The 65,090-nt window shown below is 37.0% G+C and overlaps 1 protein-coding gene across 1 annotated transcript; it reads left to right on the top strand.

Moving 5' to 3' along the window:
* Positions 1 to 4,866: 4,866 nt before the first annotated feature.
* LOC122056278 (anaphase-promoting complex subunit 4-like) lies at positions 4,867 to 35,145 on the top strand. The gene is made up of 19 exons (XM_042618155.1): positions 4,867 to 5,051; positions 5,142 to 5,253; positions 6,387 to 6,478; positions 6,878 to 6,961; positions 12,526 to 12,765; positions 16,770 to 16,850; positions 17,064 to 17,254; positions 17,530 to 17,690; positions 17,799 to 17,899; positions 17,974 to 18,048; positions 18,994 to 19,173; positions 21,013 to 21,095; positions 21,183 to 21,272; positions 21,469 to 21,573; positions 27,121 to 27,259; positions 33,170 to 33,385; positions 33,475 to 33,624; positions 33,954 to 34,035; positions 34,680 to 35,145. Exons 1-19 carry the CDS (start codon positions 4,944 to 4,946, stop codon positions 34,775 to 34,777), a joined length of 2,388 nt encoding a protein of 795 aa, XP_042474089.1. The 5' UTR covers positions 4,867 to 4,943; the 3' UTR covers positions 34,778 to 35,145.
* The last annotated feature ends 29,945 nt before the right edge of the window (positions 35,146 to 65,090 follow it).

Here is a 65,090-nt window from a genome sequence, read left to right as displayed (position 1 = left end):
TAAAATAACTCATCAATCTACAAATAAGGAAAGAGATCTAATCTCTTTCTTTAATCTTTTGTAGATCTTTTACAAGAGAGATATTTTAATTTTAATTAAAATTAAAATCCCTTTTTAATTTAATTTGGCCGGCCCCACTAGCTTGGGTTCAAGCTTGGGCCGGCCACCCAATAATATACCTAGGCCGGCCCTAGCTTGGTTCCCAAGCTAGCTTGCCCGGCCCCTTATTGGTGGGTATAGAAGATGGGTATAGGTGGGTATAGAACTTCTATAAATAAGAGGCTACGATAGGGACCGAGAGGAGGAATTGGTTTTGGTCTCCCGATAAAATTAAGCATCCCGTGTTCGCCCCGAACACACAACTTAATTTTATCAATGATAATTCATTCCACTAGAGAACTATCATTGAACTACCGCACCAATCCCAAATTACATTTTTGGGCTCCTTCTTATTATGAGTGTGTTAGTCTCCCTGTGTTTAAGATATCGAATGTCCACTAATTAAGTGAGTTACTGACAACTTATTTAATTAATATCTAAGTCCAAGAGTAGTACCACTCAACCTTATTATCATGTCGGACTAAGTCCACCTGCAGGGTTTAACATGACAATCTTTATGAGCTCCTCTTGAGGACATTATCACCCTAGTATCTCTAGGACACAGTTTCCTTCTATAATCAACAACACACACTATAAGTGATACCATTTTCCAACTTATCGGGTTTATTGATTCAACGAACTAAATCTCACCCATTGATAAATTAAAGAAATAAATATCAAATATATGTGCTTGTTATTACATTAGGATTAAGAGCACACACTTCCATAATAATCGAGGTCTTTGTTTCTTTATAAAGTCAGTATAAAAGAAACGACCTCAAATGGTCCTACTCAATACACTCTGAGTGTACTAGTGTAATTATATAGTCAAGATAAACTAATACCTAATTACACTACGACCTTCCAATGGTTTGTTCCTTTCCATCATGGTCGTGAGCCACTATTTATAATTTATAAGGTACTGATAACATGATCTTCTGTGTGTGACACCACACACCATGTCATCTACAATATAAATTAATTGAACAACTACATTTATCATAAATGTAGACATTTGACCAATGTGATTCTTATTTCTAGATAAATGTTTATACCAAAAGCTAGGCTTTTAGTATACACTCCAACAGGCTGTGCGGTGGGCGAGGCCACGGGGGTCCTGATCTGCGACGGCGTGCGATCTGGAGAAGCGATCTCGATCGACGCCTGTGGTTCGCCCTCTTGGGTTGGCGGAAGGCTGGAGCCTCTTCGACGTTTCCGCCGAACTTCCAGTGGTGAATCCCCGGCCTGGGGGACTCCCAGCTCGGCTGGAGTAGAGGAAACAGGATCCGCCTCAACCTTCGTTGAAGCGGACGGGGCAACCTCTGTTTTAGGAGCGGACTGCGCCCCCCCCCCTCTCCTGCATCCGCCGGGCGACTGGAGATAAGACCCCGCTCGACGAGTTCTTTTTTGGTAGCCGCCTCAATTTCCACGGCCTTCAATTTCAGATGATCGGTAGCCTTGGAGCGCCACATGACTTCAGCTGTAGTGGAAAAAATTAAAATCAGTTAGATAAAAAAGGCGAAGGGAGTAAAGAGTCTTTACCCATGCGGTAGGGGAGATTGGCCCGAACGGGAGATAATCCGAAAATGTACAACACCCCCTTGAGAAACAACTGGTCGATTTTGTACCGCTGACCCGGCTGGGTCGGCACAGCAGTCTGCCATTTGGTTCTGAATGCTGGCCGCTCGGGAAGTCGTATATAGAAGAACTCCTTCCAGTGCTTGTTGGAGGTCGGCATATTCTCAAAAAATTTGAAGCCTATTCTACTTTGGAAAATAAAAGTACCCAACTCGGATTGTTTGGGGTAGAAGAAGTAGTGGAATATTTGGGGGTCGAGTGGGATACTGTGCAGCTTAAAGAGGACGACCACCCCGCTCAGCAGCCTAAAGGAATTCGGCACAAGTTGGCCTCCAGTGCTTGTTGGAGGTCGGCATATTCTCAAAAAATTTGAAGCCTATTCTACTTTGGAAAATAAAAGTACCCAACTCGGATTGTTTGGGGTAGAAGAAGTAGTGGAATATTTGGGGGTCGAGTGGGATACTGTGCAGCCTAAAGGAATTCGGCACAAGTTGGCCGAGCGGGATGCGAAAGTAATTACAAACTTCCAAAACAAAAGGATGGGTGGGAAATCTAAGGCCGCCCTGGAATTGGTCCAGAAAAAAACAAATGGTACTGATCGGCGGGTTATGGGGTCGGTCGATTGAGTCGGCTACAACTATTTCATGGTCTTCCGGGATCCCGTACGTCCGAACAAGACGCCGAGCGCCCTCTTCATCAAACCGACTCTCCATGGTCATATACCAGGGACCATGAACATCAACAGCGGGTACGGAAGTGCTCGCCATGACTAAAGTACCAAGAAAAAAAAGAAGGAAGCCGAAAGAAACGAAGGACAGATAAGAGTTCGCAAGCAAGGGAACGAAAAGAGTTCCACGCGAAAGGGAAAGGACGAATGAAAGGAAGGGAGAAGCTTACTGAGGGAAGATGAACGGAGAGGATCACCAGAAAGCCAAAAACCACCAAGAGGCAAGAACTAGGACAGCCGGAATGATGCAGCCGCGGGCACCTTCGACGGAGGACGCGCAATGAAACAGAGAATGCAGTATAAAGGCGAAGACGAAGGCTTTATGCGAACGAGGCTGGTCGGCCTCGTCCGTCGGATGTAGGTCACGAGAGACGAGGTCATCATCTAACCGTCCATTTCAAAGTAATCGGCGTCCCATCGTACGGATCATCACCGCCACGCAAGAAGAGCCACGTGGCGCTCTATCACCAGGCGCAATTAATGCGCCCATACCACGCATGCTTTGACTTAATGGAAAGGATTTGCGTGATTTTCGAGAAGATTTAGACAAGCAAACATCCACGTTGAGCGACAAGACATCCAAAACGAAGAGCCGAGCGGTTGAATTTGGCATACGGGCCGAACGGCGCGAGGGATATTATAAGCGATGGTAAGGCGACGACCGCCCGCTCGGACACATAGTCCAGTCAGTCGGACTCACTGCCTCCTTCGACTAGACTTGAAGGAAAGACAAGTGATCCGGCGGTAAGAATGGGGGATCCACTTCCTAAGGGGTCTCAGCTTGAGGACAGATGGAGGGCTGACTAAGCGGTTAATGGCCGCGCGAGATAACCACCATGAGCTTGGGTTTCACACCAAGGCAGAATGGCCGAGGTGTCGCCCATTTAGGACCGAAGCGGTGGTCCGGCCAGGATAAGGGCGAGGATACAAAGATTAGCCGAGCGGCCTATTCGTTCGGCTCGGGATAGGGGATGTCAGCAAAGGCATGTCTGATGATTATGCCGTACACAAGATTGCACGATGGAGGATCTCGCCGTCACATCATGGAGAGGTTGATACAGTAGCGGTATGACCTTATGGATGTCCTTCTGACAAACCCATACCTGGGCATGGTCGAAAGCAGGTGATTGCTTTGATTGACGCGCCCAGGCTCCTTCGAGAGGTCTATATAAGGCCTCCATTTCTTCACCGGAGGTACGCTGGTTTTGAATCTCTGAAGCCACCTCTCGGAGGGCCGTCGCCGGGACACCCCTCCCGGCTCGGTTTTGTTGCAGGTTCGCCGGAGCACTCGAGGATCCAGCAGAGAGCGTCACGTCCCCAGCGTCCTTTAACTTCTGATTCGGACAGGATCATATATATATATATATATATATATATATATATATATATATATATTAACATCCTACTCATTTAAGTTGAGTCTAAGTATTTAATTATATTAAAAATCAGATTCAGATTCGCATATTTTACACAAAATATATATTCGGATGAGATCGTCTAAATATATTTCCGAATGGATTCAGCTAATAGATATTTAAAGAGTATGAATTGAAATATTATTAAAATTTGTTGCTACCTAATCTAGTAGCATAGGGATCGATTGACTGGTAAAGGCGTGGAAGTTTGCCACTGAGAACATGGGTTCGAGTTCGCAGGGCAACGGGGATTTATTCCCTATCCCTGTGCAAAAAAAGTCTCGGCCCACTGCGTACTTGCCACCGAGCTACCGTGATTTACCTCCCTCGTGATGACCCTGGGCAGGGTGCGGCGGGGGCCCTGAGGGCGAGGGTTTCGCCTTTTGCCATAGGGATCGATTGACTGGTTCCCTCGGATAAGTCTAGTGACTAACTCATGAGATGTTGTTATCATGAAATTTATGGTTCGAATCTCGGTAAATGTCTTTCTTATGTGTTAGTTATTATTCTAAATATTAGTAACTGTCCGTGATTTACTTCCTTTGTGTTGACTTTGAAATAGATTAAGGGGACGCTGGGAACAAACATATTCATCTTTTATCATCATAGGATACATTGACTGACTTGAATTTGATGACTGATAAGACACTAGGTGCATTCTCAAGAAACTAAAATTTAATTTCCACTCAGAACACATTTATTATGATCGAACTATTAGTTATATTGGGTCGTTATGTTAGGAGCTGTCACACTTCCTTTTATAACAAAAACTGATTACATTCACTTTAGAGACGCTCTAATCTGTTAACTATATAACTATCATCTTATAATTAACTCTAAATAACTAAAAACTACCATTACTTAGTGGGTAAAATGTGAGGCTAGAGCATCCGTCATTAGTTAGCCAGTAAGCACTCAATACCTGGTTACAGACGGAAAAAAAAATGATAGAATGGGCTGGACTTCTAATTCTACAAGCACATCATTTTATGCACCCCAACCTAAAATGAGGGTTTTCTTCTGGCCCAATCGGCCCTCGAAGTCTCAAGCGGTCAAGCCCTTTCCATTCCCGCGCTCCACCATCTTCGACCTCGAGAAAAGGTTCGCGTCTCCAACTGTAGACTATGGCGGCAGAGGTGGAGGAGGAAGAGGTCGAGATGGAGTCCACCGACGCCGCCTCTGGGAGACCGATCCCCTTCCAGCTTCAACTCGACAAGCCCCTCCCCTTCCAGGTCGGTCGATCCTTCCCTCCCTCGAAACCCTAGGCCCCCTCCCCGTTTTTGCGTGCTTGCTTGAGTTGCAATGCAGATTTCGTGGTGCAGATTTCGATCGCGGAGTGGAACCCGGAGAAGGACCTGCTTGCTATGGTCACCGACGATTCTAAGGTGGTCTTGCATCGCTTCAACTGGCAGAGGCTTTGGATGATCTCACCAGGTGAATGCTTCCTATCGATATTTGTTTCCTTAGTCTTTTTTTTTTTTTTTTTTTTTTATCTTTCCAGTTTCTCTTGGTTCATGGTTTACTTTGAAGCAGTTAAAAAATTATAGAGCTTAGCCATTCTTTCAGCTTGTCTTTCTTTTCGTCTGGAAAGAATGGCGAAAGACAAACCCTAGTTCAAAGATCCTTTTTTTTTTTTGCTTTATTAGTTTTTAAAAGTAGGTGAAATTATCAATTTCAGTTTCCTTTTATATCTGATGCCTGCACATATCATTAAATCCAGGGTAAATCCCCTGTGTGTATATGTACACACACACACACACAGGGGATTTACCCTGCACACCCACTGTGGGCGACCATGGTGGCGCCCACAGTGGTCGCCTGGCGCCACCATGGTAGCCCATGGTGGGTGTGCAGGGTATCAATATCCTATATATATATAAACCAAACTATACCAGCAAGTTCTAGACAATGTAGATTTGGTTTGATTCTAAGGTGGTCTTCCATTTCCTTCAACTGGTAGAGGCTTTGGAAAAGATCTGGATATAACAAGAACAAGGACTGGACTTGAAACAAAAACTTGAACAATTTAACATTGTTCTGCCTAAGGAAAGACCACAAATAGATTCTAGAATATCATGGTATGGGAGCAAAAGATATAAATACTCTTGGACAAGCCGCTGAAACCATGCGTGGATAATTCTCTCAATCCTATCTAGACTTCTTCCTCAACTTCAATTGAGAAAACAAACAAAATTTCACCTCACGCACTCATTTAACACTAAAAAGTTCTTGATGTGAATAAATTATAAGTTCATGTTAGCACACACCCAAGGCATGGCTCATCTGTAGCACACATCCAAGGCAAAAAAGTTGCTGCAGTTGTTCAAAAATCAACGACAAGCCAAAACACAGGTCAAATCCCCTAAACTTTGGGTTTTGGGGGGCCATCTCCCCTATGTGTTGGGTCTACTAGATCACACACATGTAGCCCATGCTTTGGAGTGTGGCCAGGTGGGCCTGCTCAGGTACTGGATCTGCGTGCAACATAATCTTACCATAAGCCAACAAATATCAGCATTTAGATGTCTTATGCTTTACAGATCTAAGTAATACACATTTCTTTTCAGGCAAATGCATTACATCTCTTTGTTGGCGTCCTGATGGGAAAGTGATTGCTCTTGGTATCGAAGATGGTTCCATTCTATTGCATGATGTTGAGGTAGGTTAATTGTAATACTTAACATAAACAAATTTACTTTCAATTATTAAAATTTTCACATTTTAAACTTATTTTTTATGACAATTATGAGACTGACTAATTTCTTTGTTCGATGCAATTCCATTCCCATCTGTGAGATTCAAATGCTTATTTTTTTGATTTATTCCTCCTTTTAAATTTGATTAATTATTAATTAAACATATCCTTATCATTCTAGCTTCTAATTGTTAGTGCTTCCTTTTATCCAGAGTGTCACCAAGGCATTGTACTTGGTATTAGGATAGTTAAGGTCAAAATTGTGGTGGACAAAATATTTGTTTTTTTGAATGTTGCTCTTGTATTATGTTATATTAGATGCTAATTTTAACAAACTAAAGCCCATTTGTCACCAATCTTTAGAATGGAAAGTTATTAAGGAGCATTAAATCGCATTCTGTAGCTGTCATCTATTTGAACTGGGAGGAAGATTCACACGCTGCAATGGTATGTTCTCCGTTTTTATTTGCCGCACCTTGTTACTACTTATGCATCTGTGCCAAATAGTTCTATCTTGTTTTTATGCCATGCATCTGTGATTATTTCTCAAGTAACTTAAAATGCACTTAGAAACTTCCAAAATTATAGTCTTTACTAATTGCATCAGCACTTCATCATGGAAGGAGGCTTTTTTATAAGCGAGGGAGAGATAATAGAGAGGCTTGGTTGTCGTCTACTGGCCTTTTAGGGATTGATGGTCGAATTGAGGAGAGAAAGGGGAGTAGGTAAGACCCCTTTTAACTTAGAATTTGGTCCGTAACCATCTGTTTCTAAAACACTAGGTTGACCAAAGAGAACCAAACTCAAATGTTTGGTGTATTAACCATTCTTGTAGGTGGTTTTTCTTTATCTATTCATCAACTTATATTCTCGACCAGTCTAATTTTAGTATGGTCACTTCTTAATAATTCCTTGCATTATAGGGAGTGACTGGGCTACCTTAAGTCTGAGGTCCTTGATTTATTTAGAGGGATGAAATCAAGGACATACCACCTATACCTATCATTATTAGAGATTCAAGGGAAGATATTCAAGTCAATGATTTAAATTTGGCAGTTGACATGAGTGAAATTTACCATTTCACTGGCACAATGTTGGCACGGACTTGACTGCATCAATTGAAATCATACGGTGTTTGTTGGAGCAATCAGTGTGACCATAGGTTTTGATGGTTGGGCAAACGTTTAAGTCAGAATTATTGTTGTATTTGATATGCGTTTGTGAGCGTGCAGGATGTAGGTATAATAAGGAAAGTCTAAGTGTGATCTTGGCAATAGTGAAAGTCCAAGTGAAGTCTTGACGGTGTAAGTCCGAGTATGTAGCCTTGGCAACATAAATCCAAGTGTGACATGACACGGTTGAAGTCTCGGAGCAAGGGGTTCTTGGCAATGGAAGACCCAACAACAAAGACAAGGCCGAAGGAAGCTCTTGAAGGCAAAGCGTGAAGGATGGAGAAGCATCTGAGGGATGCAAGGCTGATGGAGGAGGCTAGAAGACTAGGTTAAGGTCGTGTGGGTGAGAACGAGTGCTGAGAGAATATACTCGGGTAAACTTTAGGTTTGGGGTTTACTGTCAACTTGTGTATGTACCAGTCGATTGGGGAGAGAACAAAATATTTCTGTTCTCTCAATTGAAGTGGACCAATCGACTGGTATCGAGCAGTTGACATATAACAATAGAAATAAGGTTAATATAGTTGATAACCTTAGGAAATTGAATGTTAAGGTTAGACTGAACAAAAAACAATCTACTTTGCCTAAGGAGAGGAAAGTAGTTGAAAACCAAGGTATTAATCCCAAGAAGGGGAGACATATGCCTAGGAAGGTGAGTAGGTCTAGAAATGTCCATGGTGAACAAGTGGATTCTAGGGTTAGAAACCTAGAATTGGAAAATCAAGCTTTGAGGGAGAAGCTTGATAAGGTAGAAAAAGCCCTAGGTAGATTCATTAATGGATTAAAGGACTTGATAGGATGCTGGATAGTCAAAGATCCAATGGTGATAAATCCGGTTTAGGATATCGATCTTCATCAAACAAGGGTAAGGGGAAGTTACCCATAGAGCACTTTGGTGGGTATGTCATAGTAGAGTCCTCTAAGACCAAAAGAAGGCCACATGCAATGATTGCAAGTGCAAATGGCAAGGAGGAATCCTCTAATGCTAGAGAAAAGTCATATGGGTGATATATGATTATAGCAAAGAGTGGTCAAAAAATGACAAGGGAATGATATTTAAAGATAAGAAGAAATTAACCAAGGATAAGGTGTTTAAGGTTAAGAAGGTCAAGTTTGTAGGCCAAGTGTCACCCAATGTACATCAATGTGGCGTAGGCATAGTGGATGAGTCACCTAGAGAGGTGACTAAGGTTAATAGCTCTAGGGGGAGCTCAAAGAGTCAATTTGAGACCTATGACCAATGAATCTCAAGTGGACATTGCTTGAGATTTTAGATGGGCCATGAAATATGCCAAAGTGGTTTGGAGACGGACTTGAATCTCAAACATGGGGAATTGACACATATGAGATGTGTTTCATGCATGAAAATATGACATTAGGTGCATATTGCATGAAAATTTGTTTTGGATGTATAGATGTCATATAAACTAATGTTAGGGATGTATTATAGTTTAGTATGGGTAGATACATCAGAGGAAGTCAAAACTAGGACGTTAGGTTAGTTCAATTAAATCATTTAGATAGTTTTGAGTTTTGTGTTAATCATGAGACCCGTGATAAATATATTTTTATATATATATATTTTTCAGTAGACATTGGTAAAACATCTCTCCACAAAATTTGAGAATTTTTAGAGGTCTGTGGAATTTTTGGTGCATTTGCATTTATAAAGTTGGGTCAGAAATGCTGTTTTGGCATAAAATAGGTGTCAGTCGACTGGCTCAGATGCTGAAACTGTTTTTCAACAATAGAAAATAACTAAAAGGATGGTAAACATGTATATAATTTTATGGGAGATTAATACATGATAATTATGGTCATTAGAGGTTAAATAGTCCAATAATTGAGATATTGTTGGAGCTCTTTTTGATGTATGGCAAAGGGAGAGAAGTTTATGTTTAAATGAGAAACCTAAGTATCTTTGCAAGAAATCCTAGCTCAATGGGGAGCTTAGGTGAATGGAGAGCGTAGGATTAGATTTCATGATATAAGCATGAGTAGATTGCTTATTTATTGGCAAAGGGGAGAAGTTTACCTTTGCGGGAAATCCTAGTTCAAGGGGGAGCTTAGGTGAAGGGGGATCCTAGGATTAAGTTCCATGATTTATGCATGAATTGGTTTGCATATGTATGACTATATTATTTTCCTAACTTAAACTGCTATCAAACATTAAAAAGGGGGAGATTGTTGGAACAATTGACCCTAAGTTTTGATGTTTGGGCAAATGTTTAAGTCAGGATTATTGTTGTATTTGATATGCGCTTGTGAGTGTGCAGGATGCAGGTACAACAAGGAAAGTCCAAGTGTTATCTTAGCAAATGAAAAGTCCAAATATGATCTTAGCAATGGTGAAAGTCCAAGTGGAGTTTTGACGGTATAAGTCCAAGTATGTAGTCTTGGCAACGTAAATCCAAATGTGACTTGGCAAGGTTGAAGTCCCGGAGCGAGGGGCTCTTGGCAATGGAAGACCCGACAACAAAGACAAGGTCGAAGAAAGCTCTTGAAGGCAAAACATGAAGGATGGGGGAGCATCTGAGGGACACAAGGCTGATGGAGAAGGCTAGAAAGCAAGGTTAAGGTTGTGCGGGCGAGGACGAGTGCTGAGAGAATATACTTGGGTAAACCTTAGGTTTAGGGTTTATTAGTCAACTGGTGTATGTATCAATCGATTGGGAAGAGAACAAAATGTTTCTATTCTCTTAACTGAAGTGGACCAATCGACTAGTCCCGACACCAGTCAATTGGTATCGAGTGGTTGACATGTAATGATTGAATTCCACAGAGGACCAGTCAATTGGTGGTGTGACCAGTCAACTGGTAATGGGAAAATAATTTGGTATTTTCTTCCGGAGTTCTATTTAATAGAACTTGGGGTGGTTGACTGGGGTGACGAAATTAGAGGTGGTTAACTCCTAATAGAGTCTCCCAAGCTCAGAGGTAATCCAAGAGATCTTGATCGAGTTGTGGTGATGTTTCTCCACCGATAAGGAGGATTGAGCTAGCCGGAGTTTGTCGGCGATTAATTCACCAACGGATTGAGGGATTATCCACCTTATGGACAATTGTGGAGTAGGAGCCCTAATTTTAGAACCACTTAAATCAACGTGTTAGAGGTTTGATTGTTTTTTTTTATTACCTCTAGGTTTTAGTTTTCCTTTGTTTCGGTATTCCGTTGCATTAACAAACGTAGGAAGGGCAAAAGTGGGTGATCGGTTATTCACCCCCTCTAGCTGGGTATCAAGGTCACATTAGTGTTGGGTGGCACTAGCATTGCCTCATCTTGCTTTGACAAAGACAAGAACTTTGGCTCTGGAAAGGGCGGCAAAGGAGGCTTGCAAGGAGATAGTGAGAGCCATGACATCTAGTGTCGTAAGGGAAAGAGAGGAGAGCCAAACAGTAGACGTTGTGTTGATAGGAGGCTTCTTCATATTAGTAAAAGTAAGTGAAGCATTTGGCTGGTGTGCCTTTGGGAGGGGAGCTAGTTGGCTGGTGCCCCATGGGTGAGAAGCCATGTGGAACCATTTGTAGGGTGGGGTCGTGGAATTGCAGCCTTGTGATGGGGTGGGAAATTAGTTTTTTTATTAACATAATATCAAACAGATTACTTATCTGTTTGTTGACAGTTTCTAAAAAGATAATTATATATTAATTAAATAAATTCTAAACAGATTACTAATATTAATTTATTAATTTTATATATAGATAGATTAGTATTAATATAAACCTTTTTTTTAATATTCTAATTTTAGTTAATAATCAATTTTTTTACACTGTTGTTGAAGTGTGTTGAATTTCTTAATTTGAAATAGTTTATTATAGTTAATGGTGCAAGGAGATTAAAGAGTAAAATTTATCTGATTGTCTTGCCATGTGATGATTTGTGTTGAAGTGGGTTGAGTGTCAGTTTGGAGGGATTAGGAAGAAAAGGGAGAAGGGAGGGAGTGGATAAAGGTGGCTTATCCCTTGTTTGGGAGTCTTTTAAGGTGTGTCTATTTGAGAGGAAGGCAAAATAGAAGGAAAAGAAAGGGAAGACAGATTCCTTTGTTTACTTGAGCAGAAGAAAAGCAAGGGAGGGGGTGCATTTTGGAGCTCTTTTTTCCACACTTAATTCCACCCAAATGTGGATGAAAGAGGGGAGGAATGAAAGTGGTAAAAGGATTGGTTTACCCCTACATGTTTTTGGAGTGACAAAATCCAAGGCCTATTTATTCGTGTCATCTTCTCTTTTCTCTTCACGGGTTCGAATCGGAACTGGAAACAATCTCTTGCAAAAAGCAGGGTAAAACTGCGTACAATGGATCCTTCCTCGGGACCCCGCATGGCGGGAGCTTCATGCACCGGGCTGCTCTTCTTCTCTTTTCAAGTAGAGAAATGAAGGAAACCCTAGTTTTATTATTTCCTTTATTTATTAAATTACTTTTTCTATCTTCATGTAGAGGTTGAGGACAAGACTATTTTGATCTTCAATAGTTTCTTTACTTTCGTCTCCCTAATGATAACATCCAAACAAGGTAGAGTTCCTTTCTCATTCCCCTCTTTTCACTCGCTTTCCTTTGCTCTCTCCTTTCCCGTACTAAAAAAAACTACGCCATTGTCTACTTGATAGGAATGCAAATTAAATGAATTAGTCATAGGCTTTTATTGCATGTTTCTAGATTCTCACGTTCTATTTTCTCACTTTCGGATCATTCCTTTCTCAATATTTTTTTTATCTGAAATTACATAGAAAAGTGTGTTACTTAATGATTTGCAATGAAATTTTATGAGAACATGTTTGATGATTCCACTATAGTTGAGATTCTCTAGTTTGAATCAGTGGTTACACATACTTGTCCACAGGAAGATGTTGACAATGCTTTTGTTTATGAAGACCGCACAAGTCGTTTCTTCCCTCCTGCTCCTAGAATTCCTCGTATGCCTGGTTTGGGTGCTGGAGATGCTGGTCTCATGGACGACTATGAAGATACTTTTCATGAATTTTCTACTTCTCCAGGTCAACATTTTAATGTGTTGTCTAGTGGTGATAAAGATGGCTCCATTTGCTTCAGTATCTTTGGAATATTTCCAATTGGAAAAATTGTGAGTCATTCTTCTAGTCCATGCTTGTTTGACTTGACATTGATAGCTTCGAATGCTTGTGAAGACCCGTAGCATTTGCTTTTAGGTGACCTTGTTTCCTGATCTTTTGTAATCATTTTATAATTTTTTAGATTCAAGGAATTACATAATAATCACTTTGTCATGAGTTGCCAAAATCTGCCAATGACTGTCCATATTAGTTGAGTTGAATCAGGGATTGACTATGAGTGATAAAAATTTTTTCCAAAAAAATCTACACTCATAAATCCTATAGAAATTTGTCATAAAATACAACAAATCATTTCTATTGAAAATCATATGAGAATTGACAAATTAGAGTTACATTGGACATTTGTCATGCCTCGAGCTTGTAGTTTCACGTACCAGACACTTCACTTGGTTACAATGTGATAATAGAAAAACCAAGAGACGTAGAAACAACCACTAACTCAAATAAACAAGAAGTTTTTATTCCCAACAAACTATATATATATATATATATAGAAGATAAAAGAAAACTATACATTATCAAAAAAGTTGTATAAATAAGACAAAAGGGTACAACAAATAACAGTAAATCCAAAATAAATCTTTGAGCAAATCTAAGTATCAACTAAAACCAACTATAACACTAGAATCACCTTTGCCTGCAAAGCTGGAGGCAAAGAAAAAACAAACTGTGAACACAAATTTGCTAAATGAGTAACTAGGAAAGATGTGCTTGAATTAAATCTTGATTAAGAGACCAAGAAAATAGGACAAATACAATTTATATTACAACTCAAGTTCTCATTTGAGTTCTTTAATACATATATAGTCACAATTGTTACTCTTAATTATCATTGTCTTTTATCACAAGTTAAGGTAATTTTTAATTATCATCTTTTAATCATTACCAGTAAATCCATTAAGAAATGAATCACTGAATCTAATATCTTTAGAGCATAATAGCATTACTTGACGTACGAGTTAAAGTTCTCATTGGTGCTATACAACAATATATCGCTTTTGCACAAATAAATAATGGTCGGGGCGACCACTCGCTACCACAATCTCATATAGATGGTCAACTACTTACGTATAATGCTAGAGTCAGAGTTTTCACTTTTTAATATTTCTTTTCTCCATTTAAAATCATCATTGTTTCACTTTAAATCTTTACATCATAATTATTCTACTATAGGGTTGCTTATTGATTACTCTAAATGACTAATCTAAATCAACTTTTTAATATAACTTACGCTAATTTAATTGTGTATTAGCATATGATCTACAAGCAAGACATATACAATGTAAAAATATAATTATCGCCAAATAAGTCAACAAATAGTATGGAAGGTAAAGCTCTTTAATGACAATATCAATTGAAAAATAATTATAGTATCAACTTTTATTTTTTGAAAACAATCTCTTCCCATGTTAATCCCTATAAAAACAGCTACATGAGTATAACATTCAAAAGTGTCAATTATTTAAGCCCTCAATAGTTTAATTATTTTTAAAATTCATTTTGCTATTTTAAATATCATTGTAATTCCTTTTTCAAAAATAGTTATAGAAACATATATATAATCCATTTTTATATGTATTCATGCACAAAGAACTCTATAATGAGTCAAAGGATATATTTTATACATATTAATGTGCAATAAAAGATCTGAGTGACTCTCTGAGAATCAACATGCTCCACTTGAGTGAGTATCCATGAATAGAATATGAAAATAACTCAGAAAACTCAAAATAAATCTCAAATAATTACAACAACAATAACCAAATCTTATCCCACTAGATGGGATCCAAAATAAATCTCTAATAATGATATAAAAATTTAGAAATTAACTAAAATTCAATATGAATAGATTCAATCTTGATCTCGCTTCCTTGATATAATTCCAATTACAAAACTAGACACCTACTAATATCTAATAATTATTCCATTTCCCATCCTAACCAAATGCACCAACATACAAGGTAGGGGTTTTGTTGATACGAAACAGTTGAACCTAAATAACATAGTGTGATTAGTTTGAAATATCCAAACATTCTCTGATATCAACTATACAATTACTGATTGAATTCTTACCTTTAATTTGGTCGGCATGTGGGCAATAACCTAGTTCAAAGACACGGGAAGCTTAGAAAAATGAGAGGGCTGGTGGTTCCTCTTTGCTCAACTAAAAGCGGCCAAATGATGACTGTGGGTGTCGAGAAAGGGAGGAGATAAAGAGAAAAGGAAAAAGAGAGGAAGGATGGTCCTCTCGACTCAATGAAGGGCAGCCAGTCAACTAGTGGCTATGGGCACATAGATGTCCAACAATGGCCTCTCTTTGCGTCGGTGATGACCAATGCTCAGATGAATGACAACACTTGCTTTTGTGCACATGCCGGAAGAAAATATAAAAGAGGGAGAAGAGAAATTATGAGGGGAAGAGGGAGGGCTGCTGACAATTAGTGCCAATGTGTGTGGGTGGAGGAGAAGTGGTTGCAGTGACAAACGATAGCCGTGGCGGCATTTGAGAAAAATAAGAGAGGAAGAAAAGAGAGGCGACAAGAGGGAGAGAGAAGCCGATGGAAGAGGAAAAACAACCAATGGAGAACGACAACTTGTTGGTGTGGTGTCTAGCATCACACAAGGAAGAAGAAGAGGAAAGGGGCATGTGGTGTTGGGTGAGTAGAGGGATGCATGGAAGAGAAGAGAGGAGATGGCTTTTGGCTCGGGATGCACAGGGAGAAACACGTGAGTGGGAGAGAGAAGAGGAGAGGAGATGGAATTTCTAATCTTCAATTCCTCAAAATTTTTTCCAATTCATCCCTAAGTTGAATCTCTAATCATCATGCCTATCCGATGGGTTCCATCCAAACCCAATTGGATTTCAACTCGCCACCCCAAATTATTTAACGGTTTGGTTTGACTTAATTTGTCATCTAAAAATTTTAGAAAAAATTAACTTTAGGATGTGGAAAAACTAGATGAAAGTTTGATATTTAACAATATCAATGTATTAATTTTGAAATCTTACCTATTATGGAGATTGCCAAATTCTCATGTTGGATTACATATACCACTTGATCACAACTTGCAGCTCGTCAGAGTTACTACTCTGTCCCTCATAGTTGTTGCTGCACTGGGTTCATCCCTACGCTTCACCTTGCCCTCAGTGTTTTGAAAATTGGACTGCACTAGAGTGCACTGAGCTGCCCCTTTGTCCTTGTTTCTTGGAACTTCCAAAAAGAAAGTTTATTTGATAAAAAATAAAAAATAATCACAATTTACCTTCCTTCCGAAGCTTCTCACTTCCTGGCCTACTTCCACCTAGCATTCTGGTTTAGAAGATAGAACAGTTTGTTTAGCATGCTGTTTAGGTAATGCACTAAATAAACAACAACGATTTGGACTTTTGAAGCACAACCATGTTTTTTTGTGAGAGTTGAATCTACAATTTCTTCCCTTTTGTTTTCTTTTACTGATTTTTCAAGGAATTCAAATTGGTTTGTGAGCTGCTTTTACATTGATTTTCTCCCATCTAAAATTTCTTTTAAGTTCCACCAAAGGGTGGTGATTACTAATTTTCTTCATAGAATGTCTTTATGGTGTCTTTTTTGATCAATATGTTTATTCCTCAATCATTTGATTCAGTTGTATTTCAACCTAAATTTCTATGGTTTTATTATTTTAAATCCTTAATTTATCCAAATCACTAGGATGTTTTTTTACTGTTTCTATTATATGAAGGCCAAGATGTGCTCTTCTGCAACAGTTCAGTTAAATATGTTTTGTAGCTATCAATTTAGTTTCATATTTTTTAAATAACATTTGGTGGCAGCCTGGAAACAGCAAATGTTTTATATAACTATTATTTAGTTTTAAAGTTAATTTGTGCAACTTGTCTTTAGAGATAGGCAATTAACTGTTCATTAGGTCTATTCTATGCAGTTGTTACTCTTTCTATATATAATCTAAGTGGAATCTTAGTTGCTTCCTGACTGATTGCATTTAAAAGCAGAACATTCATCAGCTTCCTATCCGAGCAACACTTCCAAACAGGATTGCTACCTTGCAGATTTTAAATGCTTCCATACAGAAGGTAATCTAGCTGTTCTGTTGCTTGGTAATATACTATTTCAACTGAGAAAAGCTTCTGCATTCAGATGTTGAATTTAATGAGGATGGTTGTTTGAATTTCATTTTCAGAGAAAATTTAGCGTTTGTTTGTTATATCATGTGTTTTCTAGTTGTTATCTTTTAACCATATGGGTTTCTATAACTGGCTCAATTTATCTTTGGATGTTCTTGTCAGTTGGCATTGTCAAAAAATTTATCTCAGCTAATTGTTCTATGCTTTGGAGAGCTTGTTGAAGACTTTGTTGAATCAAAATCCAAGTCTATACAGAGAGTTGAACATTTTGAGCTGCAGAGTTCATCAGTCAACCGGGTTTCTTCAGTAGGGTTGCACTGTTTTGTTCTTAAAACATCTATATTTCTTGACAGGTGTGTGGTATTTAACATAGTTTAGCTATCATTCTTCTGTGTCCACCATAATCCTTATGTTTAAATTTTGTTATTTTCTCTTTATTTTTTGAAATTATGAATCAAGTACCTCTATTTCTGATTAATTGAAGTGTTGAAGATGGTCATCCCTTAATCCTTGTTCCATGTCTTAGGGACATTGCAATAGTTTGTAGGTTTTCCTTTGCCCAACAATTATGAGAAGTGTACTTGCTTTTCTAAATTTTCAAGACTTAAAGTGATTTATTCTGGTGCAGAAAAAATGAACTTCATCAGGTTGCCCAACAAGCTTCAAGTATTGAAGATTTGGTTGAGGTTGTCCGTGCTTCCTTGTCAGTTATGTCCAAGCATTGGTCTGAAGCCATGCATTCATTCCATGAGAAATTTGATCCTCTATCATCTTTGATTGTAGATCATGGTAGCTATTGTTACCTGATATGAGATAATTGTTTTTCAATGATTAACTGATATATGTATCTGATTTTTTGTATGGATTTTGTTTATAGCTCTTACAATTTTTCTCTAGGTTTGTTTTCCACTCCACAAGATGAGTTTCTAAGTGTGTTATTTGGGGCGAGGACAAGTCCACCACTTCATCAATTTCTAGCCAATACACTTGGTGAAGCGGTACCGCAGTATTTGATTTATTTTAGAAGTTGAGTATTAACAACTGAAAACAACTATTCTATTCTTTTGCATAGGGTCTGAAGCGTGTTTCTAAGGCTGTTGATTGTGCTGGAAAAGAGTTGCATTCTGTTATTCATGAACATCTTCAGGTACTATATTTATTGCCACTTGCATCATTGTAAATTTCTATTAAATTCACAAGTTACCCATTGAAATTGAGAGCAGAGTCAAGTCCAAATGAAACTGAAATAGGATACAGGGTGGATACATTTTGTGATACCTGCAATAAGCTGTCAATCTATTGATTTGGATCTAGTTACTGAAGTGTAAAACTTCCTAAACTTCATATTATAGATTATAACATAATTTTCAAAGTACAATCAATTCTGATTTGGGGTGGGTAAGGCTGTCAATTTGATAAATTGGATTTTAGTTGATGAGAAACCAGAAAATCTTTCAGAATAGGTAAAAATGAGGTGAATATGGAGCATCCAGGTAAGTCTACCTTGACTGGAGGTATGATTGTTTTGAAAAGGATCTAGCCAATTTGATTGATTGCTCCAACTGAAGTAAGGCTGTGGAGAGAGAGTAGACAGCAAGAGCACATGGCAGAGAGAAGGTGTACAATAAATCATTTCCGAGACCCCACATTTGCAGGAGCTTCGTGCACAATTACCCTTTCTTTATAGTTAAATATTAGTATGAATGCATAATGTGCCACTTGAATAAAAAATATTTTCTCATACAATTTCAAAAGAAAAATAGTCAATTTTTTAAAAGTATAAATCATATTTATTTTGGATATATTACATGCTGAATTTTGATTTACCATACCACAAGGTAAAAAATGGAAATCATCCAGATTATCACAGAGAAAAGTCATACCTTTAAGAAAATAATTATAAATTAATACTTTTAAATATAAGTGATCTTGTTCATTGATTTGCTTTTACTTTCATTGCCATTGTTATATTTTAAAAACTTCATTGTGCAAGTCAAAATTGTTGTTCTGTGTTTTGTTCCCCCTCTAGGTAGGACACATATTATTTTGATGAAACCACCTATTTCAAGAATCTTCCTGCACTAATTGGCAGCCTGCTGTAGAGATCATTGGATTTCGAATTGCAGAATTGCGAGGCCTTTCTCGATGGCGTGCACGCTATCGTGTTATTGGACTGGATGAGAAGCTTATTGATAATGCAACAAAGAAGGCTGGCATGTTGCTTGTGCAAGTTGAAAGGTTTTCGAGGATTCTTGTGATTGTATTACATCTGGTATGCTATTGTTTCCTGGCTTGACGATGTTTTCTGACTGCATACGTAGTTTCTCTTTATTTGTGCTTTACTATGTATTTATGTTTTGTTTTGAGCCATGCATGATTTGTTGCACTTGTTTATTTAGCTTATATACATGTTTGTATTATCTACCTTATTATGTTCTATTTGGATCTTTTCTTATAACTAATTTCTTTGATCTTTTTTTCTCACTTGCTGCAATGTGTCTATCTACATAGATCCTTTGTTATGAAAAACTTTTAAGCTCTATAAAACCTTCAACTCGACCATAGGTATTTAGCCATCAGGTTATTGTTAGGCAGCAACTGATATTAAAATTTAGTAAGAAGTTTACTCTCCCTTCTCGCAATATGTACATTGTGTTAAGTTGGATATTCGGTATGCATATATTGTAATTTAATTTAGCATTTCCTTGCAAGACTTCTAACTTTACTTGAGGACAAAATAGATTGCTCTTATTCTTGTTGGAACTAGGATTTGTAGAATAGATTTGGCCATGTTGAAATTTTATAAGACTCTGGCTACCCATTTGATTGCAAATTTTCCAATTTCCATTTTCATTACTTTCCATAATTTATTATGGGCTTTGAAAATGAAACCCACAAAAAGCAACTTCAAGCATTAGAAGAGGTGAAATCTTGAATTTTGTCGTCTATACAATTCAAACAATAATTCTTTCCATATAGAAGTTTCTTGCTTTGGAAATTGTATTCCATTTTTATCCTTGTGGCCAAATTGACGCAGGGGAAGAAACTCCGGGTGTAACGTTCGAATTTGAGGTTTGCAGAGAAAGATATAGGAAGATAATTCGTAAACAAAGAGGTGTCGTCTCTAGGTTTAAACGGAAATAATTTTTTTATTCAATTCAAAACCAAACTCAACCCTTTTGTATAAGAGCCCTGACTCTAGTCATAATAGAAAAAAAGAAAAAGTAAAAGAAAACTCATCCTAACAAAAAAGAGATAAAATCTAAACCAACTTTTAGAAAAGAAAATTAATCCTAAAAATTTAAAATAAATAAAAAAATGTTACAAGATCAAATTTAGAGTTTTGAAGACCAAGTTAGCCGATTCCGTCTCGTTTGGACTCCGAATAGAGTGCAATCATGTCAGGAGACCACGAGCTAATCATCTTCCTTGTAAGTTGTAAGTAGCCTCGATCGTCCTTCTTCAAGACCCAAAAGGGAGGTTGGTATCTTCATTTTCTTCTCGTCATAGTTCGAAAGGGAACATAGTCGTATCGGAGGACATAAATTGGTCGTGCTGTTGGATGCTCCTGCATCACAAATCCACTTTGATGGAGGCAGAAATTTCTAGTAATGGGCAATGATATATGGATAGATTATTCTAGATGAGAATCCTACTAATGGTAAAGGAAAATACTAAAAGGCTTTTGAAGTTGCCTTGGTTACATTGTCCTATATGCACTCAAAACTATTGGCTGCCACTTAGAGTATAATGGAATAGATAACTTCTGGTTTACTAGGTATGCCTAGTTATTATATCCTTATGTTTTCTACACATTCAAGCTCTCTGAGAGGATACGACTGTGGGATGTACTAATCAAGTGTTTTCCATGTTTTCATTCCTCATCTCTGTAGGAATGAATGTGTTCTAAAATGTGCTTATCAAATGAATTTACATACTATATTAAATATAAGTTCCCTTTTTGTTTAACAAAACTTATTATGTGTATCATATTTTTTACCTCATGCCTGGTTGAGTTCTTAAGATATTTATTATTAATTTTATAACATATATGGTTGTTTTGAGTTCTAAGTTTATTCTATAGTTATTCTTGTTATCTCCTTTATTTCAGTTACAAAATTTTTTCAATTGGGTTTTGAGGTCTATTAAAATATTAATGTCCGAGCCAATTGATCAAGTACAGTCAGCAAACAGGTTTGATATCCACCATTTTCCTTCTGACATTTTCATACTAACACCTTAGATTTTATTGGTACTGATAATTTATGATCATGTTCATAGCGAACTCATTGTGGTGTTCTTGAAATTTGTGCTCAATCATGATCCAGTTGGGGAGTTGATGGATGCCACTAAAACAATTGATGTTGATGGGTAAGTTACCGTTTGCAGATGTTCCTGTGATTTTTTGGCCTGTCATTTCAGTCATCATTTATCTAGTTGGATAAGACAATCGGTCTGCTCATGCTTATTGAAGTGATGACTCCAATATGACTGCCCTATCATTTCCGTGAGATATTTTTCTTTATTTTCAGAAATTTGTTTTAAGTTTTGCTGTTTGTTGATGCAGGGAAATTATGGAGCGACTTGAGGAGTTGGTGATATTTGGAGGATATGCGGATACTAAGTACTTGGAAAGAAACTTATTAAATGAATTTAATCAGATGGAGCAATGGTACTATCTGCACTTGAATATGTTTGTTACACGGTTTAGAATTCAGAAAAGTGCATTTTGTTAGTCACAACATTGCAGGTTTTAAGATTCAATTTGTTTAGGATCTTGGTATACTTAATAACTTTTACGTTGTCGAATGTATTCAATACACTTGGTTTAGATCCAGAAAAGTGCACTTTGTTAATCACAACAATTGCAGGTTTTAAGATTTGATATGTTTAGGACTCTTGGCATGCTTAATTACTTTTTCATTGCATATAACTTGACTGTCATACACAGCACATCAAATTAGAGATTTCAACAGTCGGGCTTGGCTTGAGATGTTTCCATCCCTTGCCATGCTTCTTTTTTGGAGTTGAGGTTTCTTATAATTCTTAAGGAAGATCTTCATTTCAAAGAAAATACACAATATATCTTTTGCAAGAAGTCATATGCTAGACTGTCAACTTACAAAAATTCCAAATACACAAAATTATGACCTATGGATAAAAGACGTTGTCTTTGAAGATTGTTCTACTTATTGAGGACTGATGGAAAAATTCATTTATTTTATAGTTATCAAGCTATATAGATTTAAATGCTTTGCAGTAAATGTTGTCAGTCAGTTTAGGCAGCCCAAGAAGTGTCATTGAAAAACACTGATAAGCTATATTGGATGTATCCCATCTTAGAATTCTATATTATATGCTATATTGGATGCAATCTTGCAATGTAGGAAAACAAAAATCAAAGTATTGATGAACAACGACATGCACCTTCTGTGATTATCTGGATAGGTTTTTAATTTTTTTTCTTTTACATACCTATGAATATGCATTGTGACAATCACATTAGCATCTAAAATGCAAATAATCCAATATTCTGAATACACCAAACATGATTGCCACTTCGTCATCTGTGATGCATTTGTGACTAAGAAAATTAGCATTCCCTATGCCTTTATTGAAGAATTACCAGGCGTCTTAATGCTATTTGATTTATAGCTGTCTATCAAGTTGAGCATGCTTGATTTCTTCAGGGGTATTTGATAAAATATTATTTAAAGCATTTCTTTTAAAATTTAAGGACCAACTTACAATATTTGATGAGTGATGTTTTTTATATGTAAAAATCCTAATTATAATTAGCTCAAGGAAAGATTTCTATTCTGTCTAATCTTTCCCCGAACTACTTCTCTCTCCTTGTCCATGGACTCTTGTTGTTACCCTCAACTCCCTTCTTGCTGACTTCCGTTGTCGTAGATGCCGGCGATTTAATCTCACTTTCATTGTTGTCACTGCCGCTGACTTCCATCGCTACTACTAACTTTCGCTGTTGCTGCTGATTTTTTGTAGATATCTATTCTGTCTAATCTTACCCTGAACTGCTTCTCTCTCCTTGGCCATGGACTCCTGCTATCACCCTTGACTCCCGTCCTGTTGACTTTTGTTGTAGATGCGGACGATTTAATATCACCACTGACTTTCATTGTTGTTGCCACCGCCGACTTCATCGCTACTACTAACTTTCGCTGTTGCTACCAATTTTTGTTGTTGACCTTGTCACTGTCTCAAATTGCGATCACTTTCCTTTAACCTCTTGATTCGTAGACTTGAGGTGATCTTTCAAGCTTGATTTTCTATTTCTGATGAATTCCTGCTCAGACATGCCTGATGCTTATGCTGGAGTCGAGTTTTAGTGTCCTCTTATTTTTCTTGTTGTACATATTATTTCACTTGTACATTTTTCCTTATGTCAACATAAGACATTTGTGTCAACATATTTTAACTTGTTTAATAAAGTTTCTAGCACTTTTTTATTATTAAAGTTTTGTGTATTTGATTAATGTTGCTATTTTATAGTTATGATGCAAAGTGGATCTTTGTGTCAACATATTTTAACTTGTTTAATAAAGTTTATAGCCGTTTTTATAATTGAGATTTTGTGTATTTGGTTGGTGTTGCTATTTTAACTCTGCCCATGACGACCGGTCATGGTCGGTCCCAAGCTCGAATAAAGGAGTAGGGTTGTGTTAGGTTGCCAGTCAGCGTTGAACTATGACAAATATTCAATGAATGAATCCATTAAACTATTGTGCTAATGTCAGGTTGTTCCCCGGAAGGAACGCGTTGCAGGGTCTGACTGTAACGTCTCGGTAAGGACCGCTATATCTCCAGAACTCGGGTGTAGTGCTAAATATGAAGAGTTCACGTTACATGGTTTGACTGTAACGTCTCAGCAAGGACCGCTACATCTCCATGAGAATTTGAGTGTAGTGTTAAATAGGCAAGAATTTTCACACCATAAGTTGGATAAGAACAACTGATAGGAAACCTAATAATCTAAGATTTGAAACATGGAACATAGGAACTCTTACTGGTAAATCAATGGAGGTAGTAGATATGATGATTAGCAGAAAAATTAGTATTTTGTGTGTACAAGAAACAAAATGGACAAGCGAGAAGGCAAAGATGGTAGAAAATTCAGGTTTTAAGTTATGGTACACTGAAAAGAGTAAAGCAAGAAATGAAGTGGGTATTATTGTAGATAGTTTGTTAAAGGATGAAGTTGTAGGAGTAGTTAGAAAAGGGGATAGAATTATAGCCCTTACGATAATAGTGGCGAAAGAAACTATGAACATAATTAGCGTATATGCACCACAGGTAGGATTAGATGAAGCTACCAAATCAAGGTTTTGGGAGGACTTAGATGAAATATTACAAAATATTTCATCAAATGAAATTAATTTAATAGGAGGTGATCTAAATGGGCATGTCGGAGTGAAAAATGAGGAATATGAGAGTACATGAGAATTATGGGTTTGGAACGAGGAATGAGGAAGGGAAAACTATATTAGATTTTGCGATAGCATATGACCTTATATTAGCTAATACGTTTTTTAAGAAAAGAGAAGAACACTTAGTCACATTCAAAAGTGGGAATAATAAATCACAAATTGACTTTCTTATAGTTAGGAAGAAGCATAGAAAGATTTGTAAAGATTGCAAAGTCATCCCTGGAGAAAATTTAACTACCCAACATAGGGTAGTAGTGTTGGATATACGCCTCAAACATAGTATCAATAGAAAGAAAATATATACAATTCCTAAAATTAAGTGGTGGAAGTTAAAGGATGGGAAGCAAAATATATTTAAGGAGAAGGTAGAAGTACAAGCATTAGGTGAAATATACGATGACTCTAATACAACATGGGATAAGATGATATCAAAGTTCAAAATAGTAGCTAAGAGTGTACTCGGTGAGTCAAAGGGACATGCACCACTAAGTAAAGAATCTTGGTGGTGGACTGAGAAAGTACAAGAGAAAGTGAAGGAAAAACGAATAGCTTATAAGGAATTATATATTTGTAAGAACGAGGAAAACTTAAAAAAATATACAATAGCTAAGAAAGAAGCTAAGAAAGTAGTGAGTGAAACAAAAAATGAAACTTTTGAACGGTTATATCAAAAATTGGATACAAAAGAAGGGGAAAGAGACATTTATAGAATAGCTAAAGTGAGAGAAAGGAAAATAAGAGATCTTAGCGAAATAAAATGTATTAAAGATGAATGTAATAGGGTATTAGTAAACGATGGAGAAATAAAAAAGCGATGGAAGAGGTATTTTCATCAACTTTTTAATGAAGGTTTAGGTGACCAACTTAACTTAGGTAGTTTAAGTAGGTCAAATGAGCATAGAAATTTTAATTTTTATCATAGAATTCAAACTTCAGAAGTAAAACAAACTTTAAATGAGATGCATAATGGAAAAGTCGTTGGACTATATGATATTCCGATAGAGGTATGAAAGTGCTTAGGGAAACTAGGTATTGAATAACTTACAAATTATTTAACATGATATTGAAAACGAAAAAAATGCCTAATCAATGAAGGATAAGTACTCTAGTTCCCTTATATAAGAACAAGGGAGACATACAAAATTGTGCAAACTATAAGGGTATTAAATTAATGAGTCATACTATGAAACTTTGGGAAAAAGTAATAGAAAAAAGATTAAGGAAGGAGACCATAGTGACAGAAAATCAATTTGGGTTCATGCCCGGAAGGTCGACAATAGAAGCTATACATCTTCTTAGACAATTAATTGAAAAATATCGAGAGCAAAAACAAGATATACGCATGATATTCTTAGAAAAAGTTTATGATAGAGTCCAAGAGAAATTATATAGAGAATTTTAGAAAAGAGAGGTGTTAGCGTAACATATATTGAACTAATTAAGGATATGTATGAGGATGTAACGACTAGAGTAAAGATTTCAGGCGGAGTAACTGAAGCATTTCCAATAAAGATAGGGTTATATCAAGGATCAACTTTAAGTCCCTATCTTTTTACATTCATTATGGACGAACTCACTGCGTACATTCAAGAAACAGTACCGTGGTGCATGTTGTTTGCAGATGATATTATTTTGGTAGATGAAACACGTGAAGGAGTAAATGCTAAACTAGAATCTTGGAGGGAAATACTAGAAGGGAAAAATTTTAAGCTTTGTAGATTAAAGACATAATATATGGAATTTAAGTTTAGCAATATTAGAAGTAATGAAACAATTGTTAAGATCGGAGAGGACGAGTTGCTCGGAACCGAGAGATTTAAATATTTAGGATCATTTTTGCAAAATGATGGAGGGATTGAGAGAGATATGTTACATAGAATACAAGCATGATAGGTGAAATGGAGAGGAGCGTCGAGTGTTTTATGTGACCGTAAAGTACCTCTTAAATTTAAAGGTAAGTTCTATAAAACCACAGTTAGACCTGCTATATTATATGGAGCTGAATGTTGGGCTATGACTCGAGCACATGATCAGAAGATGAGAGTTGCAGAGATGATGATGTTAAGGTGGATGTGTGGACATACTAGGATGGATAAAATAAGAAATGAGAACATTAGAGAGAAAATTGGAGTTGCATCTATTAAGGAAAAACTCAGAGAGACACGTTTAAGATGGTACGGACATGTACTTAGACGACCAATAAATGCTCCAGTTAGACGATGTGAAACTATGATAAACATACATATCAAACGAGGAAGAGGAAGACCAAAAAAGACTTGGTTAGCAACAATAAAATAAGATAAAATTTATTTATAGATGATGATATAATAGGAAATAGAGCTCAATGACGTAAAATGATTCATACAGCCGACCCTACCTAGTGAGAAAAGGTTTGGTTGTTGTTGTTGTTGGTCGGTGTTGTTATTTTATAGTTATGATGCAACTATGGATATTATGATGATCAAAGAGTGTGTCCCTTATATAGGAATGGAGCCTCGGATTGTGACAATTAGACAAACGATGTTCAAGGCATACCTAGTCTTAAATACATGGACTTTATCTATTTCAATAAAATAAAAAGATATCTAAGTTCTCAACTAATATATTTTATTTTACATATGTTAGCCATTGTTATTAACATAAATATTTTTAAGACTGGATATATCTCTGTATGAGTATGTTAATATGCACTATGCAGTATGTTGAATGCATACCTCCTCTATATGCTTTTGGAAATCTTGCCGATAACATTTTTTTTAATGGTTTTTTAGCTTCAAGGAGGCTTTCCTTCATCAGTTTACGACTGTTTCACAAAAGATACACTGTGAAGGTCTGATGCCACTATATGAATTCAGATACTCAACTCAATTTTCGTCACCAGCTGCCCCTACATCAATAGTGTACTACAAGGTACTTTTGTAACTTTTTTTTAAGAATCCATTAAGTGTAAAAATTTTAGTTTATTTTGAGTACTTGTTTGAGGAATTACACGCAACAAAAAAAAAAAACTTCTCAACTTATATTTCATATTAATTTTTTCAAAGCATTCTTGTTTTAACTTTCTCAGTGCTGTTTGCCTGTGATAAATTTCTCTCTTTCTTGTTTAAGCTCTTACTAAACTGACATGATGATGATCATATCAGGATGAATATGATAGGATATCATGTCATATTTTATTGGGCACCTTTGCTTTTTTTTTCAAATGATTATTTGTTGTCAATAGAAAAGGGACACCCAACTGCTCATACATGTCACATGCATATACCAGTGCAAGTATCCAATTACCTTACTGATTGCGTGTGGGAGACCAGCAGAACCATTTGAAGATTCTCATTTTGCTTTGGGATGTCAATGGTCAGTAATCATTTATTTAGGTGAAGAATCAGAGGAGAGACAAATTTAAAGTGCAGTGCCGGTGAAATGCAATTTATAAGCACTCTTGCCAGTTGAGTTGCTGATATTGTAAGACCAAATGGCACCACTTAAGAGGGTGGTGAATGGACAGTGACTTATTTTTCTTCCAAGTACAGTAGTCAATTCAAATGTTAGTAATATGTGCATATGTGTGAACAATATATAATAGTGACAAGAAAAGGATGAAGCAAAAAAGTAAATTATAACCCTAACACAGTGGGATTAATGTGGTCAAAATATTAAGGTTTAATGTAGTCAAAACACCAAGTTTTTGCATTCGCGACCCTGCTATTTTGGCATGCAACATAAAATAAACTAAACTACTTTCTGTTACAAGCCAACTAAGTGTTTGCAAGTTTCAAGGATAAGATTTTAAATCAAATGCCTAAATCTTCTAACACATGCAAGAATAATAACTCTCTCAAAATGAAAAAAGAAATGCGCAAAGAAACAAATCTCACCATAAAGAAGGATCAATATAAGAATAAGATTATATTTATTAAATGAGAGCTTCGTCTTAGGAATCACTATAGATTTCCCACAATGTGAATTTTGAATATGCAATGATGTGTTTGTGTTTATAAAGATGGAATCTCCATACGTTTTGTAGGTGTTATGGGAAAGACATTAAAATAGTTGAATATCTAGTCTCAACATATACCTGCTAGTCACTGTTGGTCAAATGAGTGAATGACCAAAGTTTGTTGGTTGGCTGACCAAAGTCTCATGATCGGCTGACCAAAAAAAATGATTAACCAGGTTGGGTAACGTCGAGCTTGGGGTGACCGGCTCGGTCCCACGGAAATTTCCCATTGGTCACCAGGATAAATCGGGAAGTGCACGTGGCGGCCAGCCCACAAGCCCGGCATCCTTTGATTACGCCCCCCATTTGGAGAAAAAATTCTTGCAAATACGCTGTAGCTGGGGTTCGAACCGCGGGTGCCTGAGAGACAACCTGGATGACCAAAGGCTCATGGTTCGAACCGCGGGTGCCTGAGAGACAACCTGGATGACCAAAGGCTCATGGTTCGAACCGCGGGTGCCTGAGAGACAACCTGGTTGACCAAAGGCTCATGGTAAGCTATCTGAAAATCTATTGGATGGTTGACCAAAATTTGTTGGTTTATTACTGGCCAAAATCTGTTGGTTGACTGACCAAGGTCTATCGACTAACTAACAAAAGTTTGTTGGCAGATTGATCAAAGTTTGTTGGCCGTTTGATGAAAGTTTGTCGGGTGATGTTGGTTGACTATTTAAAGTCCGTTGGTTGTTGATCATAAATGACTGTCAATTCAAAATTTAAATTTTGATCTATCAAAGAAAAGCTTGGTTATCTAAAGGATGTCTTTTAGCCAATCTACTCCAAATTTATAATTGGCCAATTTCCAATATTGAAGCCTAATAGAAGTCTCTTTTTGGTCAAATGACAAAATGCTTGTCAACCACTCTCCTACATAGAGTAAACTTTGGTCGCACAAAACAACATGACTAGCTCAAATTTTTAGTATCTAAGTTTAGGTTGCTAGCCAGCGTTAAACTATGACATATGATCAATGAATGAATCTATTAAATTATTGTACTAATGCTAGGTTGTTCCCAAAACGCGTTGTAGGGTCAAAAGTCTCGGCAAGGACCGCTCCATCTCTAGAATCGAGTGTAGTGCTAAATATGTAAGAGTTCACATTGCAGGGTCCAATTGTAACTTATTGACAAGGACCACTACATGAGAATTTGGGTGTATTGTTAAATAGACAAGAGTTCTTACATAATAGTTTAGATAAGAACAAATATTATAGGAAAACTAATAGTCTAAGATTTGGAATATGGACATAGAAATCCTCACTGGTAAATCAATGGAGGTAGTAGATGCAATGATTAGGAGAAAAATTAGTATTTATATATACAAGAGACAAAATGGGTAGACGAGAAAACAAAGATGATAAAGAATTCGAGTTTTAAGATATGATACACAAGAAAAGTAAAACAAGAAATATAGTAAGTATTGTTGTAGATAGCTTGTTAAAGGATGAAGGTGTAGGAGTAGTTAGAAAATGAGATAGAATTATAGCCCTTAAGATAATAGTGACAAAAGAAACTATGAACGTAATTAGCATATATGCACCGCAAGTATGATTAGACGAAGCTACCAAATCAAGGTTTTGAGACGACCTAGATGAAATATTATAAAACATTCCGCCAAATGAAATAATTTTAATAGGAGATGATTTAAATGGGCATGTCAGAGTGAAAAATGAGAAATATGAGAGAGTGCATGAGGTTATGAGTTTAGAATGAGAAATGAAGGGAAAATTATATTGAATTTTGCGATAACATATGACCTTATATTAGCTGATATATTTAAAAAAAAAAAGAGAATAACACTTAGTCATGTTCAAAGTGAGAATAATAAATTACAAATTGACTTTTTTATACTTAGGAAGAGGGATAGAAAGATTTACAAAAATTACAAGGTCATCTATGAAAAAAGCTTAATTACCCAACATAGGTTAGTAGTGTTGGATATATGTTTCAAATATAGTATCAATAGAAAGAAAATATATACGATTCCTAAAATTAAGTGGTAAAAGTTAAAGGATGAAAAATAAAATATATTTAAGGAGAAGGTAGAAATGCAAATATTAGGTGAAATATACGACGACTCAATACGACATGACATGAGATAAGATGATATCAAAGTTGAAAATAATAGCTAAGAGCGTACTTGATGAGTCAAAGAGATATGCACCACAAAGTAAGGAATCTTGGCGGTGGAATGCGAAAGTACAAGAGAAAGTGAAGAAAAAAATGAATATTTTATAAGGAATTATATATTTGTAAGAATGAAAAAAATAAAAAAAATGCAATAACCAAGAAAGAGACTAAGAAAGTAGTGAATGAAGTAAAACTTGAAACTTTTGAACGATTATATAAAAAATTGGATATAAACACTTAAAGAATAGCTAAAGTGAGAAAGGAAGACGAGATCTTAACCAAATAAAATGTATTAAAGATGAATGCAATAGGGTATTAGTAAACGATGGAGAAATAAAAGAGCGGTAGAAGAGGTATTTTCATCAACTTTTAATAAATGTTTAGGTGATCAACTTAACTTTGGTAGTTTAAGTAAGTCAAATGAGTATAGAGATTTAAATTTTTATCGTAGAATTCAAATATTAAAAGTAGAACAAGTTTTAAATGAGATACATAATGAAAAAACTGTTAGACCAAATGATTATTCCGATAGAGGTATGGAAGTGCTTAGGGAAATAAGATATTAAATGACTTACAAAATCATTTAACATAATATTGAAAACTAAAAAAATACCTGATTAATAAAGGGTAAGTACTCTATTTTTTCTTATATAAGAAACAAGAGAGATATTAAAATTGTGCAAACTATAGGGGTATTAAACTAATGAGTCATATCATGAAACTTTGAGAAAGAATAATAGAAAAAAGGTTAAGGAAGGAGATTATGGTGGTCAAAAATTAATTTGGGTTCATGCCTAGAAGGTCGATAATAGAAGCTATACATATTTTTAGACAACTAATTGAAAAATATCGAGAGTACAAATAAGATCTACACATAGTATTCATTGACTTAGGAAATGCTTATGATAGAGTCAAGAAATTATATGGAGAATTTTAGAAAAGAGAAATGTTAGCGTAACATATATTTAACTAATTAAAGATATGTATGAGGATGTAATGACCTGAGTGAAGACTTCAGGCAGAGTAACTGAAGCATTTTCAATAAAGATAGGGTTACATCAAAGATTAACTCTAAGTTCTTATCTTTTCATACTAATTATGGACAAACTGCACACATTCAAGATACAGTACTGTTGTGCATGTTGCTTGTAAATAATATTATTTTGATAAATGAAACATGTGGAGTAAATGCTAAACTAGAATCTTAGCGGAAAATAATAGAAGGGAAATATTTTAGGTTTAGTAGAATAAAGACAGAATATATGAAATTTAAGTTTAGCAATATTAGATCTAGTGAGATAATTGTTTAGATAGGAGATGACGAGAGTTTTAAATATTTAGGATCATTTTTGTAAATCGATAGAGGGATTTAGAGATATGCCTTACATAGAATACAGGCAGGATAGTTGAAATGGAGGAGAGTGTCAGGGGTTTTATGTGATCATAAAGTATCTCTAAAATTTAAAAGAAAGTTCTATAAAATTACAATTAGACCTGCGATGTTATATGAAGCTGAATGTTAGGCAATGACTCGAGCACATGAGCAAAAGATGAGAGTTGTAGAGATGAGGATGTTAAGGTGGATGTGTGGACATATGAGAATGAACAAAATAATAAATGAGAGCATTAGAGAGAAAGTCGAAGTTGTATCTATTGAGGAAAAACTTGACATGTTTAAGATGATACAGTCATGTACTTAGACGACCAATAAATGTTTCAGTTAGGCGATGTGAAACTATGATAAACGAGGAAGAGGAAGACAAAAAAAGACTTGGTTAACAACAATAAAATAAGATAAAATTTATTTAAGTATAGATAATAATATAATAGGGGATAGAGCCCAATGACTTGAGGCTTGGTTGTTGTTGTTGTTGTTGTAAGTTTCCCATGCCTAGTTTGGTCAACTGACAAACAAAAAATGTTCAACCAAATTTGATATAAAGTTGGTGACTTATGTTATCTTTCAATTCTTTGTTGACTATCCAACAACCATTGGTAACTTAAACAACCTGAAACACACCAAATGAGACATCTAGTTGCTAAACAAATCTAGGGTACCTTAATATTTTATTCGTACATATTTTTAAAAATTATCTAAAGCTTTGTAAGTCAAACATAGTTAAAACTAGGTATTTCTTGGTACTAAAAATGAGAAAAATAGGAATTTGGCTCAAATATCTCACTAGAATTCTAGTTAAATAAATTAAAGCACAAACTCTTTAGGTAAATTTAACTCTCCTATTCTTCTATTTATACAAAAATATAATTATACAGCTCTTCAAGTTAGTCTTTGATAATTTCACTACGCGAAAATTTCAAAATGCTTTACACTTGGCCATTGCCCATTTGGTTCATTCTATCTAACTTAGCATTTATCCAATGAGCTACAACAAATGTTAGATCTGCAATTTCAACGCAGTCATTAGTTTGAACCAACTAATTTAATCTTGTTGTCAAACATTAAAACCACATTCTAATCACAATGGAGGAATTAATATTCTCCAACATATATTTCTGTGAACAGTTCAGGTCAGGTTCACATGCAACATCCTTTTGGTTGTGATGGTCAATATTTTGAATGATCTCTCGTATTTTTGATCCAAGAAGCACAATTTCAGCATTGTTATCATTCTGAATCTTTCATGAATACTAAAATTCTATCCTTATCTGTCAATTATTTGTCGGTTATTGTAGGGCAACTATGGTTCAGAGTCCACAAATTTGAATAATCTTATTGACTACACTTGCTTTAAAGTACCTAATGAATCACTTGAGTTGACAAACTGTATCGGCATCATGAGGGGTTTCACTAATGCTGTAAATCCTCTTCAAAAGCAAACACATTGCCCTGAAGCTGTTCTTTTACGTGTACCAGAAGCATTTCATTGCGTGGATCTCTCTTTTTATAAGGTTATAACATTTTCTTCTTTTGTCATTCTTTTGTTTATTCTCTTGTATCTTTAATTGGTATTTCTTTTATCACCCTTTGAATGAAATAGGAAAACCAGCTTATTCTTTTACTTAACGAGGCAACCTCCACATCTGATAGTGCAATGAGATCATTGATTATGATGGTGCAACTTGATGATCTTTGCTTTCTGCCACTTTCAAGAGAAGTACCTGAAATCTGGGCAATTCACTGTTTGAAGGTAAGCCTTGTTAAATGTTGTACAGATAAGTGTGAACCAGAGTCTAACTAGGCATATGTAACCAATCTAAAACTTTTTCAAAACTATTTTGTGAATGCTAGGTGGTTGCATGGTAATAATTGTCTCCTCACTACTATATTAAATAATAGTCTTTAGTAATAATAATTTAATAATATTTCTTAACAATAAATGTTTCCCTCAATATTTTATAATTTTTAGTATTTCATATTTTTGATTGCCCCATATAGCAAATATCCTTTATTTTCATAGAAGTCAAAGTGGTTGCTTTTGAATCTCTAGTAACTCCTGATCCTTCTGCCATTCACTAGGCTTCTGCTGTAGACATGCATCTGGAAAATGGAAAAGTGCGCTATGTCCCTGATCCTGTTTCTCGCCCATTGGCTGTTAGTGGTAAAGATCCTCACCTTACATTTCAACTTCTACTTAGCAATGGTGATGTGGTTTTCCTTTTTCTTTGAATGAGTTCGTGGCTGAAGTCTGTTTCTTAGGATTTGATGCTTTTGTTATAAATTTCAAGGCTTATGTAACTTAAATTTATTACATCATCTTGTGAGTTAGGAGTTGAATTTTATTAAACTGTTAGTGTATAAGACAATGTTTGTTTGTCTAACAAAGGCAAATTATCTTCATGAGATGAAAATCATCTCATCTCCCGTGTAACCTGTCACAGTGTTGGTTGCACAATATTGGTTACTTGTTATTCCCCTTGTTGCTCGTAATAAAAAGTATGTACCGAATTTGAGTTTGATCCTATTTAAATTTTACGTGCAATTTCAGTAGAAATTCACTAGGTGCTTTGAAGGGAAAAAATAGCGCGCTTCCATCACCTTGTATGTTCAAGTGGTTTTTTTTTTTTTTTCTGCTAGTCAAAATGAAATTAACATGCATGTCTGTGAATGCAATGTTGAGTTGCTTTTGTCTCGAATCTTGTTATAAAAGTAGCTTTGCCCTTAATTTCTTATGCTTCGATTGAAATTGTGGAGAAAACTTTTAAATTGGTTGGCATATGCATGATGTCTGAACTGTGACTGCAGCTTCTAGGGGTCTCGCATGCGTTTTTACATCGAGAAGCCATGCCATGGTGTATATACTCGATGAAGATGAAGACGAGGACGAGGCTTCTGGTGCCTAATGATGCTATAACCATCGGTGGAAGTCATGGATCAAATTGTTATTAATTATTCTGCACACTTTGATGGGGTTGGCTGAATTCTTCAGGGACTGACTTCGTTCTTAGATTTTACTTACTAGTATGGCAGATAAATATTTATAACATTTGCTAAGCATAAATGTAGAACTATAAAGTACGTTTAGCTACTTTTATTTTATTGTCGCGATAACATCCGAAAAACATTTAATTATGGTCTCAATTTCATTATTTATTTTCTTATCGAACTCTGACAAAATATGCGTCAAGGATAGATGTGTCAAGAAACATGTGTATCTAGGTGGCAAAGGTTCTATAAATAAATTAATCATTTGAAAGAATCTTCCTCAAAATCCTTATCCTCCAATGAGAAATTATATTGTGAATATGTTTTAGCATCTGAAAATATGATAACATCATTCGAGATTTGTTTAATTTTATTTTTATCATAAAATTCTTGTATAAAGTAATTCTTGTAAATTAAATAAAAACCTCACTAAATAACTCTTTCTAATTTTTGGAAGAGATGAATAATTTTATTGATTTGTGGTTTAGTGAAATAATTTATATTAAAATTAATAAAATAAGTTAAAATTTTGTTTTAAAAAGTCTAAAAATTAAGCTATTAGAAAATGGATGATTTTTTTTTTGTTTTTATTTATTTAATTATTTTAAAGTATGATATTTAGGGGTGTAAATGAACCAAGTCGTTCGTGAGTAGTTCGAAGTTCGATTCGATAAAAGTTCGTTTGAGTTCGTTTAATTAGGCTTGTTAAGATAAACAAGTCAAGATCTAGCTTTACAATACTCGGTTCGTTAGTTATGAACACGTTTGTTAAGTTCATGAATCAATTTTTAAATAATAATAATAATAGCTTCGATATTGAATTTATATATTTTACATTATACTTATGAAAAATATAGACAAATATATTAAATTTATTTATTAGAATAAAATTATAAATTTTAATAAGAATATTATAATTTTTTCTAAATATATAATTTAGTTTTTAATGAATATTTAAATTTATAATTTATATTTATTAAGCTCTTTTAGGCTCGATAAAAGTTCGAATAAGCTCGTGAGTCATGAATATATTCGTTAAATAAAGCTCGAGTTCGACTCGATTATAAACGAGTCAAGCTCAAATATTTAAGAGTTCGGCTCGGTTCGATTATACCCCTAATGATATTCTTTCATCAAATAACTTGATGATTGAAATACATAGAATTAAATTAAATTTCCGATCTTTCATTATTTATTAAATTAAATGGGTAATTGCTTTCTTTTCTTAGAAAAGGGTTACAATTTGTCAAATTAATCAAGCTCCTTTTGACATATACTATATTTATTTATTTATTTTTAATTTATTTGCGACGTAAAATAAGGAAAAAAGCAAAGACATCTGTTGATAATTATTAGTTATAAATGGCCCTGTCACAAATCTTATTTCTTTGAAAAAAAATAAATACTTTAGAAATAATATTTTGTTTTTAAATTTTTGAAAAATAATTTAGTCTACTGCTGTTTAATTATTCTTTTGAGAAATTTTGTTTGATTTTTTTTAAAAAAAAGCATGACATGCAAATACTTTGGGTGAAAGCTGGCGACCATCAAAAAGCATCCACCAGTAACATGATTAAATAATGCAATATACAAGTATAAATTTAATGGTAAGGAGGAATGAAAATAAAATCTATCTAGTAATATGAGTTTGATTGATTTTAATAAATTTAAAAATTATTTAAAAATTATCATTTCTAAACGTTTAATACAAACATTATCTTTTTATTATCATTTCATTCTTTTATTTCCAAATCTATCAACCAAACACCCCTATCTTACAATCCCTCAATCCTAATTAAGCACACATTTTACTTTAGCAAAAGAATAAGAAAAGAAATTAAAGATGAAAACTAAATCAGTCGAGGATTTAATTAATTCGTCACAAGCCTTTAATTCTAAAGAAAATGTGTTTTTCCATTGACAATTAATGCTACGAATTTCATGTGGATTAATTACAGTTTGCGTGGGATGTAGATTAAGGATGTTTATGCTGTGGAATAAAGCATGCATGATATTTATATTACTTGGACGATGAGTAAACGAATACTTAACAACTCTACTTGTGGCGAGGAGCGAGGGCAAAGGAAAGATGCTAATGGTGTACATATCAATTAATCTAGTTTGGTTCACGACCGCACTCTCCACCATTGCAGAAGCTCATCCACTAGCAAGACTTGGAAAAATTCATTGATCAACCATTATTTGCAAACATTTTTGGATCGTTGAGACATATTACTCAAGCAACGAACACTTCCAGATTCCGTACCTGGTATGCCAAAACATATTTATTACCATATTAAATTTCTACATCTCGAGGTACGATTAACTCAATAATCTAACCAACTTGATGCTGATATTGATACTGATTATGAAGTTTTGTTATATATATTGATCCGAGGTAAATATTTTCCTTATGTGTTAATTAGTATTCCCAAGGCTAATAGCCGTCCGTGATTTATCTCCTCCGTGTTGGTCCTGGGACAGATTAGCAGGGATGCTGAGGACGAACGTATTCACTTTTTACCACTTTATTATACATGTTGATTGATGATTACCTCGTACCAGCTGAAGGCCTCACATCAGATTTGTTTGACTACTATGATAGAAATCGTAAAGAAGCAATAAATGAATTATTGGCAGCAATGAGTGAAACAAGGATGACAATACAATGCTCGTTACCAAGTATGCTTTATTTGCGTATGAAGGTTCCCAAAGATTCAACTACTATTCCAAGATGCTGTCTCTATTTGTGTTTGGAAATTAATCCCACCATGCCAGTTGAGGTGAGCAATAAGCTGATAGCATTGATTCTACAAGAAGATGAGGAAACGACTACACAAGAAGATGATGGAGAAATAACACCTCAAGTATATAAAAAAGACGCATGAAAGCAGCAACTCGATATCAAAGTTCCTCAACAAGATGTCAGTAAGCTAAGACTTGTGCATTTGCGTATATTAATTGTAGAAACCAGCTGTATGATCCAAAGCCTACCCAATGAAATTAGCAAGTTGGTAACTTGAGATACCTCCACCTTTCAAAGAATAAGATGGAATTACTTCCTGAATCAATTTTTGACCTATCTAATTTGCGAATTTTAACTTTGCTTCACTGCAAAAATCTTCAAAAGCTACCTGAACGAATCCATTAGCTTAACTTTGCACAAAGCTTCGGCAGTTACCAAGATCTATAACAAGACTCCAAAACTTATAGCAGAGCTTAATGTGGAAAGTTGTTGTTGGCTCAGCAAGCTACCAGAGGATTTGGTCAGGTTTAAATCACTGAGAGCCCTCAACATCGTAGGATGTGCATCCTCGTCTCAGATTCCCCGTGGGATCGAACAATCAATTGGCCTTCCTAAGTTGTCAGGAATATTTAATAAATCTTCAAGAACTAAGATTATGAAACCTAGAGCGAGTAGAGGAGACTCAAACTAAAGTGCTAATGGGCCGACAAAGACTTCGTGACTTGTCATTGCATTGGGACCGGAGATGAAGAAGCAAATGAGAATTCTGAATCAGCTACACCATTGCAGTTATTCGAAGCTCTCCGACCCAACGTGCATTTGGAAATGTTAGAGATCCTTTCTTACAAGGGAGTGGAATTCCCTAATTGGATGAGTAAACAACAACTTGCTCATCTCGAGTCTTTAGTTGAGGTCAAACTCATCAATCTCAAGAGGTGTGTTGCATTATCATCACTTGGTCAAATTCGTGTTCTCAAGAAACTTGAGATAGGTGATGGCAGCACATTTTATAATTTGAGAGAGCTCACTTTCTCGGAAATACTTGCACTAGAGAAATTTTCGGCGACGGAAAGAGAAAATGCTTTTGGATGGCTTAAATTATTGACACTTATTCAATGCCCGAAGCTCAAGGAAATAGATTTGAGTTTTGCTGTCGGAATAACCTCCAGTGCATTGAAACAACAGAGATAATCGGGTGTCAAGAGCTAAGGTGTTTGCCACAGGATGTACAAAACTTGGAGCATCTGTCTAAAATGACAATTAATGGTTGCAACAATTTGACCACTTTGGTAGCATTGCATTCACTTAAAGTCTTGAACACATATGCTTGCCCAGTAATTGAGAACTGGAGAAGCTTACAGGGAGAAAAGTTCCAATTATGCATATCTTATTAAAGTAAAACTGAAGGCATATAATCCGGACATGTAATGACTACGTATATTTTTTTTTTCTCTTCCTTGCATTAGTGATAAGCTGTCCTAGGTTTAAGGGATAAATAGTAGAATTAGTCTTCCTAGTTTTAAGGGATAAGTTTTTGGACTTAGTCTTAGTTTATGGTGTATATAAAGGGTTCTAGAGGTGTGTATTGATTCATTCATTTTTCAATCATTTTTATCACTGTAAGAAAGTAGTGTATCAGTTGTCTTCCTCCTCGGTCTATTTTCTTTTGCATATTAGTGTGTGTCTTGGGTGTGCTATTCATTGATTCTAAGCCAACATCTGGTATCAGAGCTTTGGTAGTATAGAACACCCAAGAATCCACAATTCCACAAAAATGTCTGGCATCCCACAAGTTGCTGCGAAGGAGAACGACGGAGTGTCATTTCCCTATCCGATGCTAAGCCCTCACAATTACACTGTGTGGGCAATAAAGACAGAGGCGATCCTTGATGCCCAGGGAGTCTGGGAGGCGGTGGAGCCGATGGAAGGAGCCCAGGTGGATGCAAAGAAGGATAAAAAGGCACGTGCATACATCTTGCAGTGTGTCCCCGAAGACATACTTCTCCAGATCGCAACAAAGAAGACGGCGAAGGAAGTCTGGAACAGCTTCAAGACGAGGTACCTTGGAAGTGATCGAGTGAAGAAGGCATGCGTACAAACGTTGAAGAGCGAGTTTGACGCCCTCCGGATGAAGGAGACCGACACGATTGATGAGTTTGCTGGCAAACTCAGCGATATGAGCAGCAAGTTCTCCGCTCTTGGTGCCACGCCTGAAGATTCATCTTTGGTAAAGAAGTTACTAGATTCTGTCCCTGATAAGTTCTTCCCTATTGTTGCCGGTATTGAGCAGTTTCACGATCTTGAGACGATACAATTTGAGGAGACTATTGGGCGACTGAAGGCGTACGAGGAACGAACACTACGATTACGCAGCAACACCAACGGCACTAAAGGTGAGCTCCTACTAACTCATGCCGAATGACAAATGCGACAGAAGGGGAGCAACGTGGACACTTCGTCAGGAGGAAAGGGGCGTGGGTCCAGCAACCCTAGTCGTAGCAAATGGCGTGGGCGTGGGCGAGGGCGCGGTCGTGGCCATGGTATGCCGAGCCAAGACAGTGCAGGAGGCACTAGCAGCAACGGCAGAGACACTCATGACAAGAGTCGTATAAAGTGTTTCAATTGTGAGAAAATGGGGCATTATGCGTCCGAGTGCTACAACAAGCGTTGTGATGATGAGGCTCACCTCACTTACGCCACCGATGAAGAGCCAACACTGATGATGACCGTGTCCCACGAGGAGTCTCACACTAGGCGTGAGCGGCAGGATATCATTCTACTCAGTGAAGATAGGTTCCTACCGGAGATGTATCGCAGCGTTGAGAAAGGAGAAGATAAAGACGTCTGGTACCTTGACAACGGTGCCAGCAACCACATGACTGGCCATCGTGAGAAGTTTCAAGAACTAGATGAAACCATCACCGGGAGGGTGAGGCTTGGCGATGGATCAACCATTGAGATCATGGGCAAGGGGACGGTTGTGTTTGAATGCAAGAACGACGACCAGAAGGCTCTCCACGAGGTATACTACATTCCGAAACTTTGTAGTAATATCATAAGTCTTGGTCAATTGACAGAAGCTGGGAATGAAGTGCATATGAAAGGAGATACCATGAAGGTGATTAATAGGAGCGGGAAGCTCTTGATGCTGATAAAGCGAACACAAAATCTCTTGTACAAGATAACCTTGAAGACATTCAAGTAAGCCTGTCTCCTAGCAAGACAAGAAGACCCAACCTGGCTAGGGCACATGCAAAGCAGCGAACCAGCAGTGCGCGGGACACTGTCAATGTGTAAGTCTGCAGGAGGCAGACTTGGCATACATCCGAGTCGGGCATGTGCACAAGGCATGCCAAGCAGAGCGGCAGTGCAGGGCTGCCCAAGCCCAAGTCTTACAGGAGGAAGACTTGGCAACCCAACAAGTGTGGCATGGGCGCAAGCCATACCAAGCAGAGGATTGGCAGTGCATTGGGCACGTTCCAAGCCCAAGTTTGCAGGAGGAGAACTTGGCAGCGAAGCGAGCGTGGCAGGTATGCAACATATGCCAAGAAGCAAAGGCGGACAGATGGACTTGTCCGTTGTGCGAGAAAATGGACTTGCTTGTGTTGCCAAGAGAACTAACAGACGAGACTTGTTCGTGGTGCCGAAGAGATCGAGTTGTGGGCCAAGCACTTGGTGTGCAAATAGACTTTGGCGCGGGGCCAAAGAAGCGAAGTCATGGATAACGCGGACAGATGGACTTGTTCGTGGTGCAGACAGATGGACTGCCCGCGGTGCCAAAGGTGGACAAATTGTGGTTGATTTCGTTAATACCGGAGAACAAAGATGGACTGCCCATGGTGCCATGCGACAACTACTCCGCTCCGTGACTTAAAACCATGTCAGGATTAGGAGGGGTAATGAAGGCATATAATCCGGACATGTAATGGCTACGTATATTTTTTTTCTCTTCCTTGCATTAGTGATAAGCTGTCCTAGGTTTAAGGGATAAATAGTAGAATTAGTCTTCCTAGTTTTAAGGGATAAGTTTTTGGACTTAGCCTTAGTTTATGGTGTATATAAAGGGTTCTAGAGGTGTGTATTGATTCATTCATTTTTCAATCATCTTCATCACTGTAAGAAAGTAGTGTATCAGTTGTCTTCCTTCTCGGTATATTTTCTTTTGCATATTAGTGTGTGTCTTGGATGTGCTATTCATTGATTCTAAGCCAACAAAAACTATCACCTATACATATATTTTCATCCTTCTGTGGAAGTAGTTTACATGGAGAAAAGTTCGAAGGAAAAAAATAATAAAGAGCCAGTTGGAGAGAAAGTGATGAAAATAGAAAAAAGAGGATATTATCATTTTTCAAAGTTATTCCATTAAATCAAATTATCATTGTTAGTAGTAGGGTAAATTTGCATGCAGTCCTCATTGGCAAACATAACTTTGTATGTACTTCCCATTGGAAAAAATCTTTGTTTTCACTCCCTAATCTAATATACTTATCTAATTGCCACTGATATTTTAAGTATAAAAAGTCTAAAAATGAGTATATATCCTCTTAAATTCAGTACATTAAACTAGAATCTTTTCCACCTCAATTGGATGGAAAATATACTAGATTTTCTTTAAATGGTACTCAATTGGATGGAAGATATATTAGATTTTCTTTAAATGATACTCAATTGGATGAAAAATATATTAGATTTTTTTTTAAAATGGTACTGAATTTAGGAGGAATTATATTAAATAGGAAAAACGTCGTACTCAATTTAATAGAAAATATACTCGATTCTGATTTAAAATGCTGAATTTAAGAGGAATTATACTCATTTTTAGACTATTTATACCTAAAAAAATATGAAGGGCAATTTTAATAGAAAATATACTCGAATATACTAGATTTTCTTTAAATGATACTCAATTGGATAGAAAATATACTAGATTTTCTTTAAATGATACTTAATTAGATAGAAAATATACTAGATTTTCTTTTTACATGGTGCTGAATTTAGGAGGAATTATATTAAAATAGGAAAAAAAATATGCTCAATTTAATAGAAAATATACTCGATTCTAATGTAAAGTGCTGAATTTAAGAGGAATTATACTCATTTTTGGACCTTTTGTACCTAAAAAATTTGAGGGACAATTAGGTCACAATATTTGCATGAGGAAGTTGAAGCAAATAAAATTTTCAAAATATTGAAAGTTAGTATATATATTGAGTCTAAATTTGAAAAATTAAAATAGTCTAGTCTAAGGGTAAATTTACATGCAATCCCCATTGCTAAATATAACTTTGCATGCACTCCCCATTGGAAAAAATCTTTGTTTTCACTCCCTAGTCTAATATACTTATCTAATTGACCCTGATATTTTAAGTATAAAAAGTCTAAAAATGAGTATAAATCCTCTTAAATTCAGTACATTAAACTAGAATCTTTTTCACCTCAATTGGATGAAAAATATAATAGATTTTCTTTAAATGGTACTCAATTGGATGGAAAATATACTAGATTTTCTTTAAATGATACTCAATTGGATGAAAAATATACTAGATTTTGTTGGATCGAGAAGCACTAGAAGGGGGGGGGGGGTGAATAACGCTCATGGCTATTTTACATTTCGGAATCATAAAAACGTTTGTAAATCGTTAGAGTAATAAAGTAGCTGAAATGAGACAAAGACAAACACACAAGCACACCAAAATTTACTTGGTTCGGAGACTTGAGCGACTCCTACTCCAAGGCCCACGCTCATTGAGCGTTTACGGTGGGCAACAACTATATTCCGTAAAGTCTATTACAAGCTAAGTACAAATTAACTATAAATGAATTTTATACCGACAACAATTGTTGAAGAGATGAAGCTCCGGGTCGTTGGGAGGTTATCGCAGCACTTCAGGATCGTGTCGTTAGCAGCTTGTCGCAGAAGGATCGCTTGGACAAAGATGTTGTGAGTGCTGCCTCGAACCCTTCTTTTATACTGTGCTGGAGGCGCCTCCAAGCCTGTCCGAGGCCCCTCCAGGCCGCAGAGTCGCACGGGTGGATCAACACTAAACTGGTCGCACCTTATTTGGCTTAAGGCACCTTCAAGCCTCCTCAAGGCGCCTTCAAGCCTTTGTCCAAGGTGTTAGTTAGAGCCCTAGAGCCAATCATTTGATGATTGTTGTATGGACTCATTGTATCATATTTCTTATGTATATAAAGACATTTGTTTATGGTTATTATACTTACTTGTATTGGTGCAAAAATAACTAAGTATAATAGCGTCCTTGAGTAGAAGGTTCTTACCTATATCAATCGATTAGTTGAATCGATAGTGAGATGATATAGGGAACACTACTCTTAATCATTCCTAGTCAAGTATTAACATTCAGGGACAATACTAATATGATGAGACTAGCATGTAGGTCAACTCGATGACTTGATCTCACAAGTCATGGATATGGAGATATCAAGTTGACACATGGGTATACATTGGAGAATGTATACTGAAAGACCCGCCATGAGAAAGTATCATGGATCGTTATATGAGTATCATATACTTTCTCATGTGGCTATTAGTATGACTATTAGTCCTTGGACCTGAAGTCACCATGGTTCCCTACATAAGGAGTTACATACTTTGGCTTCGTCAAATGTCACCCGTAACTGGGTGGACTATAAAGGCGATTACTGGGTATGTAAAAAATTATGCGGAGGGATGTGAGTGATGTAGATGGGATCTATCCCTCCTATATGATGGGAGTGACATCGATATTCTTGATAGAGTGAGACCACTAAGTGTATGACCATGCCCAAATGAGTCAATATGAGATGTTGAGCTCATTTGATTGAGTGAGTCTACTTGGGATTCAAGATTTAGATAGATTAGAGGATGACATGGTCTATGCTTCACATTGATCAATCTACATGTCAAGGATAGAAGGACACTTGTCATATATTGTGAGGGGTCACAATTAGTAGTCACAAGGTGATGTTGGATCTCAACATTCTTATAACTTGGGTAGTAATGATGTGTTGCTAGATACCGCTCATTACTTATGCTTCTAAATGGGTTTAGGAGCATTGCCAATGTTATAAGAACCTATAGGATCACACACAAAGCGCAATTAGATGGAGATTAGGTTCATTTGATGAATCTAAAGGATTAGGTTCATGTGATGAACCAAATTGGATTAAGAGTAATCCAAATTGAGCTAATTGAGTTGGACTCAATTTGGTTCATGTGTTAAGTGAGTCTAATTTGGACTTAGACTCATTTAATTAATTTAATTCAATGAATAGAGATTCATTAAATTAAAATTAACTTGAACCAATGGTTAGGTTAGATCAACCAAGGGAGAGAAATGGTCAAGTTTGACTTGACTTGAGAGGAAGATGAAGGGTCAAGTTTGACTTGACCATTTGCCACCTCATTGGTGAGTTGGCAAAGAGTGGGCCAATGATGATGCTCCACATCATCATGGTTGCTTAAGTGGGATGCCACCTCATGGGAGTTACCAAGAGTTGTGACTCTTGGCATTCCATGGAGGTTATAATCCCTCTTAATGTGGCCGGCCACATCAATTAGTGTGGAAGTTTCATTTTGTGTTGAAACCTCCTTCTTCTTCCTCAAGCTCTCAACCTCTCTCCCTCTCCTCCTCTTGGCCGAGACTTCTTGGAGTGCTAGCACACTCAAGATTTCTTCTCCATCTCTCTTGCTTGTGTGGATACACATAGAGGAGTATCTACTTTGATACTCTCGAGATCCGGCGAACCTTGGACGAGCGGGATTAGCGAAGGGCATCGCATCAAGGGTAAAATTCTTATCTTGTAGATCTAAAGTAGATCTAGGCTTAGAAAACTCGTACGTGAAAGTTTTTATGAAATTTTAATCTTCACACGGATCCGGTGGCATGGGAATTTCGGGGTTTCCGCAACGCAAAAAATGATTTTTGTGGCCCGAAAAACCCAACAGTGGTATCAGAGCCACGTGCGAAGCGCGTACGAGTTTTATTTTAAATTTTATGAAATTTTACAGATCTGTAAGTTTCTGTGTTTTTATGATTTTTATAGATTTTATGGGTAATTTTCTCATAGAAGCGAAACACAAGTGTTTAGACACTTGTAGGTTTCAACTACCGAGAAAATATTTCCGAAACGGCAAGGTTTTGCCCCAATTCATTTTGGGACAGCGGACTAAGGCGTTGTAGGATCGCTTAGGAACACTCGCGATGGTTATATCGCGGGTAGGGGTGCTGCCCCTAACCCCGCAAGGGGCTTCGTTCCGCGAATGTGCCCGAAAATCGCTAAACGGGACCGCCGGGAATTTTTACTCATAAAAATTGTAAGAAAAATTATAGAAATTTATAGAAATTACATAATTTAGAATTATGTATTATTTTGTGATGGTCATGGCCCAAAAGACCTAATTTGATTGGATATTATGTGTTGTAATTCATAATACGGCTTGCATGCCGTCATGTGATTGTGCGTGTTGTATGTTTGATACGCGACCTGCGCGTCGTGCCTTTCTATTTATTTATTCCTATTGTAAATAGTTTAGACTCGAATGTAACTCGAGTTTCACCTTTTGTAATGTACAAAATGAGGCGGTGGAAGGTCCACTCGAGACGGAGTTACGAGGAGGGTGCGAGCAACACAAGGTGGTCAACGGAAGGAGCTTGAGAAGCTGTTGACCTTAGGTTGACCATCCGATCTTCTCATTGGCTTGAGAAGATCGTAGTAGGGCCATGACTAATCACAAAATTAATTAATTGCTTGTGTGTGTATATGTGATGCATGCTAGATTAGTAATTAATTAGTGCTTTTACGATTAGATTAGATCTAAGTCGCGCACATGATGCACCTCCACGATTAGATTAGATCTAAATCGAGTATATGATACGCATCGTCGATTAGATTAGATCTCAATTGCGTCAACTCAAAAATGCCTACCATGCCGTGATACCTATCACTACCTCGATCACATGTTGTTGTTGAATCTGCCAAAGCAGAGCAACACATATTATCTTGGTAGGGTACGGAGGGACAATTTTGGTCCCGCCTATCAACGCATGGGTGAATAAAAACTCAATTAGATTGAGTACAACTAGTTAAATCAAGTTTAACTGTAGGCATTTATCCAATAGTTGGAAGATGGGACAAAATCACATTTATATTAACTCTTGGGCGTATTAGCCAAAGCTAACTCGAGTTTTAATATAAATGCGGATCTTGATCCTATAAACAAGAGTTGCATAGAGATGTAATTGGTAATTAGTTACCTACCGATCATACTAAGTCTTGGGCGATTTAGTCAAAGCTAACTCAGGGCATAGTATGATGTGGATCTTGTCCCACATGAATTCTATAATTCAGTGGGAGCATCATTTAATTAAAGGCCTTATTAGATGATTAATTGAAATATGATATTTATTTTTCTGCATTTTTCTGTTGTAGATTACCATGTCGTCAAACACGAACTCCTTCTCCCTGCGTTCTGTCCTCGATAAGGACAAGCTCAATGGAGCTAACTTCCTAGACTGGTACAGGAACCTGAGAATAGTTCTCACTCAGGAAAGGAAACTGTACATCCTGGAGCAGCCTATTCTCGAGGCACCTCCTGTCAATGCCACGCGAGCAGACAAAGATGCTTACAAGAAGCACCAAGATGACACATTAGATGTGTCCTGTCTCATGCTCGCGACCATGAACTCTGAGCTTCAGAAGTAACACGAGTTGATGGGAGCTTATGATATGGTTGAACATCTTCGTCAACTATATCAAGGACAAGCTAGGCACGAGAGATTCGAGATCTCTAAGGCACTGTTTCAGTGCAAAATGCAAGATGAGACTCCCGTAGGTCCATATGTACTCAAGATGTTGGGTACATAGAAAACCTACAGAGGTTGGGATTCTCCCTTGGCCAAGAGCTGGCCACTGACATGATCTTGCAATCCTTGCTAGATAGCTATAGTCAATTTGTTCTAAATTATAACATGAACGAAATTGACAAGCCACTGCCCGAGCTACTTAGCATGTTAAGAACTGCTGAGCTCAACCTTAAGAAGGTTAAGCCCAACTCTATTCTGATGGTTCAGAAACACAAGGGCAAGGGCAAGCCCAAAGGTAAGGGAAAGTCCCAAGCCAAGGGAAAAGGCAAGGCACTGAAGCCTAAAGGAGGGGTTGCCAAGGATGCTACCTGCTTCCACTGCGGTCAGACCGGGCACTGGAAGAGGAACTGCAAAGTTTGCCTGGAAGATCTTAAGAAGAAGAGAAGTGAGACTTCCACTTCAGGTATCTATGTTATAAAAGTCAATCTATCTATTTCTTCATCATGAGTATTAGATACCGGATGTGCTTCTCACATTTGTACTAATATGCGGGCATTGAGAAATAGCATGGCATTGACGAAGGGCGAGGTGGACCTACGAGTAGGCAATGGAGCACGGGTTGCTGCTGTTGTTGTAAAAACTTATCATCTATCTCTACCTTCTGGGCTTGTATTAGAATTAGATGAATGTTATTATGTGCCTGCTTTAACTAAGAACATAATTTCAGTTTCTTGTTTGGACAAGAAAGGTTTTTCATTTATAATAAAGAACAAATGTTGTTCAGTTTATTTAAATGATATGTTTTATTGTAGTGCACCTCTGATGAACGGACTCTATATTCTAGACCTTGAAAACCCTATCTATAACATAAGTACCAAGAGGTTCAAGTCAAATGACATGAACCAAACCTATCTCTGACACTGTCGCTTAGGTCATATAAATGACAAACGCTTATCCCAGCTCCATAAAGATGGTTTACTGGACTCATTTGATTTTGAATCATATGAGACATGCGAGTCATGCCTTCTAAGCAAGATGACCAAGACTCCCTTTAGTGGACACAGTGAGAGAGCGACTGACTTGTTAGGTCTTATACATAGTGATGTATGTGGCCCTTTTAATGTCACTACTAGAGGTGGTTATAGGTACTTCATTACATTTACTGATGACTTCAGTAGATATGGTTATGTGTACCTGATGACACATAAATCAGAATCCTTTGAAAAGTTCAAGGAATTCAAGAATGAAGTACAAAACCAGCTTGCCAAGAGTATTAAGATACTTCGATCAGATCGAGGTGGTGAATACCTTAGCCATGAGTTTCGTGACTATCTAGCTGAGTGTGGGATTCTATCTCAACTCACTCCTCCTGGAACACCACAGTGGAATGGTGTATCTGAAAGGAGGAATCACACCTTATTAGATATGGTACGATCTATGATGAGTCACATAGATCTTCCCATGTATCTTTAGGGCAATGCTCTAAACACAGCAGCCTTCATTCTCAACCGAGTTCCATCTAAGGCTGTGATAAAGACACCATATAGGATATGGACTGGGAGAGATGCCCAGGTGTCTTTTATGAGGATTTGGGGTTGTGAGACTTACGTTAGGCGTCAAGTCTTGGACAAATTGGGACCCAAATATGATAAGTGCTATTTTATTGGATATCCCAAGGAAACAAAGGGATATTACTTCTACATTTCCAGTCAGCACAAAGTAGTTGTGGCTAAGACTGGGGTATTTCTAGAAAGGGATTTTGTTTCTAGAAAGATTAGTGGGAGTACGTTCGATCTTGAAGAAGTTCAAGATGTGGACCACAACACTAAAACCTCGATGGAAGTTGAACTAGAACCACAAAGTGTTGTGGATGATGTCGTTCCACAAGGAGTTGAGGAACCATAACCAGTTCAAGTAGACCTACCTCTTCGCAGATCTGATAGGGTACGTCATCAGCCTGAGAGATACTCATTTCTCTTATCTGACCATGATGACGTTGTGCTCATTGAGGATGAGCCTACCTCCTATCAAGAAATTGTGATGAGACCAGATTCCGAGAAATGGCTAGAGGCCATGAGACCCGAGATGGACTCCATGTACACTAACCAAGTATAGACTTTGGTTGATCCACCTGATGGGGTCAAACCCATTGGGTGTAAATGGGTCTTTAAGAGAAAGACTGACATGGTTGGACTTATTTATAAGGGTCGCTTGGTATATAAAGGTTTCAAGCAAATTCATGGTATTGACTATGATGAAACCTTTTCTCCAGTAGCGATGTTTAAGTCCATTCGGATCATGCTTGCTATTGCGGCATACCGCGATTATGAGATCTGGCAGATGGATGGCAAAACCGCGTTTCTGAATGGAAACCTACTCGAGGATGTGTACATGACACAACCTGAGGGTTTTATAAATTCACAGCATACTGGCAGAGTATGCAAGTTGCATAGGTCCATTTATGGACTAAAGCAAGCTTCTCGGAGCTGGAATCTTCGATTCGATGATGCAATCAAACAGTTTGGTTTCATCAAGAATGAAGATGAACCTTGTGTCTACAAGAAGGTTGTTGGGAGCACAGTTGTCTTCCTTATATTGTATGTGGATGATATACTACTCATTGGGAAAGACATCCCTTTGCTGCAGTCTGTCAAGACTTGGCTAGGGACTTGTTTCTCAATGAAGGACTTAGGTGAAGCGTCCCGCATTCTATGCATACAAATCTATAGAGATAGATCTAAGAGATTGCTTGGACTAAGTCAGAGTACATACATTGACAAGGTACTATTTCGGTTTGGCATGCAGAACTCCAAGAAGGGATTTCTGTCGATGTCACATGGTGTGAGTCTTTCAAAGACTCAAGGTCCCTCTTCTAGAGAGGAGAGAAACCGCATAGATCAGATTCCTTATACTTCAGCCATAGGATCTATCATGTACACCATGCTATGTACTCATCCCGATGTCTCATATGCTTTGAGCATGGAGAGCAGATACCAGTCAGATCCAGGTGAAAGTCATTGGATAGCAGTCAAGAATATTCTTAAGTACTTGAGAAGGACTAAAGAATATTTCTTGATATATGGAGGCGATGACGAGCTAGCTGTAAAGGGTTACAGTGATGCTAGCTTCCAAACTGACCAGGATGATTATCGATCGCAGTCTGGGTTCGTGTTTTGCATAAATGGTGGTGCTGTGAGCTGGAAGAGTTCGAAGCAAAGGTAGAGTATATTGCTGCATCAGAAGCAGCAAAGGAGGCAGTTTGGATCCGCAAGTTCATTACTGAGCTTGGGGTGGTTCCTAGCATAGCTGATCCCATAGAGCTCTATTGTGACAACAATGGAGCAATAACACAGGCTAAGGAACCTCGCTCACTCCAGCGGACCAAACACATACTACGGTGCTTCCATCTCATTTGAGAGATCATCGATAGAGGAGATGTGAAGATTTGCAGAGTACCCACTGAGGCTAACATCGCAGATCCCTTGACCAAGGCTTTGGCACAGAGAAAGCATGATGATCACACTAGATCTTTGGGCCTGAGAGCCTATACTGATTGACACTAGTGCTAGTGGGAGATTGTTAGTTAGAGCCCTAAAGCCAATCATTTGATGATTGTTGTATGGACTCATTGTATCATATTTCTTATGTATATAAAGGCATTTGTTTATGGTTATTATACTTACTTGTATTGGTGCCAAATAACTAAGTATAATAGCGTTCTTGAGTAGAAGGTTCTTACCTATATCAATCAATTGGTTGAATCGATAGTGAGATGATATAGGGAACACTACTCTTAATCATTCCTAGTCAAGTATTAACATTCAGGGATAATATTAATACGACGAGACTAGCATGTAGGTCAACTCGATGACTTGATCTCACAAGTCATGGATATGGAGATATCAAGTTGACACATGGGTATACATTGGAGAATGTATACTGAATGACCCGCCATGAGAAAGTATCATGAATCGTTATATGAGTGTCATATACTTTCTCATGTGGCTATTAGTATGACTATTAGTCCTTGGACCTGAAGTCACTATGGTTCCCTACATAAGGAGTTACATACTTTGGCTTCGTCAAATGTCACCCGTAACTGGGTGGACTATAAAGGTGATTACTGGGTATGTAACAAATTATGCGGATGGATGTGAGTGATGTAGATGAGATCTATCCCTCCTATATGACGGGAGTGACATCGATATTCTTGATAGAGTGAGACCACTAAGTGCATGGCCATGCCCAAATGAGTCAATATGAGATGTTGAACTCATTTGATTGAGTGAGTCTACTTGGTATTCAAGATTTAGATTGATTATAGGATGACATGGTCTATGCCTCACATTGATCAATCTAGATGTCAAGGATAGAAGGACACTTGTCATATATTGTGAGGGGTCACAATTAGTAGTCACAAGGTGATGTTGGATCTCAACATTCTTATAACTTGGGTAGTAATGATGTGTTGCTAGATACCGCTCATTACTTATGCTTCTAAATGGGTTTAGGAGCATTGCCAATGTTATAAGAACCTATAGGGTCACACACAAAGGACAATTAGATGGAGATTAGGTTCATTTGATGAACCTAAAGGATTAGGTTCATGTGATGAACCAAATTGGATTAAGAGTAATCCAAATTGAGCAAATTGAGTTGGACTCAATTTGGTTCATGTGTTAAGTGAGTCTAATTTGGACTTAGACTCATTTAATTAATTTAATTCAATGAATAAAGATTCATTAAATTAAAATTGACTTGAACCAATGGTTAGATTAGATCAACCAAGGGAGAGAAGTGGTCAAGTTTGACTTGACTTGAGAGGAAGATGAAGGGTCAAGTTTGACTTGACCATTTGCCACCTCATTGGTGAGTTGGCAAAGAGTGGGCCAATGATGATACTCCACATCATCATGGTTGCTTAAGTGGGATGCCACCTCATGGGAATTACCAAGAGTTGTGACTCTTGGCATTTCATGGAGGTTATAATCCCTCTTAATGTGGCCGGCCACATCAATTGGCGTGGAAGCTTCATTTTGTGTTGAAACCTCCTTCTTCTTCCTCAAGCTCTCAACCTCTCTCCCTCTCCTCCTCTTGGCCGAGACTTCTTGGAGTGCTAGCACACTCAAGATTTCTTCTCCATCTCTCTTGCTTGTGTGGATACACATAGAGGAGTATCTACTTTGATACTCTCGAGATCTGGTGAACCTTGGACGAGCGGGATTAGCGAAGGGCATCACATCAAGGGTAAAATTCTTATCTTGTAGATCTAAAGTAGATCTAGGCTTAGAAAACTCGTACGTGAAAGTTTTTACGAAATTTTAATCTTCGCACAGATCCGGTGGCATGGGAATTTCGGGGTTTCCACAACGCAAAAAGCGATTTTTGCGGCCCGAAAAACCCAACACAAGGCGCCTCCAGCTTCATCCGAGGCACCTCCAGCTCCTCTGGACAGCTGACTTCGGCTTGCACCCGTGGCACCTCCAAGCTCCATAGAGGCGCCTCGGACACTGTTCATCCGAGTATAAACTCTAGTTTTTGGCCCTACAAAACATGTTAATCTACAAATACAAACACATCCTACAAAACCAAGTTAGCATAGATATTAATCTTGATAATAGAATATTCTAACAGTCTTTGGACTGTCCAGGTCTGACTTAGGATTTTCGACCGGAAATCCTAGGTCGACCCGACGCCTACTGTTTTCTCTGCAGGGAACACGTCCTCACCTACTCCACTCAGGAGTTTTACCTATTGCTAGTACGATCATCTAGATCGAATGGACTTTTGCTCGGCACTCGATGCTTCCAGACTTTCTGCTGGACTCCTGCTTCCGGGTTCGTCCAGTCTTCCGCCTAGTTCGCGACACCAGGACTTTCCACTTAGGGTTACCACCCCCTAGGACTTTTGCCTGAAGCCCTCGATCCGCCAAGACTTTCCGCATAGGGTTACCGCCCCCTATGACCCAGGGTTACCACCCCTAGGGTTTTCCACCTGCCTAACCGCAGCTAAGACTTTTGCCTGAGTACCACTTAGGACTTTCCTGCAAACTCCATAAACCTTTGTTAGATAACAACATAACCTTAACTTTGAATTCCTTTGCCATTATCAAAACAACGGTTCGATCGTCGGATGCTTCCCGCACTAACAATCTTCCCCTTTTTAATTATGGCAACTGAAAGTCAAAGTTAAGTAAAATAGATGCATAAATATTTTTCAAAGTTTAAGTAAGCAAGTTTAAATAAAAAATTTAAATGCAAGCATAGTTAAGCTAAGACTAGCTTAAACTTTGTAAGGCTCCCCTTGATAAAGGCTCTCTTTAAATTTTACTTTTGCTATTTTGAATTTCCATACTCTCCCCCTTTGCCATATATCAAAAATAAGCAAGTTTGAATAATTCTAATTTTTCAAAAGATTTTATAGTTAGAAAAATAGAGAAAATACTAGGCTTTAAAGAGGGATGAAGATACTTTGATAACACTTAGCTTTTTATAATTAATTTTCATTGTACAATTCTTAGCTAAGTGAAATAAGGGTTCAAAGAGATATTTTTCTTTCAACTAAGTTTAAAATGCTAGTCCCCATTGGTAAATATAACTTTGCATGCATTCCCCATTGAAAAAAAATCTTTGTTTTCACTCTCTAATCTAATATACTTACCTAATTGGCCCTGATATTTTAAGTATAAAAAGTCTAAAAATGAGTATAAATCCTCTTAAATTCAGTAGATTAAACTAAAATCTTTTCCACCTCTATTGGATGGAAAATATACTAGATTTTCTTTAAATGATACTCAATTGGATGGAAAATATACTAGATTTTCTTTAAATGATACTCAATTGGATGAAAAATATACTAGATTTTATTGGATCAAGAAGCGCTAGAGGGGGGGGGGGGGGTGAATAGCGGTCATGGCTATTTTACATTTCAGAATCATAAAAACGTTCGTAAATCGTTTGTGTAATAAAGCAGCTGAAATGAGACAAAGACAAACACACAAGCACACCAAGATTTACTTGGTTCGGAGACTTGAGCGACTCCTACTCCAAGGCCCACGCTTGTTGAGCGTTTACGGTGGGCAACAACTATATTTCGTAAAATCTATTATAAGCTAAGTACAAATTAACTGTAAATGAACTTTATACCGACAACAATAGATGAAGAGATGAAGCTCCGGGTCTTCGGGAGGTTGTCGCAGCACTATGGGATCGTGTCGTTAGCAGCTTGTCGCAGAAGGATCACTTGGACGAAGATGTTGTGAGTGCTGCCTCGAACCCTTCTTTTATACTATACTGGAGGTCCAAGCCTGTCTGAGGTGGCTCCAGGCCGCCGAGTCGCACGGGTGGATCAGCAGAAACCTGGTCGCACCTTATCTGGCTTAAGGCACCTTCAAGCCTCCTCAAAGCACCTTCAAGCCTTGGTCCAAGGCGCCTCCAGCTTCATCCGAGGCACCTCCAGCTCCTCTGGAGGCGCCTCGGACACTGTTCATTCGAGGCTGAACTTTAGTTTTTGGCCCTACAAAACATGTTAGTCTACAAATACAAACACATCCTACAAAACCAAGTTAGCACAGATATTAATCATGATAATAAAATATTCTGACAGTCTTCGGACTATCCGGGTCTAACTTCGGATTTCCGACCGAAAATCCTAGGTCGACCTGACGCCTACTGTTCCCTCTGCGGGGAACGCGTCCTCACCTACTCCACTCAAGAGTTTTACCTGTTGCTAGTACAATCCTTCAGATCGACTGGACTTTTGCTCGGCGCTCGATGCTTCCGGACTTTTGCTGAACTCCCGCTTCCCGGCTCGTCCAGTCTTCCGCCTGGTTCGCGACACCAGGACTTTCCACTTAGGGTTACCTCTCCCTAGGACTTTTGCCTGAAGCCCTCGACCCGCCAAGACTTTCCACATAGGGTTACCGCCTCCTATGACCCAGGGTTACCACCTCCTAGGGTTTTCCACCTGCCTAACCGCAGCTAGGATTTTTGCCTGAGTACCACTTAGTACTTTCCTGCAAACTCCATATGAACCTTTGTTAGATAATAACATAACCTTAACTTTGAATTCCTTTGCCATTATCAAAACAACGGTTCGATCGTCAGATGCTTCCCGCACCAACAATCTCCCCCTTTTTGATTATGACAACCGAAAGTCAAAGTTAAGTAAAATAGATGTATAAATATTTTTCAAAGTTTAAGTAAGCAAGTTTAAATAAAAAATTTAAATGCAAGCATAGTTAAGCTAAGACTAACTTAAACTTTGTAAGGCTCTCCCTTGATAAAGGCTCTCTTTAAATTTTACTTTTGCTATTTTGAATTTCCCTACTCTCCCCCTTTGCCATATATCAAAAATAAGCAAGTTTGAATAATTCCAATTTTTCAAAAGATTTTATAGTTAGAAAAATAGGAAAACATTAGGCTTTAAAGAGGGATGAAGATACTTTGATAACACTTAGTTTTTTATAATTAATTTTCATTGTACAATTCTTAGCTAAGTGAAATAAGGGTTCAAAGAGATATTTTTCTTTCAACTAAGTTTAAAAAGCTAATAAAACGTTGACTTTGAAAGATATCGTTAGCCAATTTTTGAAACTTAGTTGAACTCTTTAAAAAAATATGTTGTAAAATTTGAAAAACATATTGAAGCATACTTCAGTTGAAATATTTTGAAAGTCGTAGCTAAATTTTTGAAAACTAAGAAAAATTCTTAGTTAAATTTCGAAAATCTGTTAGAAAAATACTTAGTTAAGTTTTGAAAAATTGTTAGAAAAATACTTAGCTAAATTTTCAAAGGCTAGTAAGAGATACTTAGTAAATTTTGAAGAGATTTGAAAGACTTTGTTGGTAAATATTTTCTTAATTTCTAAAAAGCATTTTGAACAATAATTTTGAAAGAGAGAAAATTAGGAAAGGTTAAGGCCAAAAATATTTAACCGAATAAAGAGTTCCAAGATACTTAAAGGCAAAGGAGGATTAATAAGCTTAAAACCTTAATGTCCAAGCATGAGCTGGGTTAAAAAAAATTGCAACTTAATTAATTTCTTTTAGTAAGGTATCAGAGCCCTAATGTCTATGCATAAAAAAAATTTAAAATCAAGCACTTAAGTCCTTGGCCACATGTCTAACCATCTAGCTACTGACTGATTGCCTAGAGGACAACAACATTCACTTGGTTAGTCAAGTTAAGTCAATAGATCCAGTTAGATTTGACTAGGGCTGGATGATTTAACTTGATTAATGTAAGTTAGTTTTTAACGCCCAGACTCACTATGATGCACAGAAATAAGCATTCTGGAGTCCATGCTGAACCCTATACATCTCACACCGTTCTAAGTTTTGAAAACACAAACAAGTTGTGCCTAGTGTGCTTGTGAGATGCTCTGGCTAAAACTAGGGGAACATGATATCTAGGGGGAAAATGCTAGGCTAAGTCCAAATTTAAAAAACTAATAAAACTGGGATTTTGAAAACATTGTTTTTCCTAGAATTTCAAAATATAACTTTAAAATGGCAGTTTTATTAGTTTTTAGTGCTGACATTAATGCCACATCATCTTAGAAAATGCTGACATTAATGCCAGTTTTTAAATCTTGTTGCTGGAAATGAAATATAATGAATCTGTTATTGTTAGTTCTCTTTGAAGATTCTTAATTAGTGAGAAGAAAGCATTTCAGACATCTTGATTTCCTGGTCTGGCAACTTAGAATCAAATTCAATTCAGTTTTGATTACTGATTTTTAGGAGAAACAGTGGCACAAAGATAGCTGCTGGGGAGTATAGTTGTCTGAAATGGATTCCAGAAGATAGATCATTTCTGAAATTCTGGAGCAAGAGCAACAAGACAGGAAATCTGCAGAATGAATGTATTTATAGGATTGGAATATGAAGCATTGGACCTGGTGTACTGATGTTAAGACTTTGCTGCTGTGAAGAACACTGATCTAACTTAGAAACCCTGATACTGAATTCCTTAGTAGCAGATTACAGAAATCAGAACAGGAACAGAACAGAGAAAAGAGAAAGAGAAGAAGATAACGAATTGGAAAATAGTGTATCAACTTTAAGTATTGAGTGCTAATTTCAATATGTGGAGTGCCTATTTCTTTGTGTAGTTTTCTTAACATGAAGAAACTTAAATGGTGGATTTATGGTAGCTGCTGTACAGATGTAATCTGTAAACTTCTTCAAGTTCTGAAATCTGATATTCATGTGAAGATGGTGCTGGTTTGAAATCTGATATTTTCTATGAATTTTGAGTGACTCCTTAATCTGAATTATAACTAAGGAAGTGCAGACATAATTCCATCTTAGAAAGCTTCCTAGATTCAGTGAGAAGGGATTCTTTGGGCTTTAAATATCTGAAATTGAAAACTTATTTTAGTGCTGGAATCATTCTAAGATGATGTGGCTGCTGGGATATATTTTGTGCCAATTGTTGATGCTATTCTTGATCAGAATTGAAGTTGTTTTATAGCTTAAGAATTCAGGATATGCTGCTACTGTCCAGCTTCTAAATTTCTGATCAGTTGAATTCTGGAATCTGAATTATGAAATTATATTATAGCAGTTGATACATTTCCTATGTGCCAAAGGACAATCTAAAGTGCTGATTTCTTGGTGATTCTGGGACTGATTTTGTGAGATTCATTAGCTGATATTGAGAGTATTACTGAAGAAAATAAGGAGTGTCAAGTGTTTCAATTAATATATTTAAAAAATCAGAGACTCAAAGGAAACCTGGGACTAGATGAAGCTAACTGTTGAATTTTCTGAAGAGCTGGATCATAATTGATTACAAACTGAGTTTAGCTTAATTGTAGAGCTGGAATCAGATAGAGGACTTACAAGACAATCTGAAAAACTGTGATGTTTGGAACTGTTGTTAAAATTCAATTGTGTGCCAATTTTATTGGATTTAAATTCTACTATGAAGCTTGGCTCATGTTTTAAGATAATTCAAGAAATAAACATTTTGAATCTAGGTTCTGTTGCTGGGAATTCAGAGAAGATCAGAAAAGTAAGAAAAACAGAAACAGAACAGGAAATATGAGTTTTGATTTTCTCCTAAGTTAAGTCCTCAGTTATCTTGACAAAAGAAGAACAATTTGAGCTACTGAATTGGAAATCTGGAAGCTGAGATTTGAATTCATTGAAACTTCAAAAGTCATATATAAAATGGAAGCAGAATTCATTCTTCTGGTGAGCTACATTTGGCTGCACTTCAGAATCTATATGGCACAGCAGGAGTAACTGAACTGGTTACTTCAGAATTCGAATTTGAGCAGGGAAGATGGTTACTTTCTTTAATCTGATTGAAGTTTTCTTTGATGAAAGATGAATCTGATACTTAATTGTAGTAGTTTCTCATTTCTGAAAATTTATATTCTGCAAATTCAATGGGATTGATTTTCTGAAACTCTTCTGTTTCATTGCAATGCTGTTTATTCAGATCAAGTTCAGAAATTTTTAGTCAAATAACTCAGTTGGTTTTGATAGCTATTGTATTAAGGAAATCTGTTTGCCAAAGACTTACTCTGATTTTTGTAATTCTAATCAAATTTGAATTCTGAAAATGCTGAGCAAGTCACTTGGAATTGAAAGAATATGCTGGAAACTGTAGTGCAGAAATCAAAAGTTGATAATATGGATCCTTGAGACTAATCCTTTATGATGTTTAGCTGAATCTTATGCTTTATTGTGCATCTGAATTGTGACATTACAAAACTCAGAGCTGAAGCAGTAAGAAAGAAAGAAACAGAGGAAGACAAGTAAAACCTACAGAATAAAAAGGAAAATAGAGGTTTTAAGAGTGTCAAGTCATTGGATATCATGAGGTGTTTCATTGTCCGAGATGGACAATGCTTTAAGTGTGGGGGAGGGGATTCTTCTTGGTAAGTTGAAGTGAGATTATTTGAGCTTTCATGTGATGAAATAAAGTGGAAAAACAGTGAAAGAATTTTTTTTGAAAAAATGGCACATCAAAAGCGTATCAAATGTGGAGATAGAGTATCAAGATTTTTTGTTGGTCATCAAATTAAAGGGGACGTTAGCTTGGTCTTTTGAATTGATAATAACAAATGGTATTCATCTATTTTCATATCAAAATGGTCAACTCATCAAGTATATATTCCTCCAAAACTCTCATCTTCTCAATTTTTCATTGAATTCTTTTCTTTTGCCTATTTCATTTACTTTCATTGTTCTTTTTGATTCCATTTCAATTCTTGATGATAAAATCCTTTTGATTCATATATGCTATGTTTATAGTGGTGGAGAATTAGAAAATAAGCAAGCTTATGGTAGTGAAATGTTGTGAGTTACATTGAGTGAGCTCCACTAATACATATTTTGAGTGTGAGGGCTAGAATAGATGAATACCTTGTGAGATTGTAAGTTGCTTAATTTTTTTTAATTGGATTGAAACCACCATACCTACTGATTATTGTTTGGATTGTATTCATGATTGTTTGTGATCTTTAAGATGACCTTAGTTAATTACCTTTTACTATCTTCTAGGTATTGCTAGGGAAAAATGTGTGGAGATGATTTTCAATTTTCTTGACTTGAACGGGATGCCCAAGATTAAGTGTGGGGGATTTGATAGCCATGATTTGGCTATATTATTTTTAATCATAATGCATATTTTTATTGGTCTATTCATAGCTTAATTTCACATTTACATCATATTTTATAATTACATATGATTTTGGACCTAATTATAAATTAGCATATTTTCATGGTATTTGATGCTAATATTTGTTTATTATTTTGTAGGCATCAAAAGGGTCATGAACTCGATCAAATCAGACCGCATTTGGGCTCAAATCAAGGGCTTAATGAGGCGATCAAACCTTGGAGCATTATGGACTGTCCATTGAAGATTGGAGAGATCTGAGCCATCTGTCAAGCATCTAGTCCATCCGACCTAATGAGGAGCAGATCTGAGTCATTTATGAAGATCTGAAACTTTTGATCCAGATTTGAAGACATCATAGCCGTTGATTAAGCCTGAGTTAATTTGGACCGTCTGATTTAATCTGAGGAGGATTTAAAAGCTAGCTTCGTGAGAACCTACAGTGCGGTGGGCTCGGTCGCGATTTTTGCTACAGTAGCTTCATCTTCTTCGTCGCGGCGCTGAGTTCCCATTCCTCAATTCCAGATCCAGATGTTAGCATTCTTCACCGGCGGCGATTCCTGAGCTCTGGCGATCATCGTCCGAGGTCACAGAAGCGGCAGGGGCGTTCTCCAGTCCATGCAGTTGAGTTCTATCCATTTCATAATCCAGATTTAGGGGCGTTCTCCGATCCACGATTTCCATCATCACCGGAGCTAGAAGGGCGTTCTCTGAGGTTCCGACGACACTCCCGTTTCCTCATTCCATCAGCAACTCCGGAATCGATCTGATCAATCGATTGGTGTCGCAATTTCCAGAATACAGCGCTGTTTCCTTGTGCATTGTAAACTCCAGCTGATTGTGAGCTCGAGGGCGTTCCCAGAGGCTGTGAAGAATCATCTGGATTAGTTGGAAGCTCAGGATTCAAAACCGATTACCAGAAGGGCGTTCTCTGCGGTGGTTCTATAGTGACAGCAGGGTGAAGAAGGTTTGCGACAAGGATTTGGTTTGTGGAATGTTATAGATTAGGTTTTCATTATCTTTGTCTTAGATTTGTTGATGTTCCTGCTCAGATCCTCAGATCTGATCCCTTACTTTGCCATTTTGTTTTGTTTGAGTTTTCTTATGCAATTCTGTTTTGATTTTCTTACTTGAAACCCTGGTTCTGATCTTGTTAAGTAATGCAATCCGAATCTTGTTTAAGCTACATACTGACTTTACAATTTGTGTCCTGTTTAGAATTTATAGTTTAGATTACTTCTAGCTTGTTAATTTCGGTTCATTAGTTAGGAAGTATTAATCTATTCACTGAGTTCATTATTGCTGTGAATGAGCTTAATTGTTGAATCCTTAACATGAGGGTTTGATTATTCCTCTATTCAATGAAACTGTGATTGAGTATTTGAGTTTAATGGATGGATTTAGTTTGAATGAGGATTGGATGATAATTCAGTGTAACAAGTTTGTTTGAGATCTAAAGACTTCACTACAAGAATTTTTGCATTCCACAACACCCAATAGACAACGCTTTTTAATAAAAACGTTGTCGTTCTTTGTTTTACAACGCTTTTAGTGAAAAGCGTTGTCTATGGTATTTACTTTTTACTAAAGACAACGGTTTTTAATGAAGTGTTGTCTTTAGTGTTGTTGTTTATGGTCAAAGACAACATTTTTTTAAAAAACGTTTTTTAAAGTGTTGTGTATGTTTCCCCTAAACTCACTTAAAATAAATTCGCAGCCCTCGCTTTGCTAAACTCTAAACCCTCAACGCGCGCGCGCCTTCTCCTCACCACTCCTCTCCACGAGTTCTCCTCTCCACTCCTTTCCACGAGTGCCTTCTCCTCTCCACGAGCGCCTTCTCCTCTCCACTCCACGAGCGCCTTCTCCTCTCCACTCCTCTCCACGAGCGCCTTCCGTACCAGATCTTTTCTTTTTTATCTTCTTTTCCTCCAACTTCTGGTGCAATCCTCCATCGTCGAGGGCTTCGAAGCTTCTCCTCTATACCCGTGACCCTCATCTTCGAGGTTTGTCCCAAATCTTACTCCCCGATTTGGAAGCGCAAAGATTATGCCTTTTCTTGTAGGGTTTTTAGATTTTGTTTCTCACTTGCCGGATTCGTGTTTTCTGCCTTGCTACTCTTGCTTTAAGGAAACGATCAAGAGGCTTCCGTAAAGATCATGTTTTAGTATGTATCTTATGTTAAAGAATTTGGCTTCGAAATCCAATCTATGTCGGTTTTCTCATTTGCCCTAAATTTCTGTACATGCTTTCCATTTTTGTATTTGTATGCTCGTTTTTATTTTCTTTCCGTACATATTCTCCTCTTGCTTTCAGTCCAGATTGATGGATTGATTCAATGTGAGATTTGTTCAATGGACTATGTAAAAAATAGATCTTGGGGAATTGGATGAGCTTGCTTTCCAAATGCCATCATGCAAAGAGAACCATGCCATTTGATACCCCTTTTCTTTCTGAAAAGGAGCTGCCGAGGCCATTATTTTTCCACAATACTTGTCTCTCATGCCTCTCGAGCCTGACAACTTTACAGTAGATTCCTGTCTCTCTCTTCAGTCTTCCGCCCTTGCTCTGCCCTCATGATCATCTCTATGTCTTTGTAGAGATGTTGGTTTGTACTAAATATATCCTGACTCGATCAAAGTTTTTTTCGTCAATGCTCTTCTTCACTGCATCATTTTCCGTAGGATCTCGTATCAGTTCCTTATTGATTCAGAAAAGGTGATTGTTCTCAATTCACAGTAGTAGTGCACTGCGCCACTATGAGTGATCTCACATTTGCTTTTCCAACTGCGTGTTCCTCTAGTCACTTAAAGCTGATGCCTTTCAAACTTTTCTTCTTTGTTTTGTTTTGTTCCCTTTGCTGCTTTTGATTTGATCAGGGGTGTGTGACAAAGAGGAAGGATGATGGAAGGAGACAACTTCTCAGTCTTCGGCAATGGAACCCAAGTGGATAGCAAAGTCTTCCAATCCTTCCAGAAGAGCTTCCTTCAGGTGCAAAGCATCTTAGATCAAAACAGATTACTGATCAATGAGATCAATCAGAATCACGAGTCAAAGATCCCTGACAGCCTCAGCCGCAATGTGGGCTTGATCAGAGAGCTCAACAATAACATCCGGCGTGTCGTCGACCTCTACGCTGATCTCTCCCTCTCCTTCACCAAATCCGTGGAAGCATCGTCCGAGTGGAGCTCCGCAGTGAGGCAACCAAGCCACAAGAGGAGTAGGCCTGAGCAGTGAGAGTGTCCACGAGATGGCAGACAAATTACGACACAGGGAGGGACGATTTAGAGCTTTGAAGAGAATTGCTTATTCAAATAACAGGTGAGTTCTTTCACTGTTGTAATTATTGTTGTCTGAGTTTAAGAATAGTTCAGTTTCCTGCTATTATTGTCCTTTGATGCTTCGTGCTCTGGTGTGCATTTATCATTCCAAGGATTCAGAACCTTGTGGAAATTGTTGAGATGTTTGATGACTTGCAATAACAAGAAGGAAATCAAAAAGAAACATTGCAATAGATGGATAGATTGATAATCAGGTTGAGGGTGCCAATTAGCTTAACTTAGTTGGTAGGGAGAGGTCTTACAGATAGATTATCATGATCTTAGGGTTAAAATTCGTCTTCTCTTAAATGTGAGTGTTGGAGCTTTTCATAATAATAATATTTCTAATACTATGAGATACTTTTTTTCAGAGGAAGAACCAAACTTGAATTTGGAGGAAATGCAGTTGTTAATCCATAATTGTTTTGTCCTACATTTGTATTGAGGAAGCCAAGGCAAGCAGTGCAATGAGGAGTTTAACAGCCATTCCTTGCATAGCTTGAATTTCAGGAAATTTGATCGTTGCCTACATATGGTAAGTAAGTTTATTTAAGCAATTTCAGCAACTTTTTCATCACATGTTTGCTTCCCAATTTTAGCAACTTATTATGGTTTATTGTTACAATTTCACCAACTTATTATGATTTGAACTGCAAGAAGTTTACTAATATTGTTGTGTGAACAAGTTTACTCTTGAAAAATTCAACTTCTAGTAATTTTCTCATACCATGTTATTCTCATTAAGTTAATAGTTCATCATTTCTATTGAGAGGTTTACTAATATCAATTGATGTGGTACACTTTACATAAATATAGCTCATTCATTTTCAACCGGCCCTTAATGTTTGCCTTCTGCCATTTGTTCTTCTAGACAGGAAGTACTTTGCTCATATCTTTTTTCTTGTATATTTTTAAGTATCTTAAATGTGCTTGTCCTCAAGAAATAAAAGAATTTGCATGTATACATTTCTGGTATGTTTAATATGCAAGATTCATAGTAAGTTCTCATGTATGGATGTTACTATCATCAACCATAACTTAGTGTTATGAGTGATCATTATTTTTTCCAACTTATTATGAGTGTTTTGTATCTAAATTTTATTATTTAGTATCTAAATATTTTTTTCTTTGCAATGATAGGTGTCTGTATAAAAAGATGGTGAAAGATACCAAGACAAAGAAATTCAGATTTATGAATCCTCACAAACTCCCATATCTGGCAAAAACGGCACAAGACAAATCAGTTAAGCTTGAAACCCTGAATCAAAGGGCAACTCTTTTAGCAGATAAGCTGACAAGTGCATCAACAGATCAACTAGTGTTAGTGCCATGTAATGTCGGGTAAGCAAGAAGTAAAACATCACTTTCAATTGCTTCCTTTCGATAATTTATTCAATTTTATGATCTAATCCTATGTATTTGCCTAGTTTCCATTGGAATCTTAGTGTTATTGAACCTTACAAGGATGCTATTTACCTGCTGGATTCCCTAAGTTGCCGCATTCGCGATGATGATTCAAAATACGTAATGGAAATGTGAGTTCAGATTTCTTTTAGTAAATATTTATTATAATAAAAATCTTATTTAACAAATATTCTTAGCGTATGAAGGGCCTTAAAATTGTTTAATTCAACCAAGGGAAGGAAAGGTAGGAAAAATGTTAAGTGGGAAGTAGTTAAGGTATGTGTACTTTTGTTTAACATATATTGTAATGTGTATAATT

This window comes from Zingiber officinale, chromosome 3B, assembly GCF_018446385.1.
Source record: "Zingiber officinale cultivar Zhangliang chromosome 3B, Zo_v1.1, whole genome shotgun sequence".
NCBI lineage: Eukaryota > Viridiplantae > Streptophyta > Magnoliopsida > Zingiberales > Zingiberaceae > Zingiber > Zingiber officinale.
The sequence above is the reverse complement of the archived record's forward strand: the minus strand, read 5'-3'. Positions and strand labels throughout refer to the sequence as shown.

Bases quoted from the DNA above. Each gene is read 5' to 3' on its own strand.
- LOC122056278 (XM_042618155.1), top strand. From the start codon at position 4,944: ATGGCGGCAGAGGTGGAGGAGGAAGAGGTCGAGATGGAGTCCACCGAC. The intron at 5,254-6,386 runs GTGAATGCTTCC...ATTTCTTTTCAG, and splicing joins GCTTTGGATGATCTCACCAG to GCAAATGCATTACATCTCTT. The intron at 33,386-33,474 runs GTTATAACATTT...TGAATGAAATAG, and splicing joins TGGATCTCTCTTTTTATAAG to GAAAACCAGCTTATTCTTTT.